Source organism: Papio anubis, chromosome 19 (assembly GCF_008728515.1).
Source record: "Papio anubis isolate 15944 chromosome 19, Panubis1.0, whole genome shotgun sequence".
Taxonomy (NCBI): Eukaryota; Metazoa; Chordata; class Mammalia; order Primates; family Cercopithecidae; genus Papio; species Papio anubis.
In genome coordinates, this window is record NC_044994.1 from 48,572,233 (window position 1) to 48,644,321 (window position 72,089).

Here is a 72,089-nt window from a genome sequence, read left to right on the forward strand (position 1 = left end):
TTAAGGGTGAGTGGAATTGTTACTATAGCAATCCCCATAGTAACATCAAAATGCCACACACACTCGTGCTGCAAGCCCTGGGCTTTCTCCTAGTCCTCCCACATTTCAGGTTCAGCTTCCCAGGTTAAGCTCTGATGGCTTAAGATGTAAGGATATTATATTAAATCCATTTTATTTCCATCTCCAAGAGTTAATAGACTCACAAAATACCAAGAATTTTTATCCACTTCTATCCTTTGCAGAAAAGTCAGAAGTGAATTTTCTATGAGCTTGGCAGTATGTACAAACTGCTTGCATTTGAGTTGCTCTTCCAATTTTAGGTCTGTCCTTAAAAACAATAACAACAATAATCCCAGTCAAGGCATGAATTGCTCTTTGTTGATTTCCATAGTCTTACATAACTTACATGGAGCAGGACTAGGAGAGGAAACATCTTCAGAATGCAGCACTGTGGGAACACACATGTTTTTAATCTCCTATTTTCCAGAAGATAGCCAGAAGGGATCCCCAAGAGGTCACTTGGAAAAGCCTTTTGCCACCTGGTAGAGTTATAAATCAATACTCTGATTAAGATTGCTGTTATTAGGTAGAATGAATGAGAGGCTACGGAAAAATTTAATGGGAGGCAAAAGCTGATATTGAACATCATGTTGTATCTTTATATAATAGGTGGTCATGCATACATGTTAATATGTATATCACTGTTTGTGCATATTTAGCACAAATTTATAAACCAGATGCTGAATATCAAATAGTAGATCTGTGTATCCTGTTTCTTAGCTCATTGTATCTTGAATATTAATACTCTCACCCTAAAGGCAGAAACTACAACTGGAAAGCGACTGTGTTAAATTCAGAACCAGTGGGGCTATAAAGTTATGCAGCCTGGAAAACTCAGTGAGTTTATTTCCCAAGAAGAAAACTTCGCTAGATAGAGAGAAAGAAAATAAATACAAATCACCAGCCATAAACAACAGGCAATTCATAAAAGAAGAAATATGATCATTAGTAAACATGTGAAAAACATCTAATGTGACTACTAAGCAAAGAAATAGAAATAAAAACAAGCGTGGTAGGATGTGGAGGGGAGCTTCTACGGCTGCTCTGGAGTCAGCACTAGGCCCACAGCCAAAAACAACAGGTGCTAAGTGCTCGACATGTAAAAGAACAGCCAGACCCCAACCCCACATCATCATTATATAAGCAGAGGACTGGGAAGGAGGCATGAGGGACACGATCAACCCTGGGAGTGGTCAGGCAGTGTGGAACTGTTACTCACCCGAGGTCACTCCCTTTTCTCCCAATGGGCAAGGGAGAGGCTGCCTACTGTTCCCCAGCAGAGGAGCTTCACAGATAGTCACCCATTGAGGTTGAAGTTGCAGACTGGTATTCACTTTCCTGGCTAGAACTCCGCTTCTGGAGGAACAGGCTTTCTGATCTGCTGCTGTGCCTATCCAATTAAGGATGAGAAATGCAAGAAAGTTACAAGATGGGGTGGCCAAGGAGCAGCCTGCACTTCCACCAATGGGTATCCCCAAGGATGCACACATTTCTGGTGAGTCAAGAGGACACCAGAAACTGTAGCTAGTATTCACATGCTCAAAAAGCCTGCCCAATGGGTGAGATGATTCCAGTGATGGAGACTGAGAGGAGATATAGAGATTGAGATTAAGCCTGATTTCCCGGAGCAAGGAAGTGTGTCAATGGGAGCTCTAAAAGGCCAAAAAGACTACATCACTCCTTGGAAGAACCAGAACCTGAATGCCTGCCATGCAGAGATATCAATGTCTGGTTAGTCAAAATGAGAAAAGTACTAACACCCCAAAGGAAAAATATTGCTATTATGTCCCTATAAGTAGAATGTACTGGCCATATTCCCTCACACTCCCTTTCTCTGATACAATTGCTTCATGGATATAGCCACATTGAGTTGAGACTGCTCAACTAACCTGTCATATAATGATGAGGTATTGTTTGCCTACTGAGCGGTCATTAACTCTTTAAATACCTAGATTTGTGAGGATATAGTGAAGGAAGACACACCTGCTGGTTCAAGTGTACCTTGGTTCATCTGTTCTGGAGGGAATTTTGTCAATTATGTGTTTAAAACCTCTTAAAAGTTGGCATGCTATTTGATGTAGTGACTCCTCTTATATGAATATTCGCTAAAGATCTAATCAGAAAGAAGCACAAATATATTTAAACAAAAGGCATTCATTGCATCCTTATTTATAAGAGTAAAAAGAGGAAACCTGAATTTCAAGTTGGAAATGACTACATAAGTTGTGGTGTATCGAAATAGTAAAATACATGCAACCATTAAAATTGTGCTTCAAAGACCATTTAATATTTTTGTGCAATGCTCATAGAGTGTTTAGTAAAAATCAAATAGGACAAAATCTGTCATACATAAAAAATAGAAAGGAAAAGTGAAAACATATCTAGTAGCAGAAAACGTGTATATATCTGGAAATCCCAAAAAACTCATGGAAAAAGTACCACAAGTGGTAGAAGAATTTAGTAAAGTAGTAGATAGAAAAAAAATCATCATAAACAATCTTCATATACAAACTAAAAGTAGTTAGAGAATATATGGAAGATTTATTTAAGATAGTAGTAATGATAAACCTAAGCATAAAAAGAAACAAAAATTGTACAAAATCTATGTGATGAAAGCTAAAAACACTCTTGAAGAATGTAAATGTTGACTTGAAGAAATGGAAAGTCATGCCACTTTTGTGGATAGACAACAGTCAGTTCTCCTTTAGTTAATTTATAAATGTAATGTCATTCAAAAATACCGTTTAGAAGAAAAAATAAGCTACAGTAGTCAGGAATTCTTGTAAAAGAGGAGCAATGAGTTTGGGAGGGGTTGGCTATATCAAATATTAAATACATTATAAAGCCTTTATAATTAATACAGAAGGATATACACACACCAATAGAAAGATCAATGAATAGAAACTCCAGAAATAGACCCAATTGCATACGGAAATTTAATACACAATAAAGGTGACATTTCAAATTGGTGGTGAAAAGATGGACTTTTAAATAAGTGGTGTTGGGATAAGTGAATAGCCATATGGAAAAAGATAAAATTGGATCCATTTCTCACATTGTAAGCCAGGATAAATTCCAAAAGACTCGGAGATCTAAATGTGAAATAAATGAAACTATACATGTTTGAAGAGAAGACATGGATATTTTCCTCCAGTAGCTAGGATGAGGAAAACCTCATCCTACTTATCAAAATCCAGAAGCATTAAGGAAAAAGTTAAACTTGATGGCATTAAAAAAATATGTTTGCAAGGAGAAAATACTCTAAGCAATGTAAAAAAATGACGAATGGGAAAAATTGCAACTTTTATCACAAAGGTTGAACATGCCTAATATATAAAGAGCTTCTAAAAATAGAGAAGAAAAAGACTGCAACTTGGTAGATAAATGGGCTAGGGAAATGAACAGACTGTTTCTTAAAAAAGAAAAGCAAATGGCTCCTAATTATAATATGCTCAGCCTTGTTCCTAATAAGAGAAAAGCAAAATATAATATCCTGACCATTTCTCACATACCAGATTGGCAAAAATCCAGAAGTTTGGAAAATATACTCAGTTGGCAAAGTTGTGGGAGAGCAGGCACTCTCTTACACTGCTAGTGGGAAGCAAAATGATGCCACATCTGTGGAAGGGAATTTGGCAACATCTAGCCAACTTACATTTACTCACTTTCTAAGACTCTATCATAAGGACACACTGGCAGACGTGAAAAGAGAAATGCCGCCCAAATACATTCTATTTCACTGCAGCCCAATTGTAATAGTAAAAGATCAGAAATAAACCAAATATTCACCCAGAGGGACCTGTTTAAATAAACAATTGCTAAATCCACATGACAAAATACTATGCAGCTGTAAAGAGGATTTAAAAATCTCTACAAAACTGCATTGGAACAATCCCAAGGAAAAAAGCAAGGAGGAGAAAGTGTTTATGTTATAAAACCATTTATCAAAGAAAGGGGAAATGCTAATATATACACATATTTGAATAATTGTATTTAAGAAAATTAATGAGAGAATAAACTTTAAAAGGTATTTATCTACAAGGATGGTAAGCAAACAAGGTAGAGGTGGCTGGGTATGAGCTTGGCTTATCTGATTATATCTTGTTTTGTTAAAGGGACTTTTGGAAACTTAAAATATGTTTACACAATTATAGAAAAGTGTTTTTAAAAAGTGATCATTAAAAATCTAAAGCAAAAAAGAAAACCAAAAAACTAGTTTTTGAGTTGATAGCCTAAATATACAAAAACGAATTATTTCAAATGATGTTAAAACTCGAGAATGTATTTGTTCATCCCTAGGGTGATACTGTTCAAGAACAAAAAGAACAGCAAAAGAATGCCAAACTGTTTTATGTAATTACGTTAGTGATGATAATATTGATACTGTTTTTCTGTGATTGTATTTTGTGTGCTTACAGGATAAAGTATCCTATTGACCAAATTATTGTTGCTGTATTTTATCTTAAAAATATTTTCCAGGTCTGTATGATAAAAAGTACTAGAAGTGGGAGAATGTCAACACAATAGCAATTGGTACTCTTAACACACAGATTGTGGTTTCTAAATATCATACTGAAATAAACAGAACACGATTTCATGTCTAGGGTAGAAAATAAACAATAAGAATCTGGAACATTTTGCCATTCTGGAGAGCAATGATGCTATCAAGGATAATGGTCATGTTAAAAGGACTCAGGAGACAACTTTGAGAGATTCCTCTGGCCAAACACGGGGCAGTTGAGTATCACTAAGAATAATAGGTGCAACCATTGAAAACACACAAAAACATATTTACATCTATTAATTCACAATGATATTGAAAACAAAAGAGAAGAAAACAAAAATTCATTGGAATCCCCCTTTGGAGGATTCTATGGAGTCGGTCCAATATTTTGAAAACTGAAAAATGAAAGGAGAGAATCAGCATTTATCTTACTTTCCTATATGAAATTCATCTCTAAGTCATTAGATAGTTGATTACAATGTTTTCTTTTAAAGAAGCATTTAAACTATATATAAAAAAGAAATTATAAAATTAGAATATCACCATTTGGTAACCATTAATGGATTGGGCAATGATCATCAATGGTTATTAATATTACAAAAAAAGAGAAACAAGACATTATATGCCTGTCCATAAGAGTGCTGCACAATACTTCCTATAAAGTGTTCCGGACAAAAATCAGAACTCACACAGGATCAAGACTCAGGGATTCTTCACTCGTTTGTGCTCCAAATGGCTTGGGCAGGCTAGTGAGTTCAGTTAAACCCCTTTTGATAATAATATTTCAAAGACATAAAATAAAACACAAAAGTTGTTAAGGGTATTAGTCCATTTCACACTGCTAAAAGGAATACTCAAAACTGAGTAATTTATAAAAGGAAGAGGTTTAATTGACTCACAGTTCCGTCTGACTGGGGAGGTCTCAGGAAACTTACGATCATGACAGAAGGTGAGGAAGAAGCAAGTACCTTCTTCATAAGGTAGCAGGAAAGAGAGCGACAGAGAGAAGGAGGGACTACCATACACTATAAAACCATCAGATCTCGTGAGAACTCACTCAGTATCATGAAAACAGGATGGGGGAAACTGCCCCCATGATCCAATTGCCTCCCACCAGGTCACTCCCTCAACACCTGGGGATTATGGGGATTAAAATTCAAGATGAGATTTGGGTGAGAACACAGAGCCAAACCCTGTCAGTAACTAAACTCGATTATGTTAAATACAGTTACTCAAATAATAGAACAAAAAATGTGTGTGCATGTGTATGCACCCATATATATGATACACACATTCAGACAAACACACACAATATGTTGGGGCTTCTTCATCAACATATTCTTTTTTTTTTTTTTTTTTTTGAGATGGAGTCTCGCTCTGTCGCCCAGGCTGGAGTGCAGTGGCCAGATTTCAGCTCACTGCAAGCTCCGCCTCCCGGGTTTACGCCATTCTCCTGCCTCAGCCTCCCGAGTAGCTGGGACTACAGGCGCCCGCCACCTCGCCCGGCTAGTTTTTTTTTTTTGTATTTTTAGTAGAGACGGGATTTCACCGTGTTAGCCAGGATGGTCTCGATCTCCTGACCTTGTGATCCGCCCGTCTCGGCCTCCCAAAGTGCTGGGATTACAGGCTTGAGCCACCGCGCCCGGCCAACATATTCAATAATAAGATCTACAGGCAGGTCCAATAGCTGTAATAATTTTGAAGTCATGGTAAGATGAAACAATATTTAGGTATATCATGCAACAGCTGGAATATGATAGGAAAATAGGATTTCTATTGATGGCAAAGTCACATATACTATTAAAATTACTGTTGTTTGTTGTCTAATATTTTAATTGAAGAGCATACTAAATTTTAGTTGCAAGTTAGTAAAAATACATATGTCATTTTTTCCTCAAGTGTGTCCCTGAATTATATTCACTAATTGTTTGCGGGCTGCAGACCACAGATTATTAGTTCTAACTGCAAACTTACAGGAAACACAGGGGACAGCAGTACATGTTAAATGATACCCTGATGATTTAATTTATCAAAATCCAAGCTGTGGGAAACTGTGACAGACAAATAATCTGGCTTCTTCAACAAATACATTGTAAGGGAAAACTAATGGATACAAAATCTTAGAGATTTAAACAGACTTAGGGAAATACAATCAATTGTAATCTAAGAACAGGATCTTGATACAAGCAAACACACTGTAAAAGATTACAAAACAATTGATAATATTTAAACACTAACTAGATATGAATAATACAACTACAATTTTGTTATTATTGTTATTATTATTATTATTATTATTTTGAGACAGAGTCCTGCTCTCTTGACCAGGCTGGAGTGGAGTGGCTCACTGCAACTTCTGCCTCCTGGGTTCAAGTAATCCTCCTGCCTCAGCCTCCTGAATAGCTGGGACTACAGGTGTACCACCACATCTGGCTAATGTTTGTATTTTTAGTAGAGATGGAGTTTCACCATGTTGACCAGGCTGGTCTGGAACTCCTGACCTCAGGTGATCTGCCCGCCTTGGCCTTCCAAAGTGCTGGAATTACAGTTGTGAGCCACCATGCCCAGCCTTAATTTTGTTAGTTTTTAAAAATTGTGATGGTTGTATTTTAAAAGTGTTATTACATTTTAGAGACACACACTGAAATATGTAATGATGAAATTATATAATGCTGGAGAACAGGGATAGGGTTCTAATTTTTTTATGTTGTTTTTTACATTTTTGTGTTTTACAAATTTCCCACACTGATTGAGTAGCCTTTTAAAATCATCAAAATGGTTATACATATTAAAACATATGTGTGTGTATATATATATGTGTATATGTGTGTGTGTATATATAGATATGCGTGTATATATATACACACACACACATATATATCTCAAAGGCATGAACTAAGGTCATAACAGTATATAATTTGAACTTTTGGTAACCTCCAGGCATGCAACTAAATGTAGCAGGGAGAAGTGAGGGAACTCTTGAGAGAGAACTTAACCTAGTGGAAGATAGAATCAGAAAAAAAGCCTGGCTCTTGGAGAGAGAAGGTTTCCATGTGGAGACAGCATGAATGTTGTGACTCAGATTTGTATTTGTCTCTGGCCCAACTCAGTATGGATCCATGTCTGAGTCCTGTAGGATGGAAGGTGATTAAGGAGAGTGGAAGTAAGATGAGGTGTAGGTAGGTGGCCTGAGAATTCCAGAGAACATGGCACCTACCATTTTGGACCCTCAAAGACTCCAGTGCTTCTACAGCATTGGAATCTGTAAGGAAACTTGAGGGAGATAGCTGCAGGCTGTGAACTCTGGAGGATGCACTGTGAAAATTGCCAGAGAGGTGCAAGAAGAAATCAAGAGGAAGGCTCCATGTAGTAGCCAAGAAAACTTGTCTATGAGCGTATGCAAAATCTTGTCTGGGTGAGAACTTTGCAACAATTGGAGGTTTTGTAATTGAAGATGAGTGTGATGAGAGGTCTACAGATAAGATCTCATGGCAGATGAGAGGACTTGTGTGTGCTTTAATGCTCTTACGACATATAGGTTGTAACTCTTAATGCTGTAATTAATCTGTAAACTTATTGAATTACATAGAAAGTAGAAAATCCCTTCGTTTTAAATCAGCTGGGTCTGCCATAACAAAATTCCACAGACTGAGTAACTTAACAGAAATTTATTTCTCACAGCTCTGGAGGTGGAGAAGTCCAAGTGTCAGCCAACTTAGTTTCTGGTGTGGGCTGTCTTCCTAGCTTGTAGACAGCTGCGTTCTTGCTGTGTCTTCACGTTGCAGACAGAGAGAGCTGTTCATTCTTCTTCTTACAAGGAACCAGCCCTGTGAGATTGGGGTTCTACCATTATGACCTCATTTAACTTCAATTACCTCCTAAAGGATTATCTCCAAACACAGTCACATTAGGGGTTAGGGCTTTAACATGGGAATTTGGGAGAGACACAATTCAGTCCAAGTACTCTTCAAGAGCTCAGTATACAGCAAGTGAATAATAAGTGCAAATGGTAAATTTTTACTTATTCATAGCAAAGTCATATCACCTGCATGACAAGGGGGTTTGCCCCAGAGAAATATGACAAGGGCGCAGTGCAGTGGCTCATGCCTATCATCCCATCACTTTGGGAGGCCAAAGTAGGAGGATTGTTTGAACCCAGGAGTTCAAGACCAGCCTGGACAGTATAGTGAGACCCTATCTCTAAAAAAAAAATGGTTGGGTATGATGGCACATGCCTGTGGTCCCAGTTACTTGGGAAGCTGAGGTGTGAGGACCACTTGAGCCCAAGAGGTCAAGGCTGCAGTGAGCCACTCTTGTGCTGCCGTACACAAGCCTGGGTGACTGGGTGACAGAGCAAGACTGTGTCTCCAAAAAAAAAAAAATTATGACAAGAAACAGAGGCTTAGAGAAACTCAGTTATAAGGAGGAATCCTTGAAATAGGGGATGGAGAAAAACTGCATAGAACAACATGCGTTCTTATCCCAAATAGCCTGCCTACTGCCTCCTAAAACTTCTGGAGAGAAATTTGGGTTCTGAGTTGGTAATGAAACATAAAAGGGAAAAATTTCTAAATTTAAAAATATCATTAGCAGCCACAAAATCAACAACTCCATCACCTCAAAGACATCCTTGCCAAGACAAGCTAAGATCGTTATGCAAAATACCACCAATTACCTGTAAGTAAATAGTCAGTCCTCTACATGGCAGAGGTGTGATTGCTCTGAAGTGATAGACTCTCCTCTGGAAGTGGTCAGGAGCAGGACCACTGGGAATAGAGGCCCAGGTCATGGGACTGGATGGGTACTTGGTGACTTTCTGCCCAGCAATGGAGCTTCTGCTTCTTCTCTTGGTTTCTTCTGGGGTTAAAATCACTGGCTACTTAGAGGGCAAAGTGGAGACTGGGACAGATTGGTCTGGGGAGAGAAATAACATAGGTATGAGAAGCAGGACAGGGATACATGATGCTCTATATCTAGAAACACTAGCACTTGTATCACAACATATTCAAGTGTTAAATGGACCTAGTTTAACAAGTATTTATGGAGTGCTTCCCTTATGCCAAGCTCCGTTCTAGGCTCCAGGGATGTAGTGATGAGCAATACAGCCAAAAATTCTCATCCTTCTGGTGCTTACCTTCTAGACTACTTCTTTACTGTTCAGTTATAATTTTGCTACCAAGTCTTGGAAATATGCTAGAACTCAACCCAATTACCCATGAGGCTCACCTGAAGACTGCAATTGCTTCTTTCCGCAATTGCTTTAAGTTCTCCAGAACTTAAAGTTGACCCCATAGCAAATGGCTGACATTTTTGGCTCCACCCTTGTAAGTCAAGTATCAGTCATCATTAGCCACATTCACTTTGTAAACTCATCAGTTTTCAATTTAGACAGGTGCAAAAGCAACATTCTCATAGGCATAGGTGTATTCATTTTCTTTGTTTGTTAACCTTGCCTACATTTGGAAGGGTTCAAGATGATTATTTTACAACCTGTTTACATACACTCCTTTGCTGGAATGCAACATGCCAAGTCTCATCCAGGATCAGATGCTCACAGAGCCCCCTGGAAAGCCTGAGTCCTGTGTTTATAACAGGAAGCATTGACCGCAAATACACTGAAGCCACACTACAAACATCCTCGGAGCTGTCCTCAGGGTTCTTGTCAGAGCTTTTGTATAAGTGAGATTGCCTTATAACTATCTCCTTTACTTCCAGAAATAATCATGAGGCCCAAAACACTTCCTGAGTGAGAAAACCTTCACTGAATTCTGTTCTGTGGTGCATGGTATGGTTACAGTATATTAGGATCTGGTGGAAATTGCAGAATTTATTGCCTATTTTTGTTTTGCTGCTTAATGGGATGTTTTGCACATAATAGGTTGAATCAAAGAATATGTAAATATAGTGGATTCTTATTATTCATGATAGTTATAAAGTCCACAAACACTGAATCAGCAAATGCCAAGTCATTGCTCTTAGGAGAAATACAGGGTTAAATTCCTGAAAGCTTCTGTTTACAACATTTTTGTCCACCAGTCAATACGTAACCTCGCTTCATGTGTGTTTCTGTTTAAAGACACCATATTTAATATATATTGTTGACTCGTTAATATTGAACTCATAACTCAATAGCATTATAGCATTATAACTCATTCCTAAAGGATGCTTATCTAACACATATTTTCTCCATTAGATACATCCCAGCCTTCCTTCACATGGGAACACTACATAGCACTTCAGCAGTATGTTTAGGGACCATTTTAAACAGCAAAATCATCAACAGGAAGCAGAAAACTGTAAAAAATGTGTCACTAAATAGACCATGTAAAGGACACATGTTTACAGTGAGAAAGCTGAAACAAGAAGGGGGAGTATCATCTTATTTGATCCAGCTAGAAACGTGAGTGTGAGAACTCAAATTTTTCACTGCTCTGGCCATGTTCATGAGTAGTTGCGAAAGTATCCCCCATATTGATTTTGGGATTAGAAATAAATTTTAGCAAGTAGGCAAATCCCCAAATAAGAAATCCGTGATTTGTGAGGATCAACTGCCTGTAAATGTAGGTGACTCTACCACACAACACTTGAGGGCAAGGAATGGCACACGTGGAGTTTCTAGTCCTTATGAAATTAAATTTGCCCTGAGCAACCACATATCTGACTAGTGAAACTAGTTTCACAAACCTTTAAAAAGATATTGATTTTGTGTGTGTGCTGGGAGAAAAATTGAGGGACATTTCCTTCCTTAGAGTCACCATTATTTCTGTTGTCCCTTTAGTCAAGTGCTGGTATTCTAGCAACACTCAGGCAGCTGCTCCAGGAGGCTGCAGAGGGGTCCTTCTCAGCAGCCAACAAAACTGGCTGTGGTCACGCTCATTGGGAAGCTCATTGCTGCCTTCAAGGTCAGTGCTGTGCATGTGTCCAGTGTCTACCTCTCAGCACCCCATAGCAGTTCCTCACTGGAGAGTGGCCCACAATGTGGCCCATTGCTGGAAAGTCTATGGCTTCTCTGTGCTGGAGGAATTCTAAGGAATCTCTGTCTTTCTGGTGGATCCAGTTGTTCTATCCAGTTTCATCCCCAAATCGCCAACGTTCTGCCTCTCCTTACCCAACTTAATGACACTCAAGGTCCAAAGGAGAGTGGGATGAGGAGGATAAAGTCATGAAAGGAAATTTCCATTTCCCCTACAGACATGGGAATAAGGATAACTTGGACATTTGGAGATACACTGCTAACTTCTGCTCAAAATGGGAGTAAGGAAAGAAAATGCTTACACCAACTGCTTTTTTTCTTGATAACTTATCCTGGTGTAATTAACATAATGTCAGAAATTGCTTATTTTTAACTTGGTAAAATGTTTCCATGTTTGAGCTCTTAGGTGGAAGTTAAAGTCACCATAGTTCTTTCATGAAAGGGGAAAACGTCTATGTAGCGGATGAGAAGTTTCTTTGGGGCAGAGACTGTAGTTTGTATTTCTTTAGTACTGTTCATAATGTTAGGATAGGAATAAGCAGAGGTGGTATGCAATAGATGCATTTAGCAACACCCAAATACTCTGTTAAGTACCTTCTCACTTATGTGATGCATCCCAGAAAAATGACATGACAGTAACATTTTTGGGAATTGCATCATATAAAATGGGGAATTGGCTATTTAGATGAAGAATGAATGATTTAATCAGTAATCTTTCCTTATTTCTACCTTTCATTAGTTTAAATTTCATTATGTGTCCTGCACTTTTACTATAAACTATTAAAATGATGAACAAGTCAGGGAATATTTTTGGATCTGAGAGAAAACTAATAACAATTACTCTGATAATTGAGTCACTTACATGGTCTAATTTTATGTTTTTGGAACATATTACTCAAACTATAATCTTCAGTTTTGTCTTCTGAGAGATGGGAATAATAATACCTGCTTCAAAGAGCAGTTGTGATGACAGATCAGATATTATACATGCAATTTCATGATAAATTACAAATTAGTATCTAAATATCAAGAGTTGCTATGAATGTTATTCTTCCCTCCTTTAATTCTTTCTTTTAAAATTTTGTTTTATACTAGACATATTTCTTGCGTGGTTTGTCTCCTCTGTCATTGTCCACAGGACTTAGAAACTGTAGGAATATTCAGGTGCATATACCAGGCCCAGCTTCATCTCTAACTTGTGGCAAAGGACTGTACATCCTGGGATGAGACCATATGCTCCCCTATGCCATTTAGACAGAGCCTAGGGAGAGTGACTTCCCAGGATATCCACGTTGGAATGTCTCCTTTGATTCTTATTCAAATGCAAGTCATTCTCCGAGGCCCATAGAAAGTCAAGCTCATCCTGGAAGCTTTGGGTTTTATTTCTTTAATGTGCTTTGTGTATACGTTAATTATTAAAATTTAAATCTGCACACAAAAAAAGAAACAATGTCTCTTGTAATGTAGTGATTCACGTATAATAGGTTCTTGGTACTTACTGAATGACGAATAATTGGATCAATTGACGGATGGATAGATATGTTGTCCTTGTTCTGTTCATCCAGCTGTCTCAGCATGGCTAAAAGTTACCTACATGTCAGGAGCCTGATATTTCCCTTTTCTTTACTACCCAAAGGAAATGGCTCAAGCCTCTATCCATGTCCTCCACACTCTTCCTGAAACCTTTGAGGATTCCCAAGGGAAGGCTGATGTTCTCCAGGGTTGGTCATTGGGCAGCCTGCCCTAAATTAGCTGTCCCAGCTCCCATAACCAACATCCTCTTTCTACGCTACTTTGACCCAGGCTCAGTACTGCTCCACTCTCTGCCAACACCCAACACATCTCTAGGCAGATCTTAACTAAAGCTTTAAAGATAGAAATGAATGGTTTCAGCACAACTCAGAATAGGAAACATTGACAACTGAATATTAATCACCACTACTCTTAAAAGCCCCTCAGCTATCCACTCGGCCTGGACGTCTGCATGGCTGTCTTTTCTTTCTAGGCTTCTTGCCAGCCTCTTGCCAAGTTGCTCAGCCTTCTCCAACCACCAATGAGGCATCAGTGACCAGTTCCCAAATTCCAGTTAATTTTTTATGTAGTGCAGTTTAGCTCTCTCTCTTTTTTTAATCCTATCTTTTAAGACAAGAGAGGCATCGTTTACAAAAAAAAAAAAAAAAGTGCATCAGAATATTTTCCTGAACAAAAAGCTATCTCCTCTGAGATTAATAATTCCACTTCTTTGCCATGCAAAAGTAATGGAAAGTCGGTGTTTTGTTTGAAATAGTAAATATTTGCTGAATTTGTCATTTTTAAAGTTGTTTTCACTTGAGATTTCCAGAATCATGGGAGTTAAACTTATCTCCTCAGTAGCCTTCTCTCTGGTAATTGAATACCTTTAGGACTATTCATTCCATCTACCTCTGGAAGCCATCACCAAAAATTAACTTCTCACCTTCTCAGAATGCCACATTTTAATAGACATTAACAATGACATAAAGTTTGTTCCGTCTTAAACATATTCAGTAACTTATTAATGCATACCACACACTTGAGTGCAGACTTTTTTTCACATTATAAACATTGATTATAAGAAAAGCTTGAATTATCACCAAACTTTGAGCTCACCAGTTAGTCTCCATCTGTTATTGTTATTTAGGCTTTAGGACAAAAAGTTCAGCAATGAATATATTGGGTCTACCAAGTCTTCAATCTTAAACTGCTTATTTCTTCCTCATTTTCTGCTTTCTATATGGTCCAGCTCTTCCATTGTCTTTCATATGAAGTTTTGTCTTGTAACTAATCCCACAGCCCTTTTCTCTGAAATTGAATGCCCTATCTGCCTATATGCAGTTACTACCATTCTACTCCAGATTTTACAATGCTTCTGCTATGTGATATCCTGGCTCCACAAACAAATTATATAATTTTTATTGGTGGGAGGCAGGTCTCATGTTTATTTATGAATCCATTCCAGTGCCTACCACTGTGCTAAGTGCCATAGAAAATACTCAGCAAACACTGTTTAACATCTAAATAAAATAAAGAATTGCTAAAAGTCTTTTTACCATTTAACAGTGTAATATAGAAGCTTAAAGCAGGAAGAAACTTAGACCTCCCTCTTATGCCAAGTAGAGAATTTTATTAACTTGGTCATTAGTCAACGAATAGTGAGCTCTATGGGCAAACAGCTGTCTGTTAAGCACTATGGGAGACACATATAGTAGATAAAGCAAGTTCTTGCTCTCATGAAAGTTAAGATTTCTATTAAATATTTTCATTTTGCTTCACTGAAAAGACATTTAATTTGTCATACATTTATAAGATATGGGTCAGGAAACATCAACACATTTAAACTCAGGTAACTATATGGTAAGCAAAGGCAGAAAAAGAAGGATAGCTGCTCTTGAAATATCTAATAATTTTAGTTATTTCAGGGCTAAAAACAGTTTGTCTCTATGAAGTCATTTTAATCTAGTCCAATTGTTAGACAAAAACATTTTACAATGCAGACATTTTTGGAAGACAATTGACCATGTATAAAAAAAAGAACTGTATTTTTCAAGCAAGATAGCGGAGTGTTAAATTTTCTGTTGAGGTCAGCTCTCCAGCAGTGCATTTGATGACTTCATTGACATCCTGCTGCAGTTTCTTTTAAGGAATGGTAATTCGAATTTTTGGTTTCTTTTTTTAAATTTTCATTACCTCTGTTAGAGACAAAAATATGGGTTCCCCTTACAAGTGATTATTTAAAAATGTGTAAGTCAAACAAACAATTAGCGTCCGATCAGATTGTCAATACTAATAGTTATGAGAATTGGGATGGTGACCCCAGCACAAGCAGTCTTTTTGGAAACATTCGCAGGGATGCCCTGGAAAATGTGAGGTTAAGAGAATATGAGAGGGAATCTTATATGGCAGGAGAGCCTGCTTGAAATCTTTCTAGAAAAATAAGCAAAATCAAAGGCCAGTCCTATAAAATTTCCAAAACCCTTCACTGAGTGGAGTATTGCAATCATAAAAAAAGTCCCAATAGAGAAAAAACAAAACAAAACAAAACATAAAGCATCAAATCTTATCCAACTTTTTGACAGCTAATCACAGCCATGTTAAATGTTACTGGGACTGTGAGCTTGAATGGTGCCATTCATCCTTTCACCTGTGAAATGTTGGCAGATAATTTATGTATTTCACATTTAATGAAGCAAACCACCATACCACCCTACCTAAGAATGTTCCTCTATGCCATCACCTAAGAATTAGATGCAGACAACGCCAAGGCTTTCTGGATACTGGCAGAATCCAAGTTGTTTTCTATGCAGTGTCTGTCCTCCCAGTCTTGCCCCACAGTAAACACTTTAGCTTCACTTAGGTGTAAGCCAATCAGGGTTAATCCAACTATCCCAAGGAGGGCACTGTAAAAAAATGCCTCACTTGCCAACTTCTGCCCTCATTTGGTTTATTTTGAGCACTTCATTAAAAATAAAATGTATTATCACCTCTTCATTTATCTTCCCTATCCAGAAGGTTTGGCTGAGAGATTGATCTGATTCCAGATACTAAGGAAGTATCACTTTGCAGCCAATCACTCTGGGTTTTCTGGTATCCTAACCCAATGCTTTTAATAGAGATGTGTTTTCCAATGCAGACTCTCCAAATGCTATTTCCTACTAGTGTGCAGGGAGAGGCAATGCTGACAATATTTCTACTCATCTTTTAAGTTACTGGAAGGTGATTCTCTAGCATATGGCTGTTAAGTTTAACAAAAGTGGGGAGAGGAGGAGAGAGGGCCTGGCCATGAACATTCAGGAAGCTGGACCAGCGCCACCTGAAGGAGCCAGGAGGCCAGGAGGCCGGATGTGCACAGATCCCTGGGAGGAAAAAGAAGCCAGAACAGCTTAAATGGTCAAAGAATCAAATGTAAAGTGAGCTGCAAGGGTCAGATCTGGATGGAAGCCCAAATTCTGAGTCTCCGCATCCGTCCGGGGATAAACTTGGCTCCCAATCAGGGCTGACAATTAGGCCGTACAGTTAATATTTTTACAGCTGTTTTATTAATAACACATACAGTGCATCCAGCCAGGATTTGTTGGAGACACCTCAGGAAAACGAATGATGTAAATAACAGATGGATGTAGAATATCCCTACAAACAGGCATAAAGATATTCCCTTCTTGTTTAAAAAGAATTTAAATAGACAGATTGTAGATAAACAGGCAGACAGAAAGGGGGAGAGAGAGGATTTATGATATTTGAGGTGGTGGTTTCATGCGTTCACATGGTGGAAGACATGGACATAAACATATACACTCTGTATACGGGAGGAGATGCTCAAAGCTTTGGCTTCTGGAAAAAAAAAGTTTCATGGTGCAAGGGCTGAACACCACAGCCTGGTGGCCCATAGAAGCAGGGGTGCTGATGTGGCTCCTCAAATAGCTCCTCTGATATGTCGTCCAAGTCCAGAGACAACTCGCATGGCTTGTCCAGGCATGACTGAGCCCAGCATTGACCCCCAGGCTGTCTTGGGCATGCTTCCCTCTTTCTCCATGTCAATCTGCCATTCGAAGACCCAGTGCACTCTTTTCAATTTTGCATCAGAACTAGGAGCAGTGATATTTCAATCTGAAAAGAGAAATTAAAAATTCAGGATCTTCATGTCTTTTGTTTTCACTCCTACTAATTTTTTTTTTTTTTGTACTGCTTTTTCATGTGCCTGCTGCACTGTGCTCCTACCATACTTTGCAACCAGATGGCTCAGGAACGAAGAACAAAGGCCACTAAAAAGTGGGCGGGGAGAAAAGGAGAAAGAAGCTGAGGACTGAAAGTCAAGGCAAAATCAGAGATGGGAGCAAAGCTCAATTGCTTTAATCACCGATAAATTTTGGTTGAATTATGAACCTAGAACAGACACTCTTCCCAGTGATCCTGTACGTGTGCTGTATGTGTGTTGTGTTGTGTGTGTCTGTACCACACACATCCACATCTCCAGTCTTTTATTTAGGTAGGCATTAAAGCCAGAATCCTGTATTCTTTGATGTATCTCTGTGTTCCCTGACATGTGTCGAAAGTGGCATGAGATGTCTTTTTCCAGAAAGAGAATGGTTGAGCTCAGATCTGGGCACTGAGAATGAGCCCCTCTGCTTGGGAAGAAAGTGTGGTTGATTCAGAAGGGCTCAGGAGTTATATGACCTGCCATTTCACAGTGGGTGACCTCGGGCACGTCACATCCCTTTTCTCCTTAGTTTCCTCCTCCAGAAATATCTACCCCAAGGGATGCTGGGAGTGTTAAATAGAGTAACATGTTATAAACTGGGAAGCACTGTATGAAAAAATTGTGATTATTCTGGAGTATTGCAACCTCTTGCAACATTTTACAAGTGGCCAAGAGTTGTCTTCGATGCTTTGCTATGACCCTCCCCACTGAGTTTCATGCTTCACTTAGATCCCCAGCTAAGCCTGCCTTTCCAGATCATGCTGTACACTGTGACTCTTACCCATGGCTCCCAGTTGAATTTACTGTTTGTGTACCATTGGAATTTTATTCGATTATAGAAAGACCTAATGGTCATTTAGGCAATTAATTACTTTGCTTGTGAACCATACAAAGGTTTGATTTTTAAGCAGACCCAGAGCCTTCAAGCAAAAGGAATGACTATCTAATGGTGAAATTTCATACAGATCAATGGGACTCAATAACTTTAGAAAGAAAATATTTGTTTTACTTCTAGTCAAGAATACACACAGAAGCCTATTCTGACACCTGATAAAGTCAAGCCAGAGTCCATGCATTAATGGGGGTATGAGCTAGGAAAGAAGAAAGACTTCATGTGAGGTTTACGAGTGCTTCTGCTGAAACCTTACTTGTACCTTTACATCCTCCAGTTGAGCTGAAGTTTTCTTCTCACTGCAGTATGCGTAGCTACACTCTTCTCAGCCTCAGACAGGGTGGGGATACTTGTGAAAATGACACTGCTTGGTATTTTCATTTTAAATGAAACCACGTGTACAGATTATGCCTTCTCTGATACTCATGAGGACTCTGGAAGACACTGAGTGAAATTTAATGAAATGCAAACAGATAAAGTGACCCCCTTATCTCCCAAGGCTAGGCAGATTTTTGAAATGCACAATGCACCTTCTCCTAGTCAAGAGGAAGGGAAATGATTGGTCATCCTCCTTCACATGGAAATTCAGGCAAAAGACCTGCGCCCATCTGTACCAGGGGCCCAGTTACTAACTGATGCTCAGAATCTCACATGTTTGGCAGCAAATCATAAGAAAAATTAAAGACTTGGGAGTCAGCCTGTAAGTTTCAAATCTTGGCTCTCTTGCTAACTATATGTTCTGAACCTCTCCAAGATTGCTTAATTTCCTCAGTCCTTGTAAAACAGCATCATGATTACCTAACACATAGGGTTGTTGGGAGTGTTCAATGAGATGATGCATGGAAAGCAATTGACACGGTGCCTGGAAACGTAGTAAGTGCTAAAAAATGTTACATGAGAGTATTATCTTTACGGCTCAGTGAGCAGGTCCCTTCTATTTCTGGGAATCATAGAAGATTAGAGCTGGACAGAAACTTAGAGGGGTGTTTTTCAAAACTCTTGACCCAAATGTTTATTAAGAAAAACATCTTATTGTATAACCTAGTACAGAAAAATATACTTGCCAGTAATATGGAAAGTTAATGTTTTCCAGAAATTGTTAAAAACTGGGGCTTGTTTGTGATTGCTTCTGACATTTACCTCTTTATATTTTTTCATTTTTAAAAGTTAATAAGCATGTTATAGAAGAACAAAACAATTTCAATACACACACATATTCAAACAGAAATTTCCCACAACAAAGCCTACTTTCACTACCTGTAATACACTCTGATATTTTCTCTTTGGTTTGATTCTGTTTTGTTTTCTTCTAAAATATTGGTGAGTCCCACCAAATCGTCTTTAAAACCTCTTAATGAGTCACTGCTAATGGTTTGACAAAGCATTTCTTTTTATAGATAAAGAAGTAGGGCTCAATGTGGTTTGTCCAATATCCCTTATATGACTAGGGGCAGAAGTTGGTTTTGGACCTAGGTCTCTGGGCTTCCAATCTTGAGAGACCTAGAGTCACTAAAGGGCACCAAGATGCAAGGCCTTGCTTTTGCTGCTTTTGTATCCTGAAAGTCTGGAGCAAGAGCTTCTCTGTGAATTCATTGTCACTCAGAACATCCCAACAGACGTGTGCGGGTCACTCTGACACACTTGAAAATTTCCCGAACCTTAAGAAAGATCTGTTTTCCTCACTGCATTGGCAACACAGTTGGAAAGTTACTTGAATCTTTTTCAAAACTTGTTTATAGATTTGAAAACTGTTTCGGGTTTGTGATTGCTTCTGTTGTTTGCCTCTTTGTATCATCTCGTTTTTGAAAATTTAATAAACACTTTGCAGAGGAGCAAAATAATTGGTCACACACTTGTGGGTTCCCAGATTTGTTTTACATGTGTATGCAATACAGAGTAACTCAAAACATGTTCAAACCCAATGCGTCAAATCATCTCTGATGCTGTGGTCAAGACCAAAGCAGAATCTGAGTGAGCACCCACGGCCCTAGACCACATCACTCACTAGGCCTCTGACAGCAGTGCTCAGGGGACAGATCCTAGCCCCAGTGACGCATGTGGCACCATTACGGCCCACAGCTGGAAGCTGCTATGAAAGGCTCCGTCTGAAGGCTGGAGCACAGTCTGGGGTCCCTTAGCGTTGGAGGATTTGCCCAATTTGTGACGTCGAAGGAAGCAGCAGCCGCTGTAGGAAGCCCCATGAGGCGGGAACATCTCCACTCAACTCCATTCACTCAGCTTAGCCCCATCTACAAGGGGCTGCTAAGCAGGGCTTTTCTTTGGCCAGTTTGTAAAGCAGGTGGAGGTTGATGGATCACCTTTCCTTCTTTGTCTGGCATCTGCAGGAGCTTCTTCCTCTGTCTTGAGAACTCTATGAGCCCCATTGTTCATAGGAAGAAGGTTGAAAGCCCTGTGGGTTTACTTTTCCTTCCAAATCCTTTGTAGGGTGTTCTCTATAGAGATCACTGATCTGCTCTTGCTATCTTGGATCATTCAGGTCTCGAATGCTGACATTTGTGAGATGATTTCAAAACAACCTTCTACTTTCATCCCACCTCACTTTCTTTGCAACAATTTGTACCTAATAAGACCTGGTTAACTTGAAGGCATTTTTATTGCTTTTACTTTCCCATGAAGAAGAAATTGGTTGAGAAGGTGTTGTTAAAATTCCAGCAGACCTTTAAGTGGTGACCATCTGGTTCTTAGAGAAGTCAAGAGAGATGTAAGCAGCCTGAATGTAGGATCAACGTAGGCAAAGCATTTGGGTCATTCAAGCTCCAAATTTCGATTCACGTGAAATCTGTAACAAAAGTGGATCAGATATTCACTTTCTAAATTATTCATTCATCTATACATTTATGTCAGATATTTTATCTAACAACACAGTTTAAGTTGTCACTGTACTTCACACTAGACTCAGGTTCAGGTTTACACTGATAAAGTGGATTAGCCTAAGATATATCCAGGTCACGTGGGGATAGCTGTATGGCTTTGCCACAGAGCAAAGGTTCAGAAATCCAAGTCCTGTTACTCACAGTGTCTATCAGTTGCTCATGGGGAATCATGGCAGCAGATATTTTTTCTTCATCTTAGACTAGGCTGGAAGATTTTGTACGCATGGCTAGCTACAAGCTTGATGTGCAACATCTCCAAAACAATTTCAAATGAAGAAAAAAAGTTTATCAGTTTAGTACAAATAAACTTTTAAATCAATTTGGCTACATTGGTTTGATTAACGGTTTGATTATCTTAGTCCATGGCTATAGTTATGTAAATACAGACACTATGTGAATGATTTGGCCACAGACGCTCCTTACATGTAACTGCTAACTCCTTCACCCTGCACTCATGGTGCAGTGATTTAGTTACTGTCTTTCATTCCAAACCTGGCCTTCTGTGATCTGTCCTATGATACTGCAACCAGGACTCTGACAACTATTTTTCCTTTATTTCCAGTTAGGTTCTTCCAATAGATGATACTAGAGAAAGAAAGCCAGGAGAAGAAAAGAGACTTCTTCCTTCAGGGTCTAAGTTGTTCCAATAGCATTATTCTGGGAACGGCATGTCCCACTCCTTCTAGAACAAAGAACCAGCTTCCTCATACCCCATTAAGGAAGTGCAGCATCCAGGTACTTCCTCTGCTGGGTCTGCATCACATTCTCCATTTGGCCCTTCCTTTGAACTGCCAGATCTCTGGCTGGATTGCCTTTTTGTTCTTGAATTTTCTAAATTTCTCAGTTGAAATTCCCAATGTGGTTTTTATTTCTCTCATGGACCCTGAACGTACAGTACTGATCTTAGGAGTAGTCCCAGAAGAGAGGTCCTCCAAATGGAGTTATGGGATTGGTTTAAATCCCTGGGCTTGAGTGCAATGCTGCACCCTGCTCGTGGAAATGAAATATCAGTATTTTATGGCATGCAGTGCTATCTCGACTAATTGTGACTAATTGTGATAAAAGTGCCAATTGAACCAGTGTCTTAGGGGACCAAATAGCTGCTGAACTTGGCCTTCATGGTAGCAGTGATGGCAGTGATGATGATTTCGAGAACTATGAGGTATGAGGGCTGCTTCAAATGAACTGGGGGACTTATAGGAGGACAATGACAAGTTCAGGGCTTTAAACGCTCAAATTATAGTAAGAGAACTAGAAAACTTTTGCTATGGCTGCTCCTAAAGACTCTCTTCCTATAACCACAGAGCTGACCTAATTGAAAATCAAACTGAGATTCTTATTATGTGGATTGCAAAATTACACAGACTCATCAGCCTTCTTATGTGAAATTTAGGGTATTGACTGGGGAGAGGTGGGACCCTGACTCTTTGGATGTGGCATCTGGATCAATTGAATCAAAGCTGAGAATCTTGAATCACCAAATGGCTATGAGCCTCCCTTCCCAGTGGAAGCAGCTTATTCCCCTCAGTTTGAGAAGACTAGTTTCCCTTTGCTTGAAGACCCTGTAATAACCTCACAGGGCAGCTGCCTTGCAAGAGAATATCTGTTCTCCCTAAAACTTACCCCAACTACCACTTACTATCTCTAGACCTATAACCAAGATTGTTTCTCAGCAAGTGCCAGGGGGACAAAGTCTGATCTGGAAAGAGCTAGCTTCTACTACACAAAAACAAATAAAATTTTGTTAATTTATAAGGATAGAAACCTAGCATATGTGTGGGAATGACTTCTAAGGGCGTTAGATGATGGAATGTAACATTGGATTGAATTGAATTTATTGATATGGATGCACTTAACAGAGAGCCTGGATTTGCAAATGTTCAATCGTCTTTCTGGTGCCTTTTGGGTTGTCTTACTTCACTTCCCTCTTACTCCCACTTCCCTCTTACTCCACGCATATCCTCAATTTCTCCAACTATCACCTCCATCTTGTCTTGTTCCTCAACTCACCACAGACTCTTCTACTTGATCATGTTTTTATCTATTTCTCTTTCTCTTCCTCTTCCTTGATTTCCCTCTCCTCTTTCTCAAGAAGAAAAATAGTTAGAGTAGTGCTGGTGGTGAATCTATATGAAGGGAAAGGAAATTTATACATTTTAAAGGGAAATTAAACAATAAAAGCCCACATTATCAAATTCTGAGTGTATTCATGCTCCCTAAACTCCCCCTTCGAATTTCCCACCACAACTTCCATTTACTTCCTTATTCTTATCTAATTTAGATCTTAGGGACAGCTAAGATCTTTCACAAATAAGATAATTGAGGGCTAGAGATGTTCAATCGTCTTCATGATTTATACTATCTTCATGTGTCATTTATACTATGTTCTATGGTACTTTTCTTCTTTAGCATTACAAATATATAATATTTTATTTCCATTAAAGGTTAGATTTTTATTTATATGTTTGTTTTTTGTTAATAACCTGGAATAGATTTAAGATTTTGGTAGCACAATTTTGGGATAAAATAAATTCAAAGTGGCAAATCACCAATTTCAAAGGCAATTTTAAAATAGAATCTATTTTTAAGCTGAATATTGCCTGTATAAATAGTTAAGATCATAGACTTTGGGGTCAGACTGCCTGGGTTCAGATCCCAGCTCTGCCACTTACTAGCTGTGAGACTTTAAGCAAATTATAGGAAACCTCACTAAGGCTGGGTTTCTCCATTTGTAAAATAGTATCAAGCACATGGTTTTGTTGCGAGAATTAAATGAGCTAATCAGTGTAAAAAGTAGAATAGTACTTGGCACATAGTAAGCTATATACATGTGAACTTTATTCTTAATAGCCTGCTGAGTCCTTTTTTAATCCTGATTTTATATACAGGACACCTAAAGGTATCAACTAACATGCTCCAACAGCATGGCTGGTAAATGAAAGAGCTAAAATTTGAAACCCCTCCATTGGATTCTAAAGCCCATGCCCTATCCCTTACACCACGTGGCTTTCTTTTTAATAGTCAAACATACAGAAATGCATGCACCGCATCATAGAAGCCACAGACTAAATAACTTCCAATGTATGAGAGTTTCATTCACATAAGTAGCTTTTTCTTTTTTTTTTTTAATTTGGAAGGCATTTTTCTAATCACTAATGGTGTAAATAGGATTAAATAGTTTGGGACAAAAAAAGATTGAGTTATTGACTGTGTATAAGAAAAGAAGAAGAAAAGTAACAAACTCAGCCTTTCTTCTAGGATGACCCTCCGAAGTAAGCCACAGAACTTCCTGGAAGTAATCTCATCCTTTTTTACTTTTAGACTCAGAAGTGGTCCCTTGTTGATGTTCTAATCTCTGCCATTTCATCTCATGTTTTGGTGAAAGAGGAAAAAGCTCCATTCTTCCATCTAATTTATGACTTATACAAAAAAGAAGGCTTTAAGTGTTATGAATTTTTAATTTTTTTTCATTTAGTTGATTCTCTTGCTGAGAAAAGTGACTGCCAAAGAACTGTGCCTAGTACGAGCAATAAACATCAACACTATCTGCTGCATTAATAATTTAAGCAAAAATAATCAAACAAAATAATCTGGCAGGTCCCACAGGTGAATCATACAGAGTTTAAAAAATGCTGGTATGTTTAAACCAGGCAACTTTTAAATGAAAATTTACTCCAGTGTGGACAGAGATGTGTTAGAGAGGCCACTGATAACATCCATTGATCTTATTGTTTTTGCCAGAATACATTCATACCTAACACCTCAATAGACTACATGTTCCCCATGGAATCGAGTTCAAAGCCCTCTGTAAAGTGGCTATAGCCCATCTACTCTGAGCTGATGTTCAGCAGGTACTTTTGATTGGTTGGGCATTCATTCTGACTGGTCAGTAGCCTTATCTTATTTTTTTTAATTAATTGTTTTAAATATCATTATATTTGTTTTCTGTTGCTGCAGTAAGACATTGTCAAAAGCTTAGTGGCTCCAAACAACATACCGTAAGTATCTTGCAGTTCTATAGTTATGAAGTCCAACACAGATCTCCCTGGGCTAAAATCGTGTTTTGGGCAGAGAGGTGTTCCCTACAGAGGCTGTAGGGAAGGAAGAATCCATTTCCTGCCCTGTTCCTATTCTAGACGCTGCTCACATTTCTCATTTTGTGGTGCCATTCCTCCATCCTCAAAGCCAGCGACAGTGGATGGAGTCCTTCTCACAGCATGTCACTGCAAACTTCTCTTTTGCCTCCTCTTCTACTTATAGAACCCTTGTGACACATTGGGCTCAACAGCATAAACGAGGATAATCCTTCTATTTTAAGGTCATCTGGTTAGCAATCTTAATTCCATCTGCAACCTTAATTCCTCTTTGTCCTGTGTCCTAACATATTCATAGATCCTGGAGATTAGGACACAGACTCCTTTATGTGCCATTATTCTGTCTACTACAGCTATTCATGCAATTCTCCCTGCATATTTTCTACCGATCTCCCAAACATGTCCTTTTCTGACATCAAGCTGAGCTCCTTTTTGATCCTCAAGGTGAATGCTTTTTTCTATCTCTATGCCTTTCCTAATTCACTTCTGCCTTCCAACTAAGTCCTCTTCCTTTTCTTCAAAGCCTGTCCACATGTTTAGGTCCAGCTTAAGTTTCACCTCCTACATGGAGCTTTTCCCATTGCAGAGTGCTCATCTTGTTTTTGTTTCTGTTTTTCCCTTCTTTTCTTATGTTCCATTAGAATTCCATTACATTAACCCACAGGAAATTGCAATAGTTTTTTTACTTACAAAAAGAGAAATTGCATATGATTTAACCTAATACTTAATTGTCCCCTATTTATCATTTAGTTGTTCCTGAGTTAATTTCTATCCATGTTTGTTTTTTCTTCCTATTTGAATTGCAATCCCTTTTAAACCAGAACTATGTCTCATGCTTTTTTGAATTACCTTCTACTTTCCAATTCTCACTTGCTCAAAAGATAGTTCATTCAGTGTTGACATAGCTGAGCAACGTTTTACCTGCTATGGTTACTTTGTTGAAAGCCACGGAATAACAGTCTGGCCCAATTTAAGGGAAAGAATTAATTTGTTAGAAAGATAGTGAACTTAAAACTCCCACAATTAAAGTAACAGTCAAGCAACAGAACATAGAGAGCTTCTGAGATGCATATAATATTGACTATGAGTGAGTTAGTATCAGTATATTTGGTCCTGTGACAAAATTCTAGAATAGAGATTATCCTGGCTTAGGCCATGTCATGTCCCTACTTTGTGAATGGAAGATGTAGCTAGGAGGACACTGTGATTGACAAGTCCATTAGGAGGATCACATAAAACGTAGGGATAGTAATTTCTCAAAAGACAGCTAGAACGCTCATACCAAAGAAAAGATGTAGAAATACTGGGTAGACAAAATGACCAATGCACATGAATGAAATCTAAAATGAAATTTCTATGCTAAATGGTATTGTCAATACAAATCCAATAAAGGCAATAGAAAAAAGGGTAAAACAAAACATAAGTAAGGATAACTTTTAATTTGCTATAGGCTACAATAAAACATTGAATCATAAAAAAAAGTCTTCCTTTTGTAATAGCAACACCAACAGCTATTATTTATGGAGCATATATTATAACTCAGGCACTGTGCTAAAATGGTGCATGCTTTTTCTCATTGAATCCTTGTTGTAACAAGTCCTTGGGTTGAGTTCTGTTCTGTTATTCTTCTCATTTAATGATAAAGGAAGTGAAGCATAGAGAAATTATGCAAGTTACCCACATTTTGTGTCTACTAACTGCAAAGGAGAAGGAGTAATGAGGTGAGGCAGAAGAGGTACAAAGGGAGAGATACACCTATATTATTTGGACATCAGTGACACTTGAGACAACCAGGGTTAAGGGAGAGGTTTCAATTGATGACGCATGTAACTAGGCACTGTGTCAGCTTGTGCTGGAGGCCAGAAAGGAGCAGAGGAAAGAATGTCTACTGTCCGGTTGAGAAGGCTGACACTCAGACAAATAATTCCAATGCAATGTAAGAAGCCCTACACTAGAACTCCCTATAATGGTTCAGAAAGAACTCAGAGCAACCCATGACTTGCGGGACAAGAGGAAGGAGAAAACTGGAAGAGTTTCTCCGAGAGGAGGTAGATCTTGAAGAATACACATAAAAGGTCATGTTCAAGAAAGCAATCCTCAGGAAATGCATCAAGATGAATGAAAATCCAGAATATTTAGGGAGCTACCAGCAGGGAAGGATGATTTAAGTTATGCAAATCATGATGAGAATTTGGGAATGAGAATGATGTGAGACGAGACTGAAAACATAGGTTAGAGCCAGTTTTTAAGGAGCTTTGAGTGCCATACAAGACATCTGCTTTTTTAACTGCAAGCAATGGAGAAGCCCTGGATGTGTTTAAAGATTGTGTGTTAAAGACAAGATCAGATTTGCTTGGGAGAGGAGAGGCAGTTGAAAGCTGAATTGGAGTTGGGGAGGATTTGTGGGTTTCTGATTTAGGTAACTGGGCAAATAAAGTTCCATTGAATTCAGGACAGGATTCTTGAAGGAGGAAAAAAAATTGAGGGGAAATAAAATGGGTTTGCTTTGGGAACTTCCTCACGGCAATATCCAGCAAACATGTGAAAAATTAAGACAGAACCCAAAAGGCATCAACATTTGTAGACTAGGAACTTGTAATGATTAGAAGATTAGAGAGAGAATAGTGGATGAGATAAGCCAAAGACAGTGTGTAAAATAAGAAGAGGGATAAGAACAGGAACTCTGGAGGCATCAACACCTAAAGGGAGGAGGAGAAGGAAGATAAACCAGGCAAGAAGATACAGAAAGAATCAAAGTGTTAAGAGAAATACAAAGGAGCAGTTGTAATAAATCAGGAGAGAAGAAAGTGTCAAGAATGCAAGTTGTGACACAGCCTTCAAGTAAGAGGAGAACTTAATATTTCCCTTAGGATTTGGCTATTGAAAGGTTATTGAGGATCCCACTGGTTAAACTGGGTATGGCATGGTGGAGCCAAAGTCAGATTGCAGAGAGCTGAGCATAAAAGGCAGTGGAAAACTAGGGGCATGAGGGTGTTTTAATGTGAATAGAGAGACATAGGTGGTGGTGGGTTGATGACGAGGAGTTGGATTTTTAGTGCGCAAGAGGGAAAGAAGTGGAGAAAAGAGGTTGGAATATGAATGAAGGGAGAAGTTGCTGTCCCAGTGGGAAGGGACAGAAAAAGGCCCAGGTGGAATTCTGGAAGAAGTGTCGCAGCTTTTTCCTTGAGACAGAAATATTCATTTAGCTTCCGCATCATTCTTTCTTCTTATTTTTCTTAACTTCTGTAGCTTTTTAAAATTCAGTCCTAATATGGGGATTGGAACTGAAATTGGTATACACATCACGTGGCACTGTGCTGGTTACATGCTAGAAGCTTAAAAAATGTTATATCCCTCTGTCCTTTATTTTTCCCTCTTTGAGTTGGACCATTTCCCTTTCCATTCTCCCTTTGCTCATGAAAGGGATGAATCTTCCCAGAACTCATCTGCTGAGACTGACATATCAAATAGCTGTGGCACACTGATTGGAAGAAAGGCTTAAGAAATCTTTGGCTATGGCTACTAAATTTCACCTGTGACAATGAACTCCTATGGAAAACATCTTCATCATGGGGTATACAGAGTTGGCCTGACCACCAGATATTTTCCTTCTCTCTTCTGCAGTCCCATTGTTTCAGGTCAGAAGTGAACAGACAGTGAGTGAAACATGAAGCTCTAGCCAGAAAGAGCTAATGCTAATGTAAGTATTAGGCCAGCCTCTGATGAAATAAACAAGGACTGTAATTCTGAGTGGGTCTGTTCCATTTGTCTTTCTCCAATCCCAGGTGATGGCCACAGTGGCAGAACCTAGGAAGCCAAGAAGAAACCAGAGAATGGAGACACATGACAACAATGGCAAGTCATCAGACCCAGGATTTCCCAAAGAACACTGGTCCAGGAAGATGCTCTGTGAAAAAGTGTTCTCTGGTCAGAGAAATTTGTGAAACACTTTACATAGTACTTAAAATAATGTATGGCACATCAAAGGTAATATGCAATAAGAGAATTCATTTTTAAAAACCAAGCATATTCACAACTTATTTGATGATGGATTCAATTTTTAGATTCATATTTTTTGACCCACATTTGTGGAGCCACATTCATAGAACAGATTTGACCATGGTTATGGTTATCAGTAAAAAATTTTTAAAAATTCAGGTTAATTTTGGAATTGGTTTACCATCATAGTTCAAGTAGATACTGTCCCAAACAATCTGAAATCAAGAAATTAGCAAATGGACTTTTTGTTTGCGGATTTCAGTGGACTGAATTCCTATAGCATTGAAGAAAGATACATTTTAAAGTCTATTTTTGGAAAATACTCTTAGTTGGGTGTTTCATTTGATTTGGTACACAGTATTCATAAATTGCCATCTTTTCCTGCTGTACTTTATCCTAAATATATTCCATGGTGTGTTTTCATAATTAATATGCAAATAGATGTATAGTTTATAATTAATTTCAACTGGGCACAGTGAAAAACTTGAAAACCTCAGCATGGAGGCATCTTTTTTGGTAGAAATTCAATGAAATCCCCAAATGTCTTTGGTTTTGCAATCCATAATTTGCAGATTATTAATACAATAAATCCTTGTTGTCTGTGAGAGTTGGCATCGTACCCATGAACTCCTGTGTAGAAAGCCTACAAACTAAAAATCCAAATGGAAAGAAAAAACCACGTGATTTCTGTGTATGCTCATTACCTGCTTCTGAAACCATAATATCTCGGCCTTTTATAGATCTTATAACAGTCTCTGCAGGAAGCAGCTGCAGTCATTAGCCATAGGACAGACTAAACACACAATCTTCATGGAAGGAGGCCTGGATCAGCTTGGTCTTTCAGATCTCTAATCTCAAGCACAGGAAAGCACCATCAACAGCACCCTTTGTATATATATATATAAAGGTAACATATTTTATCATTTAAAGGGATTTGAGAAATCTAAGAGGCCCAACTCTTTTTCTGCCTTCTTTGTTTTGAGGCTTAGATTTCTGAAGGGGCTTGCCCACGATCACATATCTAGTAAGAGACAGAGCAAGGATTCAAAGCCAGTTCTGGCTTCTGTGTCCCCTCCAGTGGCTTTTTGGGAACCTGAGGGAAGAACAGCAACAGAATTGGGTGGCACCTGCCCATGCACATCACGCACTGAGCATCTTCAAGTCTGGCCATGGACCCCGTAATTCCTAATCCAGAATTCCTCCCATCACTCGCTGCTGAGAAAAGCACTAACATGGAGATATTTGTTCCAAAATCCCAAATTTAAATTCCATAGACCAAAGTGTCTTCATTTTTAAATCACTCAACTCATCATAAATTCAACTGGATTCGTTAGAGTTAAAGAATTGACAACACCAAACATTTTGCAACAGAAGTCACTGCTGCTTAAGGAGTTAGGGTTCACCTTTTCCAGAGCTCTTCAGTGCCAACCCAGAACCAATATCCCAGCGTCGCTGGAGGGAATGATGGCGCCCTGCATTTCAGAGAAGATTTAAAACCGAGATCCTAACTGCTCATCATCATTAAAAATCTCCAGGCAGTTTTCATAAGAGCAAGGGGGTGGTTGCCTGAGGTTTTGGCTGACAGTCAACCCAACTAATTACATTCTGTCTACTGTGTCCTCCTGCAGTTTCAATTGGATATGTTATTTTTTTTTATTTCCTGTCCTAATCTGAATGTAGGGTTGCTATGTGTTCTTAAGCAGATGCTGCTGTTCTTGCTGGTAGAAGAGGCTTTTCAGATTTGTTTTTTTCCTCAAAGAAAGTTTTTGAGACTTTAAATAAAATAATTCTTCTAAATGTTCCTAAGATCCTGGCACCAAATACATTCTAAATGCAATGTGTGCAGGTAAGAATCTATTTATATTGTTATTTTCTCTCATCAAGTACTGACATGAGCAGACATGCTTAAACCTGAGGTGATAATGTCCTACTTATAGACAGGTCACAGCAGTGCCCCTTAGCATTCACTTCTCCTCTTCTTACTGATTACACATTCTCCTGTTGCTCCTATTACTGGTGGCTTTCATGGACAACTCACACATTCTGTGGCATAGTTGCAATGAGAAAGTCTTAAGTGAGCGTCTCTCTCTCTCTCTCTCTCTCTCTCTGGTACTGGAAGTCTAATAAAGAGGAAGAAGAAAAATTGTTAATATCATGATATTTTCTGATCAAATTCCTCTGTGAATTTCATCAGATGTGGCCATCAATAGTGCAAGATAGAGTTATTTGGTGGAAAGTCAGAAATCTAGAGGCATGAATTTTATTTCTGCCCTCCCACTCACCTTGACTTCAGCTGTGTAACCTTCAACATGAGCTCCTACCTTCCTGAGATACACAGTGAGGAGAGTAAAGAGGATCTCTAAGACTCTTGGAACCTGTAATTTTATATACCTTCACCCGTGTTTGAGAGAGAGACAATACGGGCTTGCACATAAAACATTCAAAACAAAGTTTAATGATGGGCTTTCTTTTTTCTTTGCTAAAAAAATTATCAAAAATTGTCAGATTTTTTAGTTGATCAGATTAGAAAACAGTAATAATGTTTTGAAAGGCTTGTACTATATACCAGACATGGATCTGGGCCTTTTATTTCTGTGAACACATCTTATCCTCTCTATAACCCTTGTTTGTATTCTCATTAGTCTCACATAAAGATGAAGGAACAGAGACATAAAAATGGTGATTAACCCAATGTAAGAAGTGAGAGAGCCAGGATTCACAATCCAGCAGTCCAATTCAAGAGTCCGCACTCTTCACGGTTCTGCAGCACTGCCTCTGTTGGGGACAGGCACTTTATAAATTTCATCTCCCTTCACACATTCATTCATTGTCGCAGAAGTAAAAAATGTGGTTCCTTCCCACCTTCATCCTCAAACAAAGATTTAAAAGAGAGAAAAATAAAATGTCTTCTGAAAGTTAAATTCCAACTCTACATTTCAAGAAACAAAGCAAAGATATTCAGAGTAATTTGAAAAAAAAAAAAAAGAGATGTCCAAATTTGCTCTTTTCAGTCCAGCATGGACCTGATATTTTTAATCACTCTCCTACTTTTCAGCAGGACATTGGTCAAGACTTGAGTCTCCTTTGCCTTAGGGTTCACCCACATTCTCTCTGCTTCCTGGGTGGAATGCCAGGAGAGAATTAACTATCTAAAGGCTACCTTACCTTAAGAAAAAAAAAAATGCATTAGTCAGAAGAGGTTTTGTTGGCTTTCAGAAACAGTGAAGGTGTGTCCTTGAGTCAAATGTCACCAGCATCCAAGCCAAAGGGGAGGATCCTAAGGGGCAGAATTCCACTTGGTTGTTATGGGTGGCATGTGTATCCCTGTCAAGGGAATGGATGTCTTGGGCTTCTTGGCTAGAGAGCAGTCTATCTTTAGACCATATATCTATTTCCCTCCACAGTTTCTTCAAGCCTATTAAATTCCCTTCTGATGACTACCTAGCCTGTCATAGCAATGCCGATGGGGGATAAGATGCTGCCCTGCTGACTGCACTGCTTCTTGCAAACAAGTTATTGGCATAGCCTCGGGAGCTGCAGACACGTGAGTCTGTCTCTGACACCACTCCCCATCAGTGTGATTGCAAAGCTCAAATCCTGAGCCCCAACACTGAGGGCCACACCTGACCCCATAGTAGGTCCATTATGCAAATGCCCCCTCTCAAAAGTTTCTTTGGTTTCTCTTGATGCTACACCTCTGTCTGTTGGAAATTCACACATATGCCTTCAAACCCCCTCATCAATGTTATGAAGTTTTCTAGGACTCCAGTAGAAAGTTACCACAAGTGTGTTTCTCAGTCACAGCTTTACACCTTCAGTACAATGAGTTGCAGTTTTCAGTAGGGATGAGCATAGTCATGCACATTTATTCCCATGGGTGCGTCTTGGTGTTTACATTCATGTGTGCCCCTATTTGAAAGACAAAAAGAAGTATAAAATATGAAATTGCAGCTAAATTCAGAGTGTGGAATTTGTATTTATCAGAATGTGATAAATGTCAGGCTAATAAGCCTCACAAGGGAACAAACAGTTTCCTTGAGCATTGCTGCGAGGGCTATTATGAACAGACACTGCCAGGCCGTGTGTGAAGCACAGAGCAAAATCCCCCTGCCTCTTCTTAGGCTGAGCATCTCTAGTGATTTAAAATTCAGACATCGTGACACCAGTGACAAAGGGATCGCTAGAAAGAAGTCCTCAGTGCATTTGAGATATTTCCAATTCATTGTAAAGAAGAAAATGAATAGATGGCAATTAAAACCAAACTTTATATATCCCAGCTATTGTGTGAAGTATGTACGGAATTGTGATCAGAGAAAAGACAAAAATAACCCCAGCTTGAATTATGTTATGTATTTTAAGAAAAGGATGTGTTTTGAAGTAATTGACATTTCAAAGCTTAGCAGGAATAATTAGTCTTGATGTCACCTTTATTTAAATCAATTTTAGTACAAATCAGAAATTAAAATGTTAACCAACTAGTTTGATTGTCTGTTTTGAATTAAGCAATAAGTATTTAAGTGAAGTCTGAAGATCGAGCACTGTGCTGGTGGGTGAGTGGGTGGTGTATAAGGCTGGTCCCTGCCTGCAAATTTTTAGTCTAGTAAAATAGATAAGGTTTACCAACAAGAAAGAGCTGGAATAAGCAACTTTTATATCCAGTATCAGGTTACATTAGTGATTCTCAGTTAGGGGTCATCACGCCTTCCAGGGGACATTTGGCAAAATCTGGAGACATTTTCGGGTGTTTCAGCTGAGGGTATGCTGCCGGCATCTAGTGGGTAGAGACCAGGCTTGCTGCTAAACATCCTACAATGCACACGACAGAATTATCCACATCCACTTAACTGGCATCAAATGGCAGTTGGGTTGGGGCCGCATGCACGTACCCTACACTACTCCAGCATTTGTTTGTACCAGAGAAACTCAGCTCAAAACATGTGTGGGCTGTAGTGGGTTGGTAAAGTCCCCAAAGAGTTGGGGCTTGAAGCTGAGAAAACCAAAACTGTCCATGCTTGTGGGGCCAGAAAGCCCCCTTGTTTGACCACCAGAAATCCCAGTTGCTGCCTGACTGACAGCACTCAGCCTTCGACTGAGCCTCCTCTTCCTGTTGTGTACTGCCAGGTACATATCAAGGCTTGATTAATATTTAATTAAGCATTTATTATGTGCCAGGCCTGTATAACCACTTTACAGGTTTTAAATCAGTTAGTACTTCTAACAATTTTTTAAGCAGATTCTATTGTTATCCCCATTTTAACGATGAGACAACTGTGGCCCAGGAGACTAAGCAGCTTTTTCTTGTGTCACACAACTGGTAGATGCAGAGTTGTTTAAATGCAGGTAGTTTAACCTCAACAACTATGCTATACCACTTCTCTGTCAGATGACTTTTTACCTTGACTAGCAGCAGTGATCCAATTTCTTTCAGATTCCTTTCATAATAAAGTGTGCACCCACAGAAACTCATACTCAGAAGTACGCAGATGAGCATCACATGCACCCGGAAAATCCTGAGAGTAGATGTGTACACCCTCCTGTCTTCTGGCTCCAGGAATCCCCCTTGTCATCTCAAGGGAAATTGTCGACTGGAGGGAAGGCTCTTCTCTCTTTACACCTGAGCTGAATTCTTGATAGGAAGAACTGAACTATTATATTCGAAATCATAGAGCTTGAAATATATAGTTGATAGAGCAAATTTCAGATTGTTAAAATAAATTACATACTACTCTATAGTGGAGTTATTTTTAAGCAGTTATATGTGGAATGTGTCCACATCACATTGTTCATTAAAAACCAAAACCATTGTACACCAGTGCGTATAATATAATCTTATTTTTATTAGAGTAAAATTATGCTATTGTATGTATAAAAATAAGTCAAAAAGAATCCATGCCAATCTGTCAACAGCAATGGTAGAATTGCAACTTTAGGAAGTGAATTAAAAGAAATTAAAGAACATAAAAAGTAAGAAACTTCTTTCCTGAGTCCCAGAGGAAAGTTGACTGAGATCCTATAATCTAAGGGTAGAGATCATTTCCTTGAGACCACGCTCAAAGTCAGTCCAGGGTAGAACTGGGGAGTGCAGAAAAATGTGTCTCCATGGAGCTCAGTTTTCACACTGCCTGTTTTGCTACTGACAATACTTCCTCCACGCAGCACCAAACCCTTCCCTTCACATTGCAGCAATAAGAAAGAGGGTATAGCAATTCCATCCCCTCTTACATCTGTCTCAAAGAAACTAGTATCATTCTTTTTTACCTTGTGGTATATTTGAATTAATGAAGTTTCCTCTTCCAAGAATGTTTTCAGGTTTAAACTCTACCTCTCATTGTAGCATGAAGGAATTACAAAGATAGCAAGTAGATAAAAAATGTACTTCACAGGAACATCCAACCTCCTATAGATAATGTTGTTCCTATATTATCCTTTTTATTCAGGTAGATTCAGTTTAAAACACACACATTTATTTTCTTTATATACCTAACACCAAACAGTATTCAGGTTACCAAAGGGAATATAGAGATATGATATTCTAGGTTCTGCCATTAAGCAGTTTTTTGTTTGTTTGTTTGTTTGTTTGTTTTTGAGATGGAGTCTCACTCTGTCACCCAGGCTGGAATGCAGTGGTGTAATCTCAGCTCACTGCAACCTCTGCCTCCCAGATTCCAGTGAATCTCCTGCCTCAGACTCCCAAATAGCTGGGATTACATGCACGTGCCACAACACCCTGCTAATTTTTGTATTTTTAGTAGAGATGGGGTTTCACCATGTTGGCCAGGTTGGTCTCGAACTCCTGACCTCAGGTGATCTGCCTGCCTTGGCCTCCCAAAGTGCTGGGATTACAGGCGTGAGCCTCTGTGCCTGGCCTCATTAAGCAGTTTTTAAAAGTTAGTTGGTGAATAGAGCAAATGCGTAAATAAGCTACTCTAGGTGCTATAGTCAAGGGGAGGAGAAGAAGAGATGTCAGAGGAAGGAGGGTTTATACCTGCTTCAGAGAGTCAATGTTGGCTTCATGACGAAAGAGGCATTGGAGGTGGACTTTGGTGGAGGGTAGAATTTTAACATGTGGGGACTAGCTGGTAAGGCCAACAGTGGCAGCAAGCAGGAAGCCTCTGAAGCAGGATAGCATGGGGCATATTCTAGATAAAACCCAGGGAGCAAGATGGCTGTGGCACATGGTATTGTACAAGAAGAGTAGGAGACCAGTTTGAGAAGGGTCTGTAGCATGGTTATTTACCGGGGTGTCAGAGAAATGCCTACCTAAAACTGAGTACACATATATAACATTTGCTTCAAGCAACAGAGGAGGATATATTGCCTGAATAGCATCCCTCTATAACAGATATTTATTTTAAGCCATAACTAACTGATAGGAGGGAAGGAAGGAAGGAAGGAAAAATATGAAGAAGGAAGCGAAGAAGGAAGGAGGAGGGAAGGAGGGGAGGGGGAGAGAAAAGAAGAAATGGAAACTGTAGATACTGAAATGAAGAAGGAATTAAAAACTAGAGTATTTGAGGGAAGTAACTGGTGGAGGTATTGAATTTAGTAACCTTAAAGTTTGACACCCTCCATAAATTAACATAAAATTCTGACACAGCCTGGTAATACTTCCGGGGCACCAAGCAAAAGTAAATTCAAAAACTCTCCAAAAGGACACACCATCTAACCAGGTACAGACAAATCCCTGCTGACAAAGAGCTTACAACTCAAAACTGTAAAAATGAGCAAACAATCCTAGGTGAGGGTGAGTAAAAAGACACAGGAAACTGTAGGATTAGAACCCCAAGAACAGCAGATAAAAAATATTTGATAGACAGTGTAAAATAAGTACATTTAAATGATTAAAGACCAAAAAAGAAAGGAAAAGAAAACTATACAAAAAAGATACTATGGAATAAAAAAGCAAATGTTGATAAAGAACCAAATGGAAGTTTCAGAACTAAAAATGTTAATCCTTGACATTAAAAACCAAATAAATTAAACAATAGGATTAGATGCTGCTAAAGAGAAAATTAGTGAACTAGAAGATAGAACAGAATCTATTTTCTGGACTACCATAACAGAGAGATAAAGAAGTGGAAAATATGACAGAGAGGTTATGAGACTTAGAGGAAAGCATACATCTATGATGGGTTCTAGAAAGGGATAATAGGGTTATTGGAGGAATAGCAATATTTGAAGAATTAATGGCTGTGAATTCTCTTGTGTAAATGATAAAGACAAATCATCAGATTCAAATGCACATAGATGACATGTCCTAGATGTCTCTCTCTCAACTCTAGAATGAACCAGAATGAAGCATCAGGGTTTATTCTGCAAGTTTGACCATGGTATAAGAAAATGATTCAATAGTAAGTGATGGTATCTGTAGATGAACTGACTTCTGCCCTTCAGGATTTCCACTTTGTCAGCTTTGATACAACCTTTTCTCTTCTCCACTCCCTGTGCTTGAGATTTGGTGTTGTTTGTTTGTTTGTTTTTCCACCAGACCTGGACTTTGGAGATATGTGGATTCAAGCCTTCTCTTTATGATTAAAGTCTCATGTCTTTAATTTCAACTGAGACTATATAAGAATTGACAAAGGAAAAACAATTAAAAACACACCTATACTCCCCGTATTACCAAATCACACAATGCAAAAACAATTTTTTAAATTCAAATTTAGGTGAAGGACAGTTTCAAAGGACTTGTCTGGTACAGCTTTTGGGCACTCCATCTTCAAATAATTTTATTCTTTCCTCCACTTTTAAAGTAGGTTCTAAATATCCTTATATTACAAATTGTGGAAACAATCCTGGTTTGAAGGTCACAAAAGTTCAGGGCTTAGCTCTGTCACTGTTCTGACCTTGGGAAATCTCCTGACCTAATAACAAGTATGTTATGGTTTAATTATGTCACCCAAAAAGCATGTGTTGAAAACTTAATCCCCAGTGCAACCAGTGTTGAGAGGTGGGACCTTTAAGAGGTGACTAGGTCATGACGGGTCTTCCCTCATGAATGGATTAATGCTGTTATCAATAGAGTGTGTTCCTGATAAAAGGGTGAGTTTGACTACCTTTCCTTTTCTTGCTCTCTTGCTCTTTCACACTCTCTTGCCCTTTTATTTTCCTCCATGGAATGATGTGGCATGAAAGCCCTTGCCAGATGCTGGTGCCATGCTCTTGAACTTCCCAGCCTCTAGAGCTGTGAGCCAAATAAACATCCACTAATTGTAAATTACCCAGGCCATGGTATTCTGCTACAGATGCACAAAGTAGACTAAGACGAATGACAATCTGCTCTGAATGCATGCCGTGAATCAGGCACCATGCCAGATGCCTCATATGCATGCTCTCACTTAATCCTTACAAGAGCACCAGGTTCTCTTAGTAACTCCATTTATAGCTGAAGCCATTGAAGTCACTTGCCCATAGCCAAGTGGTTAGAAGAAGGAGAGGTCCTCTGACTGCAGAGCCCAGGTCCTTTAACTGCAAATTCCTTTGGAAATTTCAACCACTTTGGCCTCCAGTCTCATTGGTCACTGGTCTTCTGTTTTCTCCTATCTCAAATGAGGTCACTATTATGTTAGGGATATGTAAGCTTCCTCTTCCAAAGTCCTTGGAGTCTATGTAGTGGTTTCCTTTCACTGAACACTCGTCCTTTACTGCCTGTTTTGTTAATTGAGAGTCATATGAATGAAGAAATCAACTCTTTGTATTTGCCACAGTTTTAAACTTACTTTCTTGCATATAGCATCAATCATCTATGAATAGGAGTGATATCTACATGTGCATAAATATAGGATAAATACAGTTGCATGCTCCACACAAATATGTGTATATTTTCTTAGCATTTGTTTGGGTTCAAGAAACAGAAATCTACTGTACTTAATTTAAGACCAGAGGGATTTGTTATAATGATACAGGGATATCACATAGAACCTCAGTGCAGGAAGTACAGCCAGTCCTCTGAAGACTGAACTGGGACCGGGAAAATCATCAGGAGCTAAGCAACTACTTTCTCAGTCTCTTTTTTCTCTCTGGGGCCACATGATCTACCATCTGCTCCATTCTCTTGCTTTTCTCAGCAGACGGTCTCTCTCTGCACCATGTCACCATGTTTTCATGGGCCAGGGAGAACCATGACCTCTAATCTCTTGTCTCATAGTTCCTATTCTTAAGAGAAAGAATCTGAATGGCCCAGGTCATGGGTCAGGTGTGCAGCCCTGGTCCCCCATGAACTGTAGCCAAAGAGGAGTAAAATCTCATGACAAGACAAGGCAGGAGAGGCCCAGACCTTCAGCAGTGGCAAGGAGTTGGTAGGGGTGCAGTTGTGAAGACAGGAATATATCTTTTAAAATCTCTTAAAAACAGTATTGATCATATACAGAGAGAGAGAGAGAGAGAGAGAGAGTGTGTGTGTGTGTGTGTGTGTGTGTGTGTGTGTGTATAAAATGAACAAGTGAGCTAGTTAATACTTGAAAATTTTGCTTGTAAGTTTTATGCTAAAGAAAAATGAGAAATGAGGTTTTTTTTCTAATGGAAAAATAAAAGTGAAATTACGTTGTTGGAGGCTTGTAAGGACAGAGAGATGAAAATAGGATATAAAATTCGATAGAAAAGCACTCTTTTTGAAAATGTTATTTAAGAAAGAATATTCTGACATCTACATGCAGGGTAGGCAGGCTCTGGAAACAACAGTGGGCAGGCAGCCCATTTGGAGTTTGAATTTTATAATCTTCTGTTCATAATATAGAACCAGACCACAAAGGTTTAAAGAGCGTGGGCTAAGTGCCCCTCACTCAGCAGACAGCATCTCGTTGTAGATATTTAAAGATTAAAAGCAGAGGCAGTTAGTCAACTGTGTAATATTTACTGATTTGAGCAGCTCTACCATATAGACATCTTACACATCAATTTAACTATTATTATTGTGTTGCCCTTTTCCAAGAAAGGGTAAAGTAGATTTGTAGGAGCACTTAACACATGTAAATCCCCCACTCTTTAAACCAAAGCGCCTTGTATTAAAGAGCTACATAAATTTTACAAGTATTCTGTCCTTTCGAGATCATAGCTCTATTCTTTCCTGTAACACAATTAAAGCGATGCCTCTTTGTAAGCCAGTTCCATGAACCCTGATGGAAGATATTTCACAAAAGACACTGCTTTTGCTAAGTGCATAATTGCACCAAGGATATAAGGATGTGCAGAGGTTCCAGGCTAGGGAATTCTGAAGGCTCTATCAGCAAAGAGCTCACTGTTGCATTGACCACCGCAACCTTCTTTGAACTTTATTTACTCATTTAATGTGCTTCCCCACTTTTCTTAAGACTGGCTTTAAAAAATGATTTAAAGTATGACTTCCTTCAAACAGCTAATAGTCCATGAAACAGCTTAGTACTTACAAAAGAATGCTCAAATTGATAGCGGTGGAATCTGAAGTGCTATATTTTTCCACTGATAAGGTACAACCTAGCCAGAGATAGTGTGATTTTTATCTATCTCATCAACAGTATGTTTTCCCAAACTTTGTTCCAAAGGAAGCAAAGGTTGTGTTTTAAATTGAAAGTAGTCAGTGCCAAATGATTTGATGGATCAGCTGGGATGATTAAAAATGTATTTTGTGCAAGAGGTTAATAACAATTATTTTGACCAAATTCTTGGAAAATCATGTAGTGATTGCATACATTTCTACCAGAAAAAGAACAAGTAAGAGATTTAACAGTCTTATCTAATCAGGCTTAGATAGTATTTATGAGAAAAGTTGGTTTGGGTTTGGCAAAGTCAGGTTTGAAATTCAACTGTTTCTAGACTCAATGATTTCAACTTGTGCCATATGTGATATCTATGTCTCCCAAGAGACTAGATATTATAAAATCATGAGCTTTGAAGTATGTTTCCTAAATAATATTCCATAACAGAATTTTTGTTGAGTACACAGTGTTTCATCATATGGTTTTCTGTCTTATTATTATTATTTATTTGGCTCATCCCTGATTGTTAGACACTTTTATATTTGCTAATCTTTCCCTTATTGTAAATAATTCTGTAGTGGACATCCTTGTAGATAAGTAATGTCCTTTAAACTTGTGCCTCTGGCTCCACTCCCTCTCGGCTCCATTCATTCTATTCCATGCCCCTGACTTATTAATCATGAAGATAATTCTTCTGGAAACAACATTTTATTGAAAACAGGATGGTCAGATATTCTGGCTGTGCCCAGAGCCTCCACAATATAGTTTTAACCTCCTGTTTCTTCACGATCACCTGGTGATTTCCCAAGGTTCTGCTACTTAAGTTTGGCTACAACTACCAGCTGATTTTTACACTAGAATCTAAACCACTTTTTCTCAGAGGGAGAGGGATTGGTTGGGAGAAGGGAGTCCACAAGAGTCCTTCCAGGAGAGTTTTGGAAGAGAAGACCGTGGAAGAAAAACTGTTCTCTCTCAAGAGAGGGAACAGTGAGGCAGTCATATGTAAACCTTGGCAACTTAAGCAGCCATGTTTTCTGCCAGGTGAACACTGGAAGAGGAGAAAGTTTGCCTGCAGAGGGAGAAGAGTGAGCAAAGGTAGAGAAGAGTGTGTGTGTGTAGGGGGAAATACAGAGACAGAGACATTCTGATAAACATTCTAACAAAGATGAAAAGAAAGAAAAAGGAATCGAAGTGGCCCTTCCCTGAATGAATACTAGGAGAGAGCAGCAGCAGGGATATGGGAGGGGAAATTCAAGTCCTGGGAAGTAGTTGAATGAGAAAATTAGATCTCCTCACCTCTTTACTGCTGCCCTGCACACCAAGGTCAGAGTTGGACTGAGGAGTGGACCACTTAAATAGCTACATAGTACACTAATGCATAAATGCATTCAAGTGCTCCTAGGAACATTTTACTGACACTGGAACATCCACAGGGAATCCAATGACACCAGAAATGTCGCAAGATGGAGCAAATTGCATTTCTAATACTCTTCTCAGGGAGACTCCGACATGCCGAGGGAAGGGATTCTTTGGCGAGCTGCTTGGAAAGCAGATGCGTTCCCCTATGAGACATGCTTGAGGTCAACAGACGGTCTTTAAATAACCTTCAAACGAGACTGGGTCATTTTAAAATCAGGGTTCTCATGGAGCTTGGGGCCAAAGCTGAATTTATTTGGGAAGGAAGATCTTTGATTGCTGCCAGCCACTGCCTTATTCTCTGCCCTTCCCTTCATGTAACGTCCTACTCTTGTTCTTCTCTGAGCAGATCTAGAGACCATCAGTTTGAAGGAGTGCAGAATTAAAAGCCTGTCTAGAGCCCCCCTCTTTTATCGTCTGGAGGGCACCCACATGTCTGGCCTTGAGTGATTGTTCCCTCTTCTGTATTTCTTCTTAGGCTCTTCTCTTATCTCCACATGATACTTTTTTCAAGGACTAGTTTACATTCTCTATATTTTAACCCAGTGGTTCCATCTAAGCCACCAGCGACACCAACCTTGAACCCTCTGCAGAAGAGCTAATGAGAACTAGAGAGGCAACAAATTGGTACTCTAGATGTGATTCCTGCAAATGCTAGTTGACACAAGGGCATCCATGCTATTAGCTAGCCGTGGAAAGCAGGTGTATCTCCTGTGGAGTAAGGTGTCATAGGCACAGACAACATCTATGGCCACAGGACACTTTACTTCCTCTGGAAGACCCAGACCAGAAAGTTCGTACAAGACATCTACATTGTCACAATTAGGTACTATTCCTATTATTTAAATCAACTTCGAAATGGCCACTTGAGTTTTGACAAAAATCTGTTCTAGATTTTAGCAAATGCAGAGAATGAAAAGAAATTCTGTCACAGAGCCCAGTCTCTAAAGGCAGCAGGTGGGAGCCGGTTGAATGGTAGACACCCCCTAACTCTGGGCTGTGCCCATGCTGCCAACTCCTCAATATTATCATGAAGAGGGTGAAAAGAAGAAAATGCATTTGGCAGTTTAAATCAGATAATTATTTTTTTAAAGGTATGCTGAATATAATTCCCAGGTTTGATCCATCTGTTTAAACTTAAGTAAAAGAGCGTCACTCCTCAACTGACCATGCTACGTGATGAATATGCTCTTGAAATGAATGCTTTCAGATGGTTTCCTTTTATGAAACGTGCACAAAGATGTGTACTGTGGTGGCGGAGTTGGCCTTGTAAGACATCTGGCTACAACATGTGCCTCATTAAGTTACACCTGTAAGTGCGGGGTCGTTTTTTATGCCAGTAATATTAATAATAAAGGGTTCATTGAATAGGATTATTAATGGTGCCAGGTGGAGGATGTAGTATTACTTACAGCCTGGTAGGGGATTGGCTAATGTCTCCTCCCGCCAACGTTTCTGGTTTCATGTTTATAGACAGAGCCCTCCAGATGATGGCTGGCAATGTAGCCATTGAGAAAATGAATTCTCCCTTTCCCATCAGCAAGAGAATGTACAACAGTTGGTAGAGAATTTGAATGAATCTATGTTCTAATTTTGAATGTATAATCTTGTGGAAGAGCAAGATATTTACCAATTAATTCAAGAAATTAAAAAGTCACTTTCAAAGTTTCACTTTCCTCTAACTTAAATGGAAGCTTTTCAGCCCTAGCCATCTCCTATCACTTCTTATTTCAAGAGACATTCATCTCTGCATTTTTCCTTTGTGGTCACAAACTGCAAATCAAAAGGAAGAAAACTAAGAAGAAATCTAAAACCTTTCCTTCCTTCTGTGGAATGTTTGCCTTTGCTGTTTTACAATGCACGACTTGTAACAGAAGGAAATGGAGGCTCAAGGTAGGGCACTTTTTAATGTGCATTATTACAGGTGTTAGCATGTCTGGTAAATTCAAAGTATTGTTTGATTTGGCAACCAGATCCCAAGACTTGGAATACTAACTCATGTTTTAGCTTCAGATTACATGCAACTAGAATAAATTTTTAAATTTAACAAGGCAGTTGTTGAATGTTAATTAAATTGCATTTGAGTAATAAAATCCAATTGATTGCTAAGAGTATGCTAAGGCATGATAGAAAAATTGCCTTTTACATATCTTTAGCCATTCATAAATACACACATATATCTATTTGTGCAGAAACAATAAACTAATAAAACAGTTAAAAATCTATTTGCATCGCACTTTACAGTTTAGAACTGATCTTTTTTACACACATTACATTAACAGCTCTGTGAGGTAGGTGGTGGTGTTATCTTCATTTTGCAGAGAAGAAAACTGAAGTTCAGAGACTGATATTCTCAAGATACACACTTAGCAAGTGGCCTCTGCAAAACTGAAACCCTCCCTCATTGAATCTAAACTTTTATGTTGTTCCACTCTACCATCTGTTTCCCCTTTCCCAGCCAATTAACTCCCCTCAAGAAAAATCCTAAAATCCAGGAACGACTTCCACTGCCACCTCGTTTTAGTATAAAGACATTTACGTAATCTGGATGGATCTCATTGAGTTAATGATGAGTGGAGAAAGACAGCGACGAAGAATACATACGGTACAGTTTCATTTCTGGGAAGTTCATGTCAGTCAAAACTAACCCAAGGTGTCAGAAGTCAGAACAGTGGTTACCTCTGGGGAGAGGGTATTGACTAAGAGCATGAGGGTGCCTTCTGGGGTGTGGGAATACTCTGTGTATTGATATGACTGGTGATGACTCACATGTATGCATGTAAAAGCTTAGCAGAACACAAGATTTGTAAAATTTGCTGTAACTGTATCATACATCAATAAAAAATTAATTTTAAAAAGAGCTTATTGCATCAGATATGTACTAAATGTCCCTGAAAAGTGTCCCCTTATTTCTTTTATTTTGGGAAAAAGAATCATACCCTATTCTTGATTCCCTAGGCTTTCTCATGCCTCTACTATCTATTCTCATTGTGCCTAGCTATTTCTTCTATCATTAATCACAGTGTTTTATAATTGTCTGAATACATGGCTGTCTGTTTCTCAATGGGCAGAGAGCACTTGTTCCTTGTGTCTGCATTCCCAGCATCTAGCATAGTACCCAGCATGAAATACTTAATAAATGCTTCTCGAGAAGTGAAAAAATGAATGAATGGATGGGCCAAATGACTTTTCATTTTGTTGTTTTATAACTCAGACCTAGGATATGGGTTGTATTAGGATGTACTGTAAGATCAGGAAATCATACATCAGATGGAGCTTTCCAGAAGTCCTGGGTCATTGCCTTTCAAAGTCTGCTATAGTTAAGCCACCATCATCACACCACCAATTCAGAAATATAAATTCTGAAGAGACCATTTCCACTGTTGGGATCTGATTGCCTCCTTTCTAGACCTTTCTATTACATGGCTTCCCCTGCTTCTGCCAAAGAGGAGCCCTCAACTCTAATCTTTTCTGTTTTTATTCCTGCTTAGCTCCCAGCCCTCTGTCCAATGCTCTCCTAAATTTCTTTGTAGTGGAAAGTTTGTTCACACCCTGCCCAAAACATAGAGAAACCAGACTCCTGCATCCAGCACTCCAGCTTCATTTTTATTAGTCTCTTTCATCAGCCTTTTTTATTTATCTGAGTTCCAAGTTTAGAAAGAGCAAATGTCACCATTATCCCAATCTTGAATGATAGCCTCTTCTGTTGAAGTTTTCCAATTTCTGCTCTGCTTTTTGTTTGCTTCTTAGGTTTATGGTTTTCCTTATGTCGAGACTGGCCTTTAACATAACTGTGAAGAAAGCAGCTTGTCCTGGGTACATTCTTTCTTTTCCTTTTCTCCGTTTTATTCTGTGAGTTGCAGATTATGTCAAAAGCACTCCAAATGAGCCTGCCCAATTCCAGGAGAATACTTGGGTTAGGTGGTGCTCTAGTAAGAGAATGGTTGGACTGTGCATTTTATCTTCTCGGCTCAAGCCTGCTCAGTTGACTTGTTTGCTATTGTCATCTCTACAACTTGCTCTTCACTTGGAGTGAAAATTCTCTAGAGTATGTTTCTTTTGAGGGTCTGGTATGAAGGGTCTGTTGCTGTTTTGGAGCAAATAAACAGCCGTCAACAAGTACTAGCATTCACCTGTCTAGTAAATGCTTCTGAATATGGTGATTCTCCAAGGCCATGCCTCCTAAAACACTGTGCTTTTGTTCTGCTCTCATAGTCTTCAAGAAGTTGCTTGGGTTGAATATATATTCAGCACTTTACAGGGTTTGTACTCTTTGTGCTCTGGGCAGAAATACCAGGCAGTCAAATGCAGAAATCATAAATGCCCTGGAGGGTCAGAGAAGTGATGGGATTTGAGGACTGAGGATAAACCTCTCTGCTTTTCTTTTTCCATTTATACTCTTTAATGACTTATCTGGGCATCTACAATGGGGATAAAGAAGGAGATAAAAAAGCAAGTAGGAGGTAAATTAGCACATAAAAGAGAAGGAAGATATACTCCAAATATAAATGCCACAATTTTGTGTGGTGCTCATTCCAGAGTCTGGTTAGCCAGAGAGCATATTGGGGTTGTTCCCTCCACTCCATTTAAGCAACACCCTCAATATTGGTCCCACACACCTGAGCTAGGGCACCCTGTGAAGACTGAAGACACACAGTGTCATAATCAAGTGCAAGATTGAGAGTCAGAGGGGATCGTATTCAAGTTCTGACAACTCCTTCCTGAAAAGATTGAGTGTCCTCTCTAAGCCCCAACTTTCTCATCAGTAAAATTAGAATAATAATTTACAAGTCACCACAAACCTGTTTTTAAGTGTCAGTTGAGGTGTTATTTTTAAAAAGGCCAATAAATGGAAAAACATTGCATATATCTTCAAATATTAATTGTGATTATCCTGCCTCTTGCTGGCTGCTTACAGTAACATGAAAAATTACTGAGAATTTTCCTTTCACTGGTCAGGCCTATGTGAGGATGATTCCAAGCCAGGAAATTATTCTGCATAGCTAAATGTGGTTGAATGTGTAGGCTGGTGGGGTTATCAGAGGTGGGGGCTTGGGGGTTACAGACAGTGGTATTAAATGAGGTAGTCTAGTATTTTCTCTACTCTGGGGCTAAGGGGTTTCCTTGCCAGTCATTAGGCATAGATCTATTTTCTAGACACTGGGATATTTAGTCACTCTGTGATTTTTCAAAATTGATGGCAGCTAATTCTTAAAATAACACTTTAATGGGTTAACAGCCAATGAAGGAGAGCTCTGTTGATTAAACCTCCCTTACAAACATGTTTGATGGTTATGAGAGTAAGGCACTGGGTAGATTGCCTTTAGGGTATTGTTAAATCTAAAACGTGTGAAACGTTGTCTGAAAGAGAACCCAGTGTATTCTCCCTGCTCTGTGCTCCTCCAGCCCTGACTTGAAATGAGACATGGCTTGATTGTTATGGTGGCTGCACGTTGTCTTTCAGCACATCTTCTACCCTGAAGATGGAGGCAGCAGGAACCCCCAGAATGTCAAACCAGGAAAGCAAATCCAGCTTGAAGCCATTCTGTTATCAAAGTGATGCTTCCTTGCTCACGAGAGTGCCTCCAGGCCAGCAACACAGATCTTAAGCAGAGGTGAAACCCCATCCCCCCAACTTCTGCTCCTCCCATGGGATCAGTGCACAGCCGAATAGGGTGAGTATGAGAGGATAAAGATGGCACAAGGAAAAGAGAGTCGCGTCTGGTAGGTGCTCCCGGATAAGCACTAGAGGAGACCCTATGACTTGGGGGGGCCTGATGAGCCTGACTTGCTTCTTCCCTTTGGAAAGTACAACAAAGAGGAACAGGGAAGAGAAAGGTTAAATATATATATATATATATATATATATCAGAAAATCCATTTGTGGATGGATTTTTTAAAAATATTAGGAAGTGAGTCAAAGATGATCTTAGGAACAGAGATTACTTCCTTCTTTTAGCTACATGTTCTAAAAGTCAGGGGGCGGAAGAAAAGGGAAGGAACATTTATTATGTGCCAACTCGGTGCCAGACATTCTGCTTGCACTTTTAACTTTACCTCATTTAAACTTCCTAGGAATCGTAGTAGGTTTTTTAATCCCCCTGTTTCCAAATGAAGAAACCAAAGTCCGTGGAGTTTCAGTTACCTAAAGTCACATGTGCTGCAGCCAGGTCCTACCAGATGTGCCTGCCTGCAAGGCACTCTACCACATTGCCCCTCCGTGCCTATGACTTTCCTGGTATTTCCAAAGGTCTAGAAATAGGTCTAGCAACATATGCTTTGACATGTTGTTCCTTAGGATTTTCAGGGACTAAAAAAGGGCAAACCAAACATTCATAAATGCAAATTATTTATGTAGATAAACCAAATGCATTTTTGTGAAAATCAATTAAAATTCTACAAGGCAATAATTTTCTGAACAGTAATGTGTAACTAACAACTGCAGCTTCAGTTACTTAAAAAAACTGATCATATAAATTAAAGCCTAGCCCTCAAATTTAGCTGACTTCTAACAGCTACAAGGTGGCCCCAGAATTTACAAATCGAGTGACCAGATTTCAGAGACCTCTTCAGGTTCAAACTAGACTTACACCCAAAGTTAACATATAACTTATGCCTGGAGATAGAATCTCATTTGGGGTGGGAGATGGGAAACGTGTGTGCACAAAAATTATATTTCATTCTGGGTTTACCCTAGAGGCAATTTTTGGAGTTAGACTACCTTAATATAGTTGGAAGAAATTTAACTCTACTCCTGCACAAGTCCCAGCTTTGCCTAATACCGTCTTCAAGTGTAACCTAGCCCAAAGGTGGCAGATACCCAAATAAGAAGATGGCACTCAAAGGATATTTGGGAAATGAATGAGGGAATGGCTACTAAATTGAGAAAAATGAAAATCTTTTTACTCCACATGCTCTGGAGATAGGAACGCTTCCCACCCGTTCCTCCCTGGTAGATGTGCAATGCCTTGTAAACTATGAGCGTGCTGTGTACAGGTATCCCTAGAAAGCGATAGGGTCTGAAACCTATAAACCAGGCCCAGCAGTCTCTTCCCTGAGGTTTTTCATCCTTGCTAGATAGGACAGACTTTTCCAAAGCTGCAGAAAATATAATCTGCCTTCACAGAGGTATAGGAGTGATTAAGTGAGATGTTATAGGTGCAGGTATTTGTCTTTAACATTCAACACACACGAGCCATCAGCGTGATGATGGTGATGATGATGGTGATAATAGGAGTATGGCATTTTGCAAAGCACTCCCAAGTATGTGATTTCATTGTTTTGGGTTGCTCCCTGTGAGGTAGATGGTAGGTGATAAGGGTTTATTGCAGGAGTTCTCTTTAGACGGATAAGAACTAAAATAGAAAGTGATTCTTTTGTCCGAGGCCATACAACTAATCAGAGGCTATAAAGTTGCATTATTGTCTTCAAATTCTTAGTCTGGTCTTTCCCAGTGTCTCACCACCACCACCACCACCACACACAAACACACACACTACATACACACATTACACACACCACAAACTCACACACACATTACTCACACATCAGTGACAACAAAAACAACTCACAATACCTTATGACCACTGAGAAGTTTGCAATTTCTTAACATGCCCTCAGTTGAGGGAAACTAAATATACAAGCGGCCAATGGCTAGACCATATATAAAATTAGAACTGTTATCCACAACCCGGAGCAAGCTCTCCAGGAAACCAACTTTCTATCTACTGTAAACAACCTAGAAAGCCAGCCTGCTAGAAGTCAGACTTGCAGGAAGCCAGATGGCTGTCTCCAGTGACAATCTAGGAAGCTATACAATAACCTCTGTAGCAGTCAGCTCCAAGTGGCCAGAATTTGTTTAATAACTGGCAGCTTTCCTAATTTTTGTCCCTGTTTCCAACTTAGGACCAATAGGAGGAAGCCAAATATGCATCTCTAATTAATCACATAGCACACCCCACTTCTAGTTAGCCTGCTTCCAACTTTTCCATTTCAACAGGCTCTAATCAGGGAATACCTGACGCTTTCCCTGTTTTCCACTCTAAAGCTTTCCCATTCCTGCCTGCCTTTAAATCTCTGCCAAAATTCAGGTGCTTGTGGCTGACCCCCTTGCTGTAGCACGCTCTCAATAAAGAGCCTTTGCTGCTTTTCTCTTTCTGTTGCTTTTCTCTTTTTGTTGCCACTTGCACAGTTGCATCATCCCATCTTCAGGTGGAGCAGCTCCTTTGATACAGGAAAGACTGAAGACATAGATTGCACATTGCAGGTGAGGAAACTGAGATCCATGGAGGTCAGTGATTCTCCTTGGGTAGAACGTGGTATAGTCAGGAGCCCACCCCAGAATCATGGGTGTCCTGACTCCTGCCCATCATTTCCCTACTACTCTCTGCTGCCTCCCAGCTGAGCTTTTAAGGAGGTGGGAGGAGGAGTGGATGACAAATTAGAGTATGAATAGTGATTCTGCGGGAAGATAACGCTGTGGTTCCATTCACCACATTTCTAAAATGGGGTGAAAAGACCTCTTTGTTGGAGAGAACAGAACCCAAAAAGCAATCCCCCCCCCCACTTCCCCTGGCAGAGAAAACGTAGAAGTGTCTCTTGGGGTTTATACCTCTTCTAGGCCTGCAAGCCACAGCTGGTCCTCCACCCTCCAACCAATTTTCAAGAGCAAAATATTTCTTTCCTGTTTGCTTGCTTGTTTATTTGACTCTTAAAAAGACAAAAAACAAGCAAACAGGAATGAAAAAGAAATCCTAAATTCCTGCTTTTAGGTTAGCCCTGAAATGCGTTAATCTCTTTCACTTGATGTAGCTCACTTTCATTCTTCCATTTTAATATCTTGGGGGAAGAGAAACCCAAATAACCAATAACAGTTTACAGCTTTGATGCAGAGCACTAAAGTTGTTTTTCTATGAATATAGATTATTACATTTTTTTGCAAATCAAGTAAACAGATGCATAAAAATGCATTATTTCAGGAGCATAAGAAAACTTGCAATAAGTATAGTGCTTTTAATTTGTTTTTATGATTACTTGTAATTAATTAGCATCAAAAGTAAATTATCAACATTTGAAATTGTACTATCAGATGTGAGCAGGGTACTCCATGAATGATTGACTGGTTCATCTTTATATCAAGGTAGGGAAAAGAATGATCTTTTCTTTGACTTTTTTTAAAACTATGCTTAAATGAAAATGCCAAAAATCAGTAGCAGCACAGAGGAAGAAATTTTAAAACAACTGATAAGGAAGGCCCAGTTTGCCAAATGAAAAATGATGTCAAGGGCTAAAAATGATACACATTACCAGCCTCATAACAGGATTAGGATTGTCTAAGAATGAAAATTTCTTTTTTAGAAAATATGAATAAAAATGGAATAGCTCTGCTAAGTGAAGGAGTTTCATACGCTCTCTCCAAACCATCACTTTCAACCATAAAAAGGAAGACATTTTACAGGTGTTGGTATTTTTTTTTAACCAACTCTTATTGTTTGTCACCATCCCTTTTCCTTTTAGGATTAATGATGAAATTATTTGCTGTAGCTTTGGTCAACTTAAAACTAACCAATAGGTTCAAAGGAGTGATACACTTGACCTCTTTCTGCATCCTGTGACATTTGCTGCCCCAGCTCACCCTGCCCTGAGCTGGTTCTTCCTGAACGAGTGCCAACAAGAAAGAAAAATGGATATTTAGTAAGCAGGCTGCTTCTTTTTTTTTTTTTTTTTTTTTATCTGAGAAGAATATGTGCAGGGATTTAGAGGACTCACCCACGTCTATTTTATTAACAAGAACGTACTTGAACTGAGAATTCAATCTCTGCAATACAAATAGAATTCACCAACAGAAGGGAAGGGAGGGGAAAAAAATAAGATTAAAAACCCACAGTCTTCCTTTTTTTTTAGCAGCCCTCCTAAGATGTAGAGGTTTTCACAATGGGATTACGGAGCTTCCAACAAAATTAAATAAAATAAATAGATTCAGTTCTAACAAGTTTCATTCCATGGCAGACCCTCAAAAGACACACATTTTTAAATTATTATTTTGGGGAAGTTATCTGAAATGAAACTCTGGCTGTATTTTTCTAAATAATCCACTGGGAAGAATAAAAAGCATTCCACGTTTGTAGGGAGCTGGGGATAGATTTACACTTATGGATACTTCAATATTGATAAGAGAATATAAAGTAAATTGCTTCCCAATGAAGACACAGTCAAAGACTCAGAGACATCCTTGATTATCTTGTCCTCTTCCTCTAGGAATTCTAGTCCAGGTAACTATTCTACTGGTGACCTATGCTGGTTACTAAGGAACAATATCAGAGTTAACAGTCCCCAAAGGCAACGTGTTAAATCAAACCAAGGATATCTGCATTGTAGTTATTGTACTAGAAAAGTTCTCTACTAAATCCCCCTAAAATAACAAATATTAATCAAAGTTCAAGCTACATCAACAGCATTCTTGCTTAATTGTTGAAATTAATAGTTTGTCACAAGCATTGAATTGCTCTAGTCTTTCTCATCCACCATTGCTGAAAGTCAGAATTGGAGAACACTGAAGAATACATAAAATTCCTAACCAGATTATTTTTACGCTGAGATCTTGCATTCTGTGTTACCAACAGTGAATACACTTTCCCTTTTCCCCAAGCTTGCTACCTGCCAAATCTGTCTTTGGGAGGTGACACCACCCTTTCACAAATACAATGTTCAGGGACACATACTGAGAAGATATTGGTTCTTTTTCAGTGATTGGAGGAAAGTGGAAAGGTTATTCAAGAAAAAAAAAAAGGAGAAAAAACAATGCCATGACTTGTTGAGGAAGTGTGTCCACGTGCCAGGCAACATTCACTGAAGTCACCAAAAAGGGGGAAAGCCCCTGCTTTACTTCCTATCGTTATTTCTATTTTAGAATGTTGGTTCCCGCTGAGAGCACATCTAGGCATTACATTATAAAGCTCTTCTCCTACGGATCCAGTGGAGCCATTTAGCTCATTGGTCACTGGATGCACATCTCTTTTTAGCTATTAGTCCTTTACTATTACTTCTTATACAAATATGTGTGTGGGAGAGGAAGGTGATGGTGGAGTGAATAACTCAAGTCTTGACCTCCTAGGTCCATCTGAATGTCAGACTCCAATGATGGTTCAAATTTCCTAGCTACAAGGCAATGTCCAAGTATTCAGTCTACTTCAAGTCCTTTATGATACTTCAGTAGTAGGGTATGTTTGCATGAGGACCAAGACAGACCAAATTATCCTTGTTTTATAGTGACTAAAATTAGAATAAGATTCCAGAAAGTCTAGCAGGGATATCCCTGGAGAATATTATTAAAAAGGCAAATTGTGTTTATCACTCCACACTCTTCTACTGGGCCCTCCCCTTCAAATGCTCTGTGCCCTAAGGAAGCCACATCTGAGGTCCAGGATTCTGGCTTTTCCTCCCTGAGGAATTCACTCAAGTCTGTAACTCTTAAAATATTCTTCCTCTGCAAAATGGCTCTATCCTTTTCTATACCCTCTGGATTCGGCACTAAAATTTCCAGGTTTACCTAAGATTTTTACTAGATCAACTTAAGGCAATAATAGATCATTTTTGTATTGCTGTGTTGCCCGCATGGGTAGCTGATACGCATTCTAGCAGGAGCTTTCTAACTATATTTTAATTAAAAACAGTGGTCCTCAAAGGTGTTAATTCTAATTCAGAAAGGGAGATATTTGGGGGTAGATGAAGTCTTTCAGTGCCTCCTCAACTACAGTGGGACAAGTCAGTGATTACATACTCTGAATCTACAAAGTCTTGCCCTACAGGTTGATGCTCTATTAATGTAAGTTGCATGATTTCTCAGATAATTGCTTTTATCCACAACTTGATATTTGCCATAGAGCCATGGTCTCAAGAATTGCTTCGAGCAACTGTCTTGCTTAAAACCAAGATTGCTTCAAATCTACATATTTTATAAAGCATAAAAGCATACGAGTCATATTTTACCCATTTTCGATTTATGAAGTGCCTGGAGGCGCTTTTTACCATAAAGATTTTTACAATAAAGATACACAAGTTTCCTTCTCCTGCTTTAGAATAAATGACTGGTGCCTAAGACTTTCTTCCAAATAATTTTACATAAACACTTTATAATCCTTTTTAAAAGTTCCTTTTTACAAAATTTCTAAGTTACACTTCTCCTTCTTAATAGTCTATGAACCTCAATATGAACATTTGAATACTTTTTTTCCTTGCTCTTCAATTTTCATACTTCAATTGGTAATTTCCTATACCTTTCCGCTTTCTCCTCTTTTTTCTCCTTTACTTCCTCTGATGACTTCTGAAAGACACCGATGATAATCTTTCCCATCTCTTTAAACAGTGTTGTTTCCTTGGTGTTAAACTGTAGATAGTTGAGGTTTCACAACTTGCTTGTCATCCCATTCCTTGCTTTAAGGAATACTAGAGACAGAATGGTGATAGAGCTTAGGGTTCCACTGGGGAGAAAAACGAAGAACATTTTAGAAAGAGCGTGTGATCTGTTAAAATATATAGCACTGAAAATAAATATTTTGAGGGTTAGGAACATTAATGTCTTTCAATACTAGATACACAAATTGTCAAAGAAAATTTATGGTTCTTTCAACCCTGATCCTTATAGTTTCGTTGATCCTTATAGTTTCGATTGATTGGGGTTATAGATGGCTTCCTTGACAAAATCCTAAAATCATGTCTATCAAACAAACACCACCAACAACAAAAATCTAGTAAGGGAATATCACAAGGTACGAATGGATTCAAAGGGCTTTAGCTTCAAAATGCAACTTGATGTGATAGTAAAGGAACTTCCAAGAATTTTAAGTGTGGTTTCCTTGGAGTAATATTAACCAGTTGCTAGAGGCAAGTTGACTGGGTCAGATTTGCACCAGAAGTCATAAAATTTGTTCAGGGCTCAGCATGCTATCCGCCGAAGGGTAAGAACCTTTTTCTTCCATTATCCTCAAGAGTAACCTCTGGCATTAAAATTTAGACTAGTCATTTACTCATGGTACAATTTTTTTTAGTTATTTCTGATTTAGATAAAGACCTTAATGATATATTTCCATGTTTTTACTGGTATGTTCTTAATTTTGTTTTCCTTTGTTCTAAAGACTAAACCTTCAGTTTCTTTTCTTTTAGTCATTTCAACATTAATGAATACTCTATCATCTGAATTAATGACACTATTTAATTGTCTAAGATAGGAATCCTGTACTCATTCTTGCTTAAAATTAATTCATTAAATCTTATAACCTTTTTCTCCCACCAGTTAAACTTCTTGTTTATTCTTCATTAAGCAATATCTGAATAGGACTAATCCATTGGATGCTGTATGTCATCTACAAATTCTGCCCACTGACACCTTCATGATTTGAGAGTTCTGTCTTCTGGGGCTACAGGGTGATGCCATCAAAATCCCTCTTCTGTTGATTTAGGCACATCCAGTTACATGCTCATTAACTGTAGAAGTCAATCCTCATTAGTCAGTTGATTATCTGCTCTTGCCCTCGCAAGGAAATTGGCGAGCCATGATCATCTAGAACAGTCCTATTCAAGTGGTGTTGGGTAATTGGCAACCATAGAATCCTTCAATTCTAAATTTCAAAAATAGATAACTGCATTTTGCTTTCATTCTGAGGATTCAATGGAACATAATAGACACCATAGCAATCAAAAGCTATCTTTTAGACTGGATGAAGAACTAAAGGCAAATATTCTAATTTGATAATCATCCTTATGGCCTTTAACAATATTTAATCACAAAAGATTTGTTTTAAGAGACTAATTTTCTCATTTTTTGTGATGGTGGTGGTATTATTCAGCAACTGAACAATTTACCCTTGGTAAGTATAAGAGCAGGCTGGTGAAAGTGATTTTAGTTAATGTCAGTAGGGCATTATAAATTAAGGGTTTATTACTCTTAGTCCTAACCTGACTCCTTTAAAGGAGACACTTGGATTGTTGGTACAAATATAGAGGAAAGAGGGCCGGGCGTGGTGGCTCACACATGTAATCCCAGCACTTTGGGAGGCCTAGGCGGGTGGATCACAAGGTCATGAGATCCAGACCATCCTGGCCAACACAGTGAAACCCCGTCTCTACTAAAAATACAAAAAATTAGGAGAGCGTGGTGGCAGGCGCCTGTAGTTCCAGTTGCTCGGGAAGCTGAGGCAGGAGAATGGCGTGAACCCGTGAGGTGGAGCTTGCAGTGAGCTGAGATCATGCCACTGCACTCCAGCCTGGGCGACAGAACGAGATTCCATCTCAAAAAATAAAATAAAATAAAATAAAATAAAATAAAATAAAGCAAAGAACACAGGTTTTGTGTCTGTGATATATGTAGATTCAAATCAAGATTCTGCCCCTAACTCCCTGAATTAGTTTCACCTATAAAAGTGAATATTCACACCTGTGTCTCAGAGTTAAACATCACAGGTGCATGATAGGAGATCAAGGATAACTTTCATTATCATCATTGTGATTTCTCCTTCTGTATAGTTCCACCAATAAGAAGCCTAGGACTTCATCAGCAGACTAATGTGTACTTGAAATCTCTTGAACCCAGGAGCCAAAAGACTCACACTAGCAAGGTGATGTAGGGGTTTGCTGATTCATAATCATCATAAGATCTGAAAGGGATAGTTTAATTTTCATAGGCTACTTTTCTAGGGGTAGCTATTGGCTCACATTATTAGATAATCATAGTTCAATACTGTTCAGTTGCTACCTATCAGAGTCATTCTTTCATATACATATGTTGTATTTCTTACTATGTGCCAGACACTGTTTTAGCCATTGAGAAACATTAAGAAGCAGTTTACTTTCATGTTAAATGAACACTTTTCTATAGAAGTTACTGTTTATTCTTTTTTGGTTATTATCCCTTCTTTATTTACCATTTTCAGGAATAAAGACGTGAGGGTAACAAGTAACAATTTTCCATGAAATTTGCATTTTCTTCAAGTTTGACTGTTTTAAAAACTGTGATGGAAAGAGTTCAGGAGGATTCAACCAGAGGCAAGAGCTCTCTGAACACATAATGACCTCCATGATTCAAACACACAAGTCTATCTGTCTCTCAAGAGAAATGTTTAGACAGATTAGATTGAAATGTGCCGGGAATGTACCTTATGTAGACAAATGGTAAGACTGATTTTCCCTTTTTTCTTGATTGGTAAGGCCTAGAGAAGTTATTGATAGAACTTCCTCTCAAAGGAAGTAATACTTTTAAATAGACATACCTCGCAGCAAATCCTGAACCTTGCTACTGAGGCACATAACAACTGCAGATTTGGACACCTCTCTTGTTCAATGCTTGGCTCTGAGTGAGCAACTTCTCTGATGTTATAGGCCCATGGTTTTAAAGAAAATTAGAATAATGAGTCACAGGAAGAGGAAGAAAATTTAATCCAGTGTTCTCTAAGTCCTCCTCTAAGAACTATACCCTAATCTTGCATAAAGATTTACTTCTAATTAACTTGCCAGTTAAGAGACATTCTCTCTTTTTGGCAAAACATTGACCAAACAATCAGCTGGATATCCTGTCTAGACTTGACTCCAGCTTATACCCTCAAAAAAGGTCTGTCCAGATCCTCCTGACCTAACATGTGCCTGAGGAACAGAAAGACTTTAGCACAATTGCAGTTCTGTTGACCATTGTCGGTAAAGGAGCTAATCAAGAAAATCAGGAGACTCATTAAAACTTTCTGCTGTATATTCATAGGCTGATTCATTTAAGAGAATTTTTTGGAGCAGTAATAGGTAGATGAAAGGCTCTAGAAATATGCAGATGACTCAGGTCTCACAATCCTGGGAGTCAGACATGCACGCACAAATTCATAATGTGAAATAGCATGTCTAACGGAACAACATTCATTAGCTAAGTTCAAAGGAAAGACTCAGATTTCACTTGGAAGAATGAGGGAAGACTTTTTATTTGCTGTTTTTCATTGTGAGCCTAGGAGTTGCCCCACGAACCTGGGACTTTGAGCCCTTACCTAGGGATGTGAAGTCTGCACAGTACACACAGGTACCTGGGACTGGTAGAGCGGAAGAGGGGAACATGGGAGTTTTCTGAGGTTCATTCCATGCTCCACACCTTTAACCATGTGCCCTGGCAGGAAGGGCTGTCCACCTGAGGAAAAGGCCGTGGAACCATGCAGCCCTAGGGTTTCTAAGTTGGCTCTCCCTTCCGGGCAACTTTTTTAAAATTAAGTTTTGGGGTACATGTACAGGTTTTTTACATAAGTAAATGTGTGCCATGGTGTTCTGCTGCACCTATCAACCTGTCACTTAGGTATTAAGCCCAACATGCATCAGCTCTTTTCCTTAATGCTCTCCCACCCCTGCTCTCCCCCAATAGGCCCCAGTAAGTGTTGTTCCCTTCCTTGCGTCCATGCGTTCTCATTATTCGGCTCTCACTTGTAAGTGAGAACATGTGGTGTTTAGTTTTCTGTACCTGCATTAGTTTGCTGAGGATAATGGCTTCTAGTTAAAGAAAATGTACATATATACCATGGGATACTATGCAGTCATAAAAAGTAATGAGATTATGTCCTTTGTAGGGACATGGACGAAGCTGGGCAACTTTTTCTAATTCACACAAAGGTACACCGATGCCCTCCTGGAGTTGTAGTATCTGTTACAAAGAGGGATGATCTGAAAGCCTACTCTTGCTTTTGGGAGAAGCCAAATCGAAAGCCAACAGACTGCTCACATGAATTTTCCATCTAGAAGTTCCAGAGAAAGAATCCAGATACCAGGCCCTGAAACTGAAGCCAGATAGGACCATACAGGTTTAAAACTGAGGATAGAAGGCAGAAGGGGTAAATTCTCCGAACTGATTGCTGAGCTATGATGACTATAAGGGGTGTAGGTGCCCTAGTCTGTGGGTGGGACGGGAGGTATCAGACAGCCAGCTCAGTGGGGTCAGGTGTCAAAGAGGGCTAAATTGGACTGTGCAATGGAGGAAGAAAATGAGGAGAGAGAATTTCAGGCAGAGGGTTCAGCTCTGCAAAAACTCCATGGGATGGAAGGCTATGGCTTGATGAGTCCACATCAAGACTTCTGCAATAGCTGGGACACAGGGCATATGGTTGGGTGGGTCAGGAGCTCGGGAGTGAAGGTGAAGAGGGAGAGAATGTCAGCTCCTCAAGACAATGCCCATCATGGTGTTCAAATCTCTCAAATGATTATCAGGATTATTATTTTCTCTTAGAGTGAGATTTTTGTTTCCTATGTCCTTCCTTTTACTAAATAATTGAATATGTGCAACAAACCAGTTTCCTTTTTTGCTTTGGTTGTTATAATGCTCTGGGCTCTCTGGTAGACAGACCACAACGTGACTTGCCATGTTTCATTATCATTAGGTTGGTGCAAAAGTCATTGCGGTTTTTGCCATTACTTTCAATGGATCTTGTATTATTGCCCTTGACCTAATGTGATTCCAAGGCATCCATTTTCCTGTGTGTTAAATCACCACTAATCCCTTTTAAAAAGTTGTCAAAATATGAGTGATACATAGAAATAATACATAATAATATCTTCTAGTTGACAACCAAACAGCAAATGGTTCTTGAACACCTCTGATAACTGACTCTATTACTTGGAGAAGTCAGAAGCACAAGATTTAGTTTCAACATTCAATTACCAGCTTGTAACCTACCTGAGAATACGCCATGTGCAGATAATGTGATAAGTAGTAGTACAAGGCATTATATGCAGGGTTAATATTTAATTTATTTCTACTGCCACAAGTTTACTTGTAATTAAAATATTTTAGTTCGTTTCCTTTGGGTGGTATATAACCTGTGCCTGAAGCTGGCTGAGTACCCAGCTTGCCACTCAGATCCCTTCAAGCTCTCCCTGAAACACCCATCTCCATTCCCTACAATCCAGCAACTGAGGGGTTAATGCAGGGCACAGCAGGAACCTCTGCTCCCAGGACCAGGACCACCATTTGCTCTGATGAGATGATGTCTACTATGCCCAGACTTTTATTAAACATTTTGAACATCACTCTTGAGTAAATGTTAGGTGCTAAGTGATCTGTCTTCTTGTTGCCATTGCAATAAATAATAAGGGCTACTATTAGCTAATCACTTACTGTGTTCCAATTTAACGTTTATAATTAGCCATTACGATAATCTTTACTAATCTCATTTTACAATTGAAGCAACAAGCTCATGGAGTAGAAATCACTCCATCCAGAGAGGGCACCTAGTAAGCAGAGAATCCAAGTTCCCAACCCTGCTCAGTAGGACAGACTCCATGTTTGGGAGACGGCTTTGTTATCCCGCCTGGGACAGCAGAGAAGCAGCATGGAAAAGAGGGAGGAGATGGCTTCAAGGGTTTGGCTCAGCATTGTGACTGGAAGGACAGGGGACCTAAGGCATGTTAGGTAGGTAGTTGAATCTGGCTTACACTCTCTTAACATGTGTTTCTGAGTTCTTCCTTTTTCAGTTGCCCTTAGTCTATCATAAATAAGAATTCAGGAAGTTGCATCCACTTTTTTTAGGTCACTAATATACTACATAGTAAGTTCAGCTACAGCGGAATAAATTGGGGCTTCTTGGCCCCAATAGGCACCATCTGGTTTATGAAACAACAGTGTATGCCCTCTGGATCATTTTCCCTTAGGAAATTCCTCCTTATCTGCTTCCTGGCTGCTAACTTAAGGATAATTTTCATACTTTCTATTCTAATAATTTTGTGCTGTGGGTTTCCAGTTTATTTTGTTTATATTAAGAAAGGGAAAATAACCTCTTGTAAAATATACACAGGTTTAGTCTGGCAACAGAAAAACATTCTGAGGGCAAGAGAAAGTGAGTATTTCACAGCTAAGGGAAGAATTGAGCAACTCAGATTACAATTGAAAGCTGATTAATGGGAGACTCATATTGGAAGCAAAGAGGTTTGAAACAGAAGGAAGAATCAAAGAGAAAATAGATGCTTTTGTTACCTATGCTTGTTTTTAATTCTCGCCTCTCCTAAAAGAAGTGATGAGCAGGCTGTAATCTGTAGGCATAACGTTAAAGCTGAGAAAGCATCAGGGAAGGGTAGGAATGGTGGGTTATGAACTCTATAAGACTCCAGATTGAAGGGTTGAAATGACAAAGATACTCACCAGTGTTATTCAATCCTGTGGTTTCATAAGGGTCTCTGGTAATTCTGAACATACTTTCCCTACCCCAGCACCCAGGTAAAAGGTCAGTCTATGGCCTTATGAAAATGTTATCATTCACTGCCTCTGGTGGCCACAGTTTGTTCTCTTTCTCACTCAGATGTGAAAAACCCTGACGCCCTACCATCCTCCGTCTCTTGTTGCCACCCACCAGCCCTTATGTCAGTCCAGAGGCACAAACAGCATCATTAAAGGGGAGGAAAAAAAAATCCAGTACAGATTGGCTGGCTCCCTGGCCTGGGATGGTTTAGGCAGCTCTTGGCTTAGACACCCTGCCTTCCAAACACAATCTGTTTTTCAAGATTCCTGGGGAATTTCAGGTCCAAGAGAAGGTTTGGTGTTAAGTTCCCCAAACTCAGTCTCCTTCCTCTCTTTCCACTTCACTAAGGCATAGGGGAGACCCACTTGCCCAGACTCAGTTTTCGGCTTGTAGGACTAAGCTGTGTTCTTGGCTCTAGAAGCTTCTGTCCTCTCCAGGCTCTGTGTTGTTTCCTTTCTTTCATAACTTTGCTCCACCAATGGGCCAAGCATGGCTCCATTCTGATCTACCCCCGGAGGCTTTTGGAAATGGAAAAATGCAAAAGATGCTGAGAGGCCACATTTAAAGAAGACAGCCACTCTTAATAGGATATAGAGTCAGAAGTTCCAGAATGCAGGCAGAAACTATTCCTTTTTAGGCCACACGATAACACCAAGTTCTTTCTAGTGTGGATCCTGCAATTGGCAAAGTGCCAGGAAGTGCTTTAAAAAAACATAGATGCAATATAGTTTTTGACTCACTCTGAAAAGTATTTATCTAAATGAGAAGCATCGCTCCCTTTTTATTGTGTGGCACCATCCTATATGAAGAAGAACCTTACAGCTTTCTGTCTAGTTGGGTAGAAATCATGTTTAAAAGTAATACATTAGTTTCCTCTGAGGCAGGAGAATCTCTTGGACCCGAGGTGGGGAGGTTGCAGTTAGCCAAGATCATGCCATTGCACTCCAGCCTCAGCAACAAGAGTGAAACTCTGTCTCAAAAAAATAAAAATAAAAAAAGTTTTTTGTTCTGTGGTTTCCATTACCCACAGTCAACTGTAGTCCAAGAATATTATCAGTATAAGTAAGTAAATCAATAAGATATTTGTGAGAGACCACATTCATATAACTTTATATTGCAGTGTAATGTTATTTTATTAGTAGTAGTTGTTTTCAATATCTTATTGTGCCTAATTCATAAATTAGACTTTACAATAGGAATGTATATATAGGAAAAACATAGTATATTTAGAGTTCAGTACTATTCAGTTTCAGGCATCCACTGAAGATGTATGCCCCACAGAGTAGGAATGATTACTGTGTATACCTTTTTTTTTGACAGTCTCGCTCAGTTGCTCAGGCTGGAGTGCAGTGGCACAGTCTTGGCTCACTTCAACCTCCGCCTCCCAGGTTCAAGCAATTCTTCTGCCTCAGCCTCCCAAGTAGTTGGGACTACAGGTGTGCACCACCATACCTGGCTAATTTTTAAATTTTTAGTAGAAATGGGGTTTCACCATGCTGGCCAGTCTGGTCTCGAACTCCTGACCTCATGATCTGCCTGCCTCAGCCTCCCAAAGGGCTGGGATTACAGATGTGAGCCACTACACCCGGCCTATACCTCTTTTTTAGATCAGTGTTTTTGAATATGTTTCTAATATCTCATTGGGCAGCCCTAGAAACATCATTTTGTGAGTTCTTCTGTAATAGAGGGATGCCCTCAGAGGATAAAACAGACCCTTTGGCCCCCACCCTAAATTACCCAAGGATGCTGGTCTTTTTCAATGCTCTTGTGGCTTCTCTCATTGCCAGATTCCTTTAATACATTGTTCTGCTTCTTAAACACAGTTCTCAAGGTAAGGGTAGCACCATTTTTTTTTAACCTTAATAAACTTGCTTTCTTTACAAGTCAAGATCTTGTAAAACAGTTCTTTTCAATTTTAAGAATGATGGCTGTATTCAGAATGGTTGAGATTTCCAGAAGTTGGATCTTGAGACAAGCAGTGATTTTCATTATTATCATTCTGGCTTCCAAAAATGATACTACAGCCACATTCTAAAGTAATATAGCTATAACAAAATATAAATATAATTTGTGAATACTAGCTGCTTGTTCATTATTGTGCCAGTTATTTTTCATTTTATTAATTGCTTCTAATGATTATCCAATACTTAAATTAGTTCATTTGGTCTTCACCACAGTCCTTTGAGATACGCATCCTTTCATCTCCTTTTAACAGATGAGGTAGCTAGAGCTTACAAGGGTCGAGATCATTAAGTAATGCAGTTGGTAAGTGACGGAGATTTCACTCAAATTCAGGTCAGCTGGACCTCAGTGGCTGTGGTCCTAACTACTTGCATAGAATAGATGGCTGGATCAAAAATATGGTTAGTTCTTAAAAAAAAAAAAAAAAGAAAAGAAAAAAACCAGCTAAAGATTAATTATCAGAGAAAGAATCATCAACTTTTTATCAGATACTCAGTAATGACTTAAAAATCCATTAGGAACAATTGACCTAAATGGATTTATCAAGAACTCTAGTCCAGGAAAAGCAAATTGGTTTCAATTCCCCTATGGGGCAATCCTGACCATAGGGTAGGTGTCATCTGGAGTGCTGTGATGAGAAAGATTCTGAAGTAATTGCTAGATCAATAGGAAAAAAGCATGCATTAGAAATATCTGCTATGACCTTATTTGGGTGATGGTTTAAACAATCGATTTTATAAAATCATGAGACATCAGTGATTTGAACACTGAATAGTAGATGATATTAAAGAATTGTTAATTTTTTAACTGTGATTTTGATATTGTAATTACATTTTGTGAAAGATCAAAAATCAACACCCTAACATCACAACTAAAAGAACTAGAGAAGCAAGAGCAAACAAATTCAAAAGCCAGCAGAATACAAGAAATAACTATGATCAGAGCAAAACTGAAGGAGAAAGAGACACGAAAAACCCTTCAAAAAATCAATGAATCCAGGAGTTGGTGTTCTGAAAAGATTAACAAAATAGACCACTAGCCAGACTAATAAAGAAGAAAACAGAGAAGAATCAAATAGATACAGTAAAATATGATAAAGGGGAGATCACCACTGATCCCACAGAAATGCAAACTATCATCAGAGAATACTATAAACATCTGTACTCAACTACAAAATCTAGAAGAAATGGATAAATTCCTGGACACACACACCCTCCCAAGACTAAACCAGGAAGAGGTCAAATCCCTAAATAGACCAATACCAAGTTCTGAAATTGAGGCAGTAATTAATAGCCTACCAACCAAAAAAATGCCCAAGACCAGATGGATTCACACCCGAATTGTACCAGAGGTCCGAAGAGGAGCTCGTACCATTCCTTCTGAAACTGTTCCCAACAATAGAAAAAGAGGGACTACTCCCTAACTCATTTTATGAGGCCACCATTATCCTGATACCAAAACCTGGGCAGAGACACAACAAAAAAGAGAAAATTTCAGGCCAATATCCCTGATGAACATCAATGCGAAAATCCTCAATAAAATACTGGCAACCTGAATCCAGCAGCTCATTAAAAAGCTTATCCACCATGATCAAGTCTGCTTCATCTCTGGGATGCAAGTCTGGTTCAACGTACACAAATCCACAAATGTAATCCATCACATAAATAAAACCAACGACAAAAACCACATGATTATCTCAATAGATGCAGAAAAAAACCTTCAATAAAATTCAACACCCATTCATGCTAAAAACACTCAATAAACTAGGTATTTATGGAATGTATCTCAAAATAATAAGAGCTATTTATGACAGGCACACAGACAATATCATACTGAATCGGCAAAATCTGGAAGCATTCCCTTTGAGAACTGGCACAAGGCAAGAATGCCCTCTCTCACCACTCCTATTCAGCATAGTATTGGAAGTTCTGGCCAGGGCAATCAGGCAAGAGAAAGAAAAAAAAGGTATTCAAATAGGAAGAGAGAAAGTCAAGTTGTCTCTGTTTGCAGATTATATGATTGTATATTTAGAAAACCCCATCGTCTCAGCCCAAAAATTCCTTCAGCTGATGAGTAACTTCAGCAAAGTCTCAGGATACAAAATCAATGTGCAAAAATCACAAGGATTCCTATACACCAATAATAGATCAATAATAGACAAACACAAAGCCAAATCATGAGTAAACTCCCACTCACAATTGCTACAAAGAGAATAAAATACCTAGCAATACAACTTACAAGGGATGTGAAGGACACCTTCAAGGAGAGCTACAAACCACTGCTTAAGGAAATAAGAGAGGACACAAACAAATAAAAAAACATTCCATGCTCATGGATAGGAAGAATCAATATCATGAAAATGGCCATATTGCCCAAAGTAATGTACAGATTCAATGCTATTCCCATCAAGCTACCACTGACTTTCTTCACAGAATTAGAAAAAAACTACTTTAAATTTCTTATGGAATCAAAAAAGAGCTTGTATAGTCAAGACAACCCTAAGCAAAAAGAACAAAGCTGGAGGCATAGTGCTACCTGACTTCACACTATACTACAAGGCTACAGTAAATAGCATGGTACTGGTGCCAAAACAGATATATAGACCAATGGAACAGAACAGAGGCCTCAGAAATAACACCACACATTCGCCACCATCAGATCTTTGACAAATCTGACTAAAACAAGAAATGGGGAAAGGATTCCCTATTTAATAAATGGTGTTGGGAAAATTAGCTAGCCATATGCAGAAAACTGAAACTGGACTCCTTCCTTACACCTTATACAAAAATTAACACAAGATGGATTAAAGACTTAAATGTAAGATCTAAAACCATACAAACCCTAGAAGAAAACATAGGCAATACCATTCAGGACACAGGCAAAGGCAAAGACTTCATGACTAAAACACCAAAAGCAATTGCAACAAAAGCCAAAATTGACAAGTGGAATCTAAATAAACTAAAGAGCTTCTGCACAGCAAAAGAAACTATCATCAGAGTGAACAGGCAACCTACAGAATGGGAGAAAATTTTTGCAATCTATCCATCTGACCAAGGGGTAATACCCAGAATCTACAAAGAACTTCAACAAATTTACAAGAAAAAAACAAACAGCCCCATCAAAAAGTGGGCAAAGGATATGAACAGACATTTTTCAAAAGAAGACATGTATGTGGCCAACAAACATGAAAAAAAGCTCATCATCACTGATCATTAGAGAAATGCAAATCAAAACCACAATGAGATACTATCTCATGCCAGTTGGAATGGTGACCACTAAAAAGTCAAGAAACAACAGATGCTGGAGACGATGTGGAGAAATAGGAACACTTTTACACTGTTGGTGGAAGTGTAAATTACTTCAACCATTGTGGAAGACAGTGTGGTGACTCCTCAAGGATATAGAACCAGAAATACCATTTGACACAGCAATCCCATTATTGGGTATATACCCAAAAGATTATAAATCATTCTACTATAAAGACACATACACACAAATATTTATTGCAGCACTATTCACAACAGCAAAGACTTGGAATCAACCCAAATGCCCATCAATGATAGACTGGATAAAGAAAATATGGCATATATACACCATGGAATACTATGCAGCCATAAAAAAGAATGAGCTCATGTTCTTTGTGAGGACATGGACAAAGCTGGAAACCATCATTCTCAGAAAACTAACACAGGAACAGAAAACCAAACACTGCGTGTTCTCACTCATAAGTGGGAGTTGAACAATGAGAACGTATGGGCACAGGGATGGCAACATCACTCACCCACACACCAGGACCTGTCAGGGGGTGGGGAGCAAGGGGTGGGATAGCATTAGGAGAAATACCTAATGTGGATGACAGGTTGATGGGTGCAGCAAACCGCCACGGCACATGTGTACCTATGTAACAAACCTGCACATTCTGCACATGTATCCCAGAACTTAAAGTATAATAAAAAAGGGGGAAATCAAAAATACGTTTAAAGGAAAATTTAAAACTATATATATCTACTATGGTTTTGGGCAAAGAGGTAAATTTGGAAGGGCAGTGAAGATGGAGAGGTGGTGTCTTACTGCATGCTAAGAGCTACCTCTATTTTAACCTCATCATAGAGCTTACAAGTCAAGTCAAGACTCAAAGTAGAAAGCGGCTTGCTCAAAATCACATGGCTAGAAAATAGAAGTGTTTAGTTAGTGTCTGGGCCTTTAAGCCTAACAGATCTTCCACAACACCCACTGACACACAGTTGTAATGGCTTACAGTGAGAGCATAAAGCATATTGAAACACTTATGCTCCTCTGGGTCCAAGGTGTCCTCAAGAATTATGTAAACAATTTAATATTAACTAATCACAAGGGTCTTTTAAAGAACAGTTTAATTGTATTTTAACTACAGTTTTGTGAATTGTAGTTTAATTTTGAGATAACCATAGATGCACATATGGTTCTAAGAAACATTGCAGAGAGAACCTGTGTACCTTTTACTCCATTTCCCATAATGGTAACACCTTGCATAACTATAGTAGAATATCACAACCAGGAAATTAGCTTTGATATAGTCTACTGATCTTATATGGATTTCACTAGTTTTACATGTACTAATACGTATGATTGTGTGTATGTCTTTAGTTCTATGGCATTTTATCATGCATGTATATTCCTACAATCACCTCCATAGTCAAGATACAGAATAGTTCACCACAAGAGTCCTCACGAAGTGGTGCCTTAACACATTATTTCATTGAACATGAACTACATCATCAGAGAAATTATTGCTGACCTCCAAATACTTTATTTCCTACCTGGATATGGATTTGAGTAATGAAGAGAATCAGGCTAACCAAAACCAGAATCTGAATAAAAGAAGATGAAAGTAAATTGGTCTAGGTGTATGAATGGCAAAGGAACCTATTTTAAAAAGTCAAGAATATTTTTAGGATGGTATTTTATAAAGATGCATTTAATAATAAACTCCAACTTTCACACCTTCAAATAATCAGATTTTATTTTACTTTTTCCTTGAGCAGGTAATTTAACTTCTCTGAGATGGGGTTTTTCATCTGTAAAATGTGGATAATCATACCTACTTATGGGACAACTTTTGAAGATGAAATAAAGTAATATGTTTAAAAGGCACTTTAAAAATGGTAAAATACTACTACTACTAAAAGGGTTATAATGATTTCCATGAAGAGGAAAGCAAGGGATAAAAAATTAAGCAGCCATCAAGAAATGATTTTTGAAGAAAACCTTCCAGGATATACTGTATGGTCAATATTAGTTTATCCCATCTACTATACGTTCTACTCCTCAGGCCTACAAAATGGCCATGGATGCTGTTCATGATAATTCAGCAAAGCTGCAAAATTCCTAAACATCTTGTATCTCATCCAAGGAAGAGTCCCCTGAAAGTTTTTAAAACTTGGAGATTGGTCCAATTTATGAATGAATGTGCTGACACCCAGAGCTATAAAGTGACTTTTGAGCCTAGTATTGGTATTTTTCTCTATTTAAAATCTCTGACATAATGTCCCAAATATATAGTAATTGTGAGTTTTAGCTTTAATATTTAATTGACCAAGATACAAAAAAATTGGTGCCCCACAGAATTAAGAACATGGTGAAGTGTGGAAGTACTGGAATCATGAACCAAAATTATGAGTCTCAGAACTGGCCTAGCTCTTTTATAAAGCCAACTCACTTAGCACTAGTCTCATGAGGGGCAAATAGGGTTAGCTCTTCCAATTCCTTGGCTGTATACATTTCTATGTTGCTACTACTTTTAATGGCAAAATCACAATTACTTTTGTACCAACCTGATACTAAGTATTTAAACTCTGCTTAGTTGATCTTATACATCATCAACTCCCAGGAAAGTGAAACACCGAATCAAATACACTTCTTGTCCATAAAGGTCTACTTTTAGGAAATTCACTGGTCATAGAATCATTTTGGTTTCTACCCATGTAATGGAGTTTCATCTTTTAAAACAACTATTATGAATCACTCTCTTCTCAAAAACCTTCCCTCGCCTCCAAACAGAAACCACTCTGGAAGGAGCAGATCTTAGTGAATTTTTGGAAGCAGTGGCCTTGTCTGATAGACTCTGTTTAAACACCACTTTTAGCATTAAATGCCAAATCCTCATCTCTATGCACTGCCTCATTAGTTATTAATGAGGCAACATATTTGTTCAAAATTTATGGTTGTTGATTTGCTCCCATCACTGTATGAAATATTAACATAGCATTTGTACTTGCAACCATTTGCAGACATTAGATTGTGTATTTGCATATTCATGAACACTCATAAATGTTTAAGGAGACAGCACAGAAAGCATGGGCACTGTCAGACAGACAGTAAAAAGGCATATTTACAGCGTTAATAAGTATTTGAGTTTATAGGCCAAAATGATGAGCAACAAATTAAGTGAAATTCTGGTTTGCCTATTGCAGAGACCTAGGGATTTTGCTGTTTTTTAAAGCTTTGTAAACTTGAAATTCATTTCATAGATGCTGAATAAATGCTTATTGTTTAGTCACAAAATGTATGGAGTCTGTGCAAAGAACTTCCTAAGAGTATCAGGCTCTTGGAGATTTCATTTCACTCTCTCTGATATGCAGTTTTCTGCCTTGGGAAAAAGCCCATCCCTCTTGGTACAAGAGGTACCAACCTCTTGTTGTACAACCCTTTCTGCCTTGGGGCTCCCTTCTATCAAAGTAATGTGGGAAGGCAAATGTGTCATATACTTAAACATAATTATTTTCTGTTTTGATTCCACAGAGGAACTTGGACAAATGATATGTCTGGTGTGACAACACCAGCCAATGTACTTGACTCAGTCTGTCAATTTATACAAACTAAGGCCTGGAAATGAAAAGGTTAAAGCATGGAGCACTAATGGACAATATGAGGGAGAGGCATAAACCATCCAACTAATAAACCTTTGATTTACCAATAATCCATGTATACAAATGTCTGCCAACATCCCACCAAACCCATTCCACTATAAGAAATCTCACCCCTTGCCACATTCCTAAGAGTCATGGTGAAAAATCTAGACCCTTTTGGAAGTTTCATGGGCAAATAATGGATAAAGTATTACATTAAATCCCTACCTCACACTGTATACAAAAATAAATTCCAAATATATTAAGATAACTGATGATGGAAGGAAAAGCTTTATAGCTTATTATGTAAAACAAATACAGGAAAATAATATTCCTGACCTCAGGGCAGTGGGAAAGAAAGAATTAAACCATCCTATGGGCAGTATCACTACCTGTACCATGCCATTGTTAGATCTCTCAAATATCATCTCTGGGTGAATGAATGTTTGAGATAGCTCACCATATCCTTGTACCAGCAGGAGAGGGAGGTCATGGATTGGAACATGGGTTGTAGTTGGCTTCTGTTGCCATGGCCTAATTGTTCTGCTGGTCACTTCTTGTCCCCCAGGCATCACTGCTGAAATCTGCAGCTGGTAGATCTATGGTCTTTTCCTTCTTGGCACAGCAAGGATTTTCTGTTCCTGTCTGGTGACACACTGTGCTTCAACTTTTGCTCATCCTGTTCATCTATGAGGTCTGAAAATTGTTTTCATTTATTTTTTAGCCCAGGCAACCTCCTCAACAGGCCATGGCAACAAGGCCACTTCACCATCCCTGGAGTGATTCCTCAGTAATTCACCACCAGAAGCACCATCACCTTCCTTCTGTGTCCCTCCACAAAACAAGTTGGGACTTCTAGATATTTTTGAAGGCATATTGAACTAGATGGTGTTCTAGGGCACTAATTTCAAGCTGTCCTTCTCCTAACCATGGCACCATAGCAGCAATTTTATTCTGATGCACAGATTTGCATAGAGAGGGTAAGAGATTATTCCATGAAGCGATCCCTTCTCAGAATGTTAAGTAAGAAACGGAAAAACTTTCTGTACTCTCAGAATTTTCATAATTTCCCTTGGGGTAGAAGGGCAGGTGCAGAAAGTGAGTCCAACATGTTTGTATCTTGTCTCGTCTCTCTCTGACTCCCTTCCCTTCCATACAATCATCTTGTGCTAAGAGGGATGGGCTTTTCCTTCCTCTTTTCTGTGCAGCAATATCCTCTCTTACATCATATTCTCTTTCCAGAAATACATTGACTCTGCTTCTTTCACTAGGGCTATGGTGGCAGAAAGGATACAGGGAAAAATCACACTGACTTTCTGAGAAGAGAATAAAATCTAACCTCCTATGCACACAGCCTTTGATGAGTCAGAAACAACACACATTACACACAGACATACACACACACACAGATACACAGAGAGAGATACACACATACATGCTAACTTCTACTAATGGGAAGAAATTTATTTATTAATTCAACATACATTTGTTGTGACTCCTCTGTAAGCACAGTGACTCACATGCAAACACAGTGCTGCATAAACAGGAAGCTATTTTTAAAAATAAAGCTATATTCTACACTTCAAGGAAAGAAATAAGTAATAAACAAAATAAATAATACTTAATATATCAAGTTATTATAAAATGCTAAAAAGAAATAAGGCCAGGTAAGGCCATAGAGAATGATAGATTAATGGAAAAATGCTTTATTGGATGTGGTGACCAGGGAAGGCCTTTATCGTAAGATAACATTTAAGCAGGGAACTGAACAAAGTTAAGGAAACAGCCACATGGACATGTAGTGGAAGATAGTTTGAAGGAGGGGAAGAGCAAGTTAAAGGTCCTGAGGCAAGAGCATACTGGGCATGTTCAAGGTTGGTCATGAAAGCCACTACAGTGGGAGTGCAGGGGATGAGAGGGAAGGGAATGGGAGGTAAGATCAGAGGAACGGTGATAGGTCAGATAATAAGCTTAGATCACAAGCTTAGATCACAAATT

The 72,089-nt window shown here is 38.8% G+C and overlaps 2 long non-coding RNA genes and 1 other non-coding gene across 4 annotated transcripts; all 3 read right to left on the reverse strand.

The window, feature by feature from the left end:
• Positions 1 to 12,632: 12,632 nt before the first annotated feature.
• Positions 12,633 to 12,833, reverse strand: LOC116271520. Its single transcript, XR_004180148.1, has one exon. It is a non-coding gene; the product is annotated as a small nucleolar RNA SNORA73 family (small nucleolar RNA).
• Positions 12,834 to 16,572: 3,739 nt separating this feature from the next.
• Positions 16,573 to 23,178, reverse strand: LOC100999305. 2 transcript variants are annotated; one of them, XR_004180085.1, is made up of 4 exons: positions 23,047 to 23,178; positions 21,178 to 21,289; positions 18,405 to 20,942; positions 16,573 to 17,159 (listed from the first exon to the last, which is right to left on the reverse strand). It is a non-coding gene; the product is annotated as an uncharacterized LOC100999305 (long non-coding RNA). The 2 variants fall into 2 exon arrangements; XR_002518712.2 differs by lacking the exon at positions 21,178 to 21,289.
• A 16,475-nt stretch (positions 23,179 to 39,653) lies between these two features.
• On the reverse strand, positions 39,654 to 70,558 carry LOC103879757. Its single transcript, XR_640524.3, has 3 exons — positions 70,484 to 70,558; positions 54,274 to 54,477; positions 39,654 to 46,419 (listed from the first exon to the last, which is right to left on the reverse strand). It is a non-coding gene; the product is annotated as an uncharacterized LOC103879757 (long non-coding RNA).
• Between the last annotated feature and the right edge of the window lie 1,531 nt (positions 70,559 to 72,089).